This window comes from Motacilla alba, chromosome 1 (genome assembly GCF_015832195.1).
Source record: "Motacilla alba alba isolate MOTALB_02 chromosome 1, Motacilla_alba_V1.0_pri, whole genome shotgun sequence".
Lineage (NCBI taxonomy): Eukaryota > Metazoa > Chordata > Aves > Passeriformes > Motacillidae > Motacilla > Motacilla alba.
In genome coordinates this window covers 101,625,482-101,697,570 of record NC_052016.1, presented here as the reverse complement: position 1 = coordinate 101,697,570, position 72,089 = coordinate 101,625,482, and the positions used below count along the sequence as shown (strand labels likewise).

Below are 72,089 nucleotides of genomic sequence, written 5' to 3'. Positions count from 1 at the left end.
TCAGGATGATAATGAAAAATTAAAATAAAAGTCATTTGGAGGGAAGTCTGGTAAAGCTATTTTCTCTCCTTGAGCCGTCCATTGATTTAAAAATCAGAATGTCATAAGAACAGTCTAAGATTTTAATAGCCACAGCCACATGGTCAAGTTAATTATTAGTGGGTGCAACAACTGACAGCATACAGCAACTCTAATTGGGAAAGTTACTTTCAGGGAAGAATAAAAAAGGAGTAGAGAGAGAGGAAAAGGAGGAAAGCTGGGAAAAAGCGAGGTCAAGGGAAGATGAAGGCTCACCAGTGGCTGGCTTGGAAGAGCACTGGCAAGGTCCCAGATGAGCATCCTCTAAAGGAGGTTCTCTTCAGTGAAAGACGTGATGAGGAGGAACATGACAGCTGTGATGATGATTTCTTTGCCTTGCCTTTAACCCCTAGAACTATATGATTTTGCCATGCTATAATTTGTTCCTGTTTGTGTTGATGTTAGCACAGACATTTACCAATCATATGTAATCATGGAATACTGATTGTCTGTTAAAGCTTCTGTGCACAAGTATTTTTAGATAATGACAGTCATGTATTTAAGATACCATTGTCTATTTTACCGTATGCTTCTTGGTTTTCTCTGTATTGGAGAAAACTGGAAAAAAAACCTTTAAATACCTAAAATCTGCCAAAAATAGGAACGAATAGGCATGTAAAGAGGCCACAGCCACTTCCCATGATAACCCACCACACCAACACAGGTGCAGCTGCAAGCCTATGAGATCAACAGTATGAGAATACCAGTATGGAAACAGAAGCAAAATAAGACTGGAGAGGCTCAGTAAAGCACTTCTACGGCAGCACAGCTGAAAGGTTTCAGAGCTGCAAAGAGCATGCTTTTAACATTAGTACGACCAGTGTACCAGGGCACCTCAGGAACTGCAGTAAACATTATTATATTTTATAATTATGTATATGATTCCATTTGGTAGCAAAAAGATTAGCTATGTCTGTATTTACTTTGTCTTGTTAGTTTTTTCTACTTTTTAGGATAAAAATTCACACTTAATTTTATTACAGCCATATTTTTGCAAGTTCTACATTATATTATGCAAGTACAGAGGAATAACAACCATTCATTTCACTCAGAGACTTACTTATAATTCAACCTCGCATTCATGAAATCTGTGGAAGTGGTATCATCTCTACTTGTCCAGAATTAAATATTACTTAAGGACAGCATTTGTAATACTGACTTTAGTTTTCCTTTTAAATTGGCTGTGGATTAAATCAGTACATTAACATGCTGAAATAAATAATATAAACATGACAACTGTTGCATTATACTGAATATTAATGCCAGAATAACCACAGTAACAAAACACCTTGCTCAAAGCCTTTGAAAAATGCAAGGCAATTAATAAGGGAAAATTTATTGCTAAGTCTGAAGAAGAATACTTTGAAATGCAATGCTTGCGTAGGCAACTGTTAATTTTTATAAATTGATCGTGATTTTTCCTTCAAGGTGTGTAATGAAAAAACATAAACATTTGCAGTTCAGTTGTTTGAGAACTTAAAAAAGCAAACAGACAAGTGGCTACAATTTTAAAACTACTTTCTCTTCTTTGTTTACCAGATCCATTATTAAGAGCTGCTGTTTAGGTTTTCATTGCATCTCTGTTGATGTTCAATATGATGAGAATGAATCTTAATTTCTGTGGTCAATGAAAGGTTTTACTTTAATTACCAAAGCCAGTAAACTTTTTAAACTTATCTGATAACTCTCTGTGTAGAAATTTAGGTGACATTTGTTTTTTACTTAGCAGAATTGTGGTACACCTAATTTTCATTCCATATTATTCTGAATATATGTGTGCCTCACAAGCTTTCAGTTTGAAACCTGAGTAGTTTTGTTTAAAATTGACATCTAATACCTGTTGTTTGTGTGTATGTGTGCTTTGTTGAGATATTCCTTTAATCAGGAACAGTGGAAATACAGACCTTACTAACTTTACAGCTGTTTTTTGCAGCACATGATAGCAAAATATTCTCTGAACTCTACCAGAACAGCTCTCGCTACTTTACTCCCACTGGGCTAAGTCAAATGTCTGTGGAACACATTTAGGTTATGGTTAAGAACTTACAGGGCACTGCTGTCCTATTATTCTGGATGATGATTTAGGTTTACATGCTATTTTGTGTTATTTTATTTTGGTTTTTTTAACTCATATAACATGAGTTACATGTGTTATTTTAAGATACATGGAGGCTGGGTAGGTTTTACCAAAAGGTATTTTTAAAGAAAATTTTTGCTTCCTTTTCTTTTGTCCTCACCTTCCAATATAGTCAGTTAATATGGGGAATAAAAAGCTTTGCAAAAGAAGTTCACTCAAAACTGTTATAAAATCTGCTAATGTGCATAATTTTTGTACCAGCGTAAGGGATTGGCAGAACTGAGTGTTGAGTACCTCATAAGCCTTAGCCATGAGGTCTAAGAATATATTATCTCAGATTTTAATGGAGAGAGAAAAATTATTGTAGCCTTCAAAACCATGAATAAAAAACATGACGACAATAAGGAGCAAAACTGATACAGGCCAAAACAGTGATTTTCAGAGAGCTAAGTGCTCTGTACTTTGTATCATATCAATGTCATAACCTAGAGGGTTACCCAGCCTGTGGGTCTTCCAAAATTGTGACCGTGCATTCACTGTATTCTGTAATACACAAGACTACAGGGGCTTTTATCCCCTAAATTTCTCTGCTTTATTTCAGATTACAAAAAAATGTCATAAAATTCACCAACAGCAAATATATTTTCTCAGAAATTACCACTTGCAAGTTTAACTATGCTTAATGAAAGGAATATATATTTATCAAGCTATTATAAGTTACTATAAGCAATCAATTTTATACCAACAATCAATGTAAAAGCAACATCCAAGTACTGTAATGGGTTACCATGAACTTGTCTGCGGTGAAGCAAGCTTATAGACAATACAGCTGTGGGTATACTTATGAGAGTTATACAATATCAGTGTCAAGAAAATTTGGCACATTTCAGAGAGGACAAAGCCATCTCAAGGAGCAGGATAACTCATTCACAGAGGGTAGGACACAACCATCCCAGAAATGGGAGAACAAACTGATCTAATCCCAGAAGTATGAGTACAGGGGAGCACCAGTAGAGTAACACAGTCTCACTTCAGAAATGACCCACATCAAAAACTTTGGAGTCAACCATGAATTCCCAGCAAGGGTCCAAGATATCATAGAAAGATTGTGAAGAGAGTTCAACTATCTGTGAAAGAACAAGGAAATTTTTCCAAGACAGAGGATCCATTTTGGGAAAAAATAAATATTTTTTGTATCATAGACATATAAGAGTGCATAGGACATCAACACTTCAAGCAGCCAAAAGGTTTTTGGCTGTTAAGTTTACCTGAAGCAGCATATAGATTTATTTCTCTTTTCAGACCAACTTTTGTTTTTCCAGACTGTTTTCCTGTTCCAGCAATTAAAACAGCCCATGACAATTCCAATTCCAATTCCAAACAGCTTCCAATTCTCATTCTTTTAAGATGTTTTCACCTCTTTCCAGACTATTTTTTGACTTTTTTTCTTGTAAGTTTCCATTACAGTTGTATTTGCAGTAACTGATGATGTCTCAGGATGTCTGTGGTCTCCAAGTACCCATCTTTATTTCAAAGATGCCAGCTGCACTTCTCAAGAATGCTTCTGGTTCACAGGCCTAGACAGGCAGCTCCCAGTCTGGCAGGTGTTTTCTCTGTGAGCATTTGAGCAGACAACTTCTGCTCAGTAGTTTTCCCTTTTTAGCCAAGTCACCTTTCTGGCTGTTCACAACAATTGCTAACTCCAAAGACCCTTTATCCACCACCATTGTCTCTCTTCAGGCTGTGACTCTTAATGGCAGCCCTGGTGGTTTAACAAGTGACAGCAGAATAGGTTTGAACCATCTTATATAGCAGTTCTTCAAAATACTGTTTTTCAGTAATGGTCTTCCACAATCAAAGAAGTAACCACAAATAAAAGTGTTCCATTCCTGTGAAGCCCTTTTCAACCCTCCCAATCTCATCGCCTTCCCACAAAGGGAATAAATAAGGCAAGAATGGGAAAAGAGAAAAAAAAGACACCATTGCTTTTCAGTTGGAAAAATTCTGGACTAAAGGGATAATCCTTGTCAGCTTTTCTTTTAAAGGCACATGGCAGTAAACCTTGGAATGGTCTAGGCAAGGTAGTTGAGTTGCCCCAGGGCTGAGAAATACAAGTACACATAACAATGTGAGAACAAATAATTTCAATGTCTGTGTAAAAATATGAAAAAATAACTTTCTTAAAAATATTTTAAAAAACCCTGAAATGGAGAATTAATTCAATCTCACATGGATATAGTACTGTCTGATAAGGGGCTCATGGGAAAATCATGTATTATTCTGTGAAGTGGAATGACTTTTTTTTTTCCTTTTCTCTTTCCTTTGCATAAAAGTAGGTCCACAATGCATGTTCTCATGAGAATCAAATATCTCTCATGGTGCTTCCTAATGTGGATATGAATTTCCCAACCATACACCCCAGCTTTCTTCAGTCTGATGCTGAAAATACAGTAAAAACTAAAACTCATGAAAAATGCATGTACTTTTCTATAGGCTTATAACTACATTTACTCTTCTCACCTTTGAAAAATCATTATACAACCTTCCCATTTTACAAAGAAGATTCTAAGGGCTTGGTATTCTAGCATATTGTCTTTTTGGTAACTGACTGCTGGACTAAAAGCCTTCCTAAAAAATACTTTGAGATTTTAAAAAATGTAATGTGGAACCAGAAGTCACTGTTCTTTGTGTTTTAAAGCTCATCAGCAAGGTTTTGACTGATGCCTAGAATCATTATTGGGTTTTTATGAATTCTGTGGCAAATAAACAATTTAGTTTGGTGGGTTTTTTTTGTTGTTGGTTTTGTTTTGTTTTTTTTTTTGCAGATGCACTCAGTAGTCTGTATAAGTCTTCAATATTTATTATGTTTGTTGCTAGTTGTAGCAAGATAGGTGAAATTTTAACATTTGTGCTGTAAATTCACAGTGTTTATCTTAATATTTTATAGCACAAATGTGGAGTTAAATTCTGCTTTCCTGAGCAAGACTTACTTCCAGAACCATCTTGAATATCATCCTAAAAGCAGTGAATAGACACATGAAACACTAGAAGAATAAAGTCCTCCCATTTTGCCACTACTTTAAAAAAGAAAAAAAAGTGGGGAAAAGCCCCATTTCTTTTTCTTGTACTGTATACTTAAGCAACTCAGTATTGATCTTTATGGCATTGCAGTAATTTCTCTCAATCTTATATCTTCTTATTCAGTTTTTTGTTATTTTAGGAGTAGAAAATAATAACTGGGAAAAAAAAAAGAGCATTTCTTCCTGTCAATTAGTCTCTTGAAAGAGTCCTCCACATATGTTAAGAAACATAGTTGATTTCTTAGTCTCAGAAATTCAATCTATTCACATTCTCTTGGCAATTCCATACAAAATATTGTTTGTTTGGTATTTTGGATTTTGTGAGGGGGGAGTTGCTCTTTTTTTCCTTTTTTTTTTTTATGTTTAATTAAAAAAAATTATCACAAGTATTTAGCTCTTTTTTCATCTTTTGTCAGTGAGATGATACACCTGATAGAGATTCTTGCAGGAGAACTGTAACATTTCTTGTGAGCAGCAAAGGTATAACACATAATGTTCTCTCTTTTTCTTTGGAGATTTTTTTGTCTTCTGGAGAGAAGACAAAAAGGAGCAGGGGCTGGGGGAAAGCCCAAGATTAATGTATTTTTCTTTAAAGACCACAGATTCAAGACATCTCAATCAGGCATTAAATACCAAAAGCAAGTAATGAAGATAAACTAAAAATAATTTAAATAGAGGTAGAAGTAATGACAGGGCAGAAAGTTTGCAGTAGGAAAACACATTTGGAGGTCCAGCCTCCCTTCTCAAGACATCCAGGGCCATCCAGAACCAGTTGCATGGTACAGGGCTATGCTCTTGAACTCCATGAAGTCCCCGTTATCCCCTTTACTCCAGCCTGTCAAGGTCCCTCTAAATGGTGGCACAGCCCTCTGGTGTATCAGTCAGTCTTCCTGGGTTTGGGTCCTTTGCGCAGTTGCTGAGAGTGTAATCTAATCCAACATCCAGATCATTAATGGAGATGTTAAACAGATATGGACTCACTACTGATCCCTTGGATGTACCGCTAGTCACAGGCCTTCAACTAGACTTCACTGCTTCACCTCTGGGCCTGGCCTACAGAAAAAGTAAAAATCACAAAAACCATAAGAGGTCCTAATATGTTTAAGCATACTTTTTTTATTGAAGAGCTTTCCACTCAAAATGTGGGCTAAAGTCAGCTCATGAGCAATGCATACCTAAGGCATTTTTATGGGGCTGTTTTCTGATATACTATTGCCTCATCACCTTCACTTCTCAGTCCTTGAGAAGAGTTTGGGAATACATGTTGTATATTAATTAGGAAGGCTCACCTTGAGTTTCTGGACACTTTCTTTTGGACATCTCTGTTTTGGTTTTGCCCTTTTTTAAACCCAGTGTTGCTTCCCCATGTACACACCAAACCTTCTAATTTCATATTCTGTGGACAGTGTTACTTGGCAAAATACTTTAAATAGGAGAATTGGTAAGCAACAAATACTGAGTTTTTGTCCAAAGCATGCTCTGCAAATATGGTATCACCATCAAACTGAGTTTTTATGGTTGAGGGTGTCAGTCATGGCATGCATCTATTAAGCCTGTGTCTTGGTTTCAACTCAAATTATTTTCTTTTTAGTAGCTGGTGGGGAAGAGAATCAGACAGAAAATGTACACTTTGTGGTTGAGATAAGAAGATTTTAATAATTGAGTAATAAAAATATTAATAAAAATTTAATAAGAGAGAAAGAAAGAGAGGGGAGAATAAGCCTCATGACATACAAGTGATACTCAGTGCAATTTCGCACCACCCACAGAACTATATCTGGCCAGTCCTTGAACAATGATGGTCAGTCCCCATTCAGTTCCCCCAGCTTACATACTGGGCCTGATGTTCCATGGTATGGAATATCCCTTTGGCCAGTTCAGTTCAGATGTCCTGGCCATGCTCCCTTACAGCTGTTTTGCAGCTCCTCACTGGCAGAACATGGAAAGCTAAAAAGTCCCTGACAGGGTAAGACCTTCTCAGCAACAACTAAATCTTCAGTGTGTTATCAACATTATTCTTGTTCTAAATTTATATCATAACACTATATTAACTACTGGGAAGAAAACTAACCCTACCCCAGCTGAAACCAGGACAGCCTGTTGGACATATATATAGTTAGGAAAATAAACATAGGTAACATAAAATTTGCTTCTACCGTGAGCTAAACCAGTCACCTAATTTTTTCTGTGCTCACCATATAGCAGCAGCTGACTGACTGTCCATGTCACCTAGTTATACCATACCTCGGCCTCAGCACAGCTGGGCCTAACTAGCATTAAATCCAAAAATGTGTACTCCGCAAGTTTTGTGCCCTTATCCCTGGATAATTTGATATACTATTTCAGGCAAAGTTTGGCATAAAAATGGCTGCAGAGAAATTTCTCCAGGTGACAGCTATGACTTCATGAGAGTTTCCAGCTTTGTCAACATTCATTAAGTCAGACTCAATTCATAGGCGTGTACAAAGGGACTAGCACTGCCTATGGGAGGGTGAATTCCTTACTTCTTGGACAAAAATGGTTTTGAAGAAAAAATGCATTTTATTTATTGTGGGTGAAAGCACAGTTGAACCTTTCAACTATGAAACCTTTCCTTTCATGGGTATATATCAGCACATTATTATATCAACCATCAATTTTTCAGAAACTGTGAATGATTGCTGAATCAATGCTTTTATTCTACTCAAACTCTACTTTCAATGGTGGACTTTGCCCAGCATTTCGTGCCTTTTATAAGAAAATTTCTATAGAAGGCAATGTTTAAATTCTGTCATTTAAACACATAAAATCCCCAGTCCAGAGAAAGTGCAAAAAAATCCCACAAGCCAAAGTCAGTGGATGAGCCTCTGTGGAGGTAGCCCATGATGTTTGGAAGGACTTCTGAGGAATGAAAAGGATTCTGAAAGTGAGGCAAACAGAAATAAAAGGAATGTGTGGAGCAAAGCCAATGCTGTTGAATGACAAAGGTGCATGTTTTTTGGACTCTTTGGCATCAAACAACATTCACAGCTGCTGGTACTTATAATTCTCATTAGAAGTTATGCCTTGCTTCTTTGGCAATTCACTCCTTCAGAACTAAAAGCAAAAGATCAAGAACAATATTTTAATTTCTTTCACCCTCTTCCTAATGGTTACTACTTTGCTATATTTTCTAATTTGAGTGCTTATGATTGAGAATTTCTTCAGCTATTTTTCATGGAGTTTACTGAAAGAAAAGTATGTCATTGATGTCCTCCCATTGTATAATCTCTGAACGTCAATATTTGAACATTTATAATTTCAATTATGTGTACCCATGAAGCTGTTGTCTTGGAATATACAAATTGTACATGACATCTCATCTTTTAAGCTAGTAAATCAAATCATTTCCTTCACAATTTCATTTGGAAAGAAAATGTAATTGTTAGTCCAATAAAATCTACATTAGCTTGTTCTAAATTCAGTCTGGGAAAAAAAAAAAAGAAAACAGCAAAACGCTGCTGCAAGAAATCACTTTATTATAATCTCAACTACTCCAGTAAACCACAGTGGCTGTACTGAGCAAAACTCTGCTGAAACAATCATCAGACAATTACTAATTCTGAAATTGCTCATTTTTTATGCTATCTAGTATTGGGGTTTATTGTTTGTTTATAAACAAACCTGCTTAATGTAAGATTTTTTTTTTAATTTATTTGTTTGCAAGAGTGAAAGTCTCACACAGACACATGGAACTAAAAGCAATCTTCATTATAGAACCTCACTGTTTACCTTTGGCCATGGGCATTGCTGTCTTTAAATCTGTATAGGTTCTTGAGGATGGAAATATAAATGAGAAAGGAAAACAGGTGTATACAAAAATACTCAAATCCTTTTGTAAAGAGTTAAACTCAGATTTGTATGACCTCAACCTATTTTTGAAGTTTAAAGCTAGTAACACAGCTTTCAGCTACACCACTTCCATTTAATTCAGTCTTGACTTTATTTCTATTTTGCCTATAGTTCAGTGCTATTTAATCTTTCTGCTATGTGACACACATATAGGACCCCCTTCACCACTACATGAATTCATAAAAGCACATTCACAGAATGTGTCTAACTGAATTCTTTCTCAAGACTGACTAGTGCAGCAGTGCCTACCAGAATCTTATCAAGAAGGACTTTTTAACATTTACTTTATTTTGATGGTTTTATTTTTCTTTAACTACATAATTTGTTCCTCAAATTTATTTACAAGAATAATCCATATACTACTTTTTTTTTCTTCTAATGTTTTTTGTATTTCTTCTTCATTTTTTTCTCTACAATTCCCTGTTACTTCTAGGGGAGGGTGGGTAAAGAAAGGAAAAAAAAGGATTTCTATACATTGAGAATATAGTACATTAAAGATCAAAACCATACTGCTTTGATGGGCATTGGTTCAGTGGCTGAAACTGCTAAGTGAAATGGAATCTTTTACAATTTAGTTCCAAATCCTTTTAAATATATCTATTCAATAAAATGTAAAAAACTTTTTATTTCTTCACAGCTGTGAATAGATACAATATACTTAAATGGCAATTTGACTATTTTCTTTTTAATATGATGATGTACAAGACAAATGTGAATACTTGTTTAAGTTCCCAAGATGAAAGCCAACATACAAGATACAGAATGGCTTTGGTGAAATTTCCAGGGTTTATTTTCTTCATTGGGTTTGGTTTTTTCCCTGTATTTCAGAAAACAAAAGTAACAAGAAATTTAATTATAGTTATCCAGTTTATCAAGAACTAATCAAATGCTCTGTGTTGATATTTATTTTTTTAGTTGAACTGGTCTATACAATATTTCAAAACTTTCATGTCAGCAGATCTAAGTGAAGTAAAAATTTGGATGGAGTCATAAATTAACCCTGAGGAGACAGCAAGGTAAATTCTTTAAAGACCTTCAATAAAACAAGAACAAATGCTTTGAACGCAGTTTGTTTAGACTAGGCCATTCCTTTTTGATCACTTTTGTGTCAGTTGGCTTGAGTTTGTTCTTTAGGAAGCTTTGGGGTCTGGAAGACAGATTTTATCTAGCCAACAATCTAACTCTAGTAAAAAAAAAGTCAGTGGTGAATATATGCCCTAACAAAGCAAGAAACTTGAAGACTTTTTAACCTCGACTTCTCAAATGCAAAAGTAAGAATACTATTTAAAATAATGAAATATTAAGTGAGAGAAATTACAATATTTTTCTATATTTTATTTATTTTATCAGAGAAAAAATCTCTACTGTACATACAGTCAGTATTGGAAAAATCATATTAGCAAGATAGGTAAATACACTCTAACTTTGATTCTTTCAGGAATTCTGAAGAGCTGCCTATTGTGGTTAAAGCTACCTCATACAATGTTAATGGGTTTGAAAAATCACAACCTATGAGAACTGGCGTAGACAAACTGCAGTGCTTATGCAGTAGTCTTAGTAGTTCATGTCAGATTACTGTTCAGAAGTTTGACATTAAGCTTTTACTTTGATGTCATAAACTGCTGATCAATTAGAAAGCAAGCTTTAAAAGTACAATATGTCTTGAGAAAAATCAATAACTCTGCTTTGTCCCATTTTAAAGATAAGATGAAAATTTGCAACTGTCAATGCACATTATTGTTACAAGCAGTGGGAAATTCAAAGACATACTAAACGGCTACTTATGGATAGTTTTGTGCAATAAAAGGTTTAACTCAGACCTTCTCACCTACTTTGACAGACAACCATTGCATAACAAAGACCTTAGTACTGATAAAAGGTTTGACTTGGCACCATAAATGCATATATTCATAGTTACACCAGAGCCTATGCACTTCACCCCTTAAAAAATGTAAATGTAATGCACAGTGCTGGATGCTGCTGTAGAGGTCAGAATTTAGAAAACAGAATGACAGTTTTTAAGGTTTTCTACAATACTGGGGAAATCCCAGTTGGACTTCAATGATCCTTGTGGGTCCCTTCCTACTAAGGATATTGTATTATTCTATTAATCCCTCAGTTACATGCTTTAATTCCAGCGGCATGGATTTTCAGTCAATTTCAGTATAAGTCAATTTATAATGGCCCTTTGCTGCTCCTAAGTGCTTTCTGAGAACTGTGCTCTTTGACCAAAGTGCATCATGCAACTAGCTGAGATAAAGTAAGTCAATATATTAATGTTAAACTTAGAGTTAATTGACTTCCATATTTAGAATTTTTTTTCAGTTATTTCATTCTAAAAAACACTGGACTAAGAAATACTATTACCTGTTTCTCTTTTCTAATACTTGGCAGAGATAAGCATTACAAGGTAGAAAAATTTGCATCTGTGAAACTCTTTTCCACTTTTGCTAATAACTTTCACTTTTTGTCTTTTCTCATTTCTTCTGAAAAATTTTAGAGAACTGAAAATATTCCTCAGTCTATGGCTATCCACCATCAAAGTTTTAAATATGTAAAGGGAAAAAAAAAATGATGGACAAGTCAATCCAAATCCATCGTCACCTATTTAGATTTATAGTATAACCTTAAAGATTCCTTCCTTACTTTGGGGAACTACCTGGAAAAAAATCTCGTATAAATCAGTGTAAAAAGTCAATTGTTTAGTTTTGGCTTGGTTCTCTCAGACTCATGGACCAGTGGGGTGGACGTGACAGACCAGACCTCAAAACTGAAGGTCTATCACAATTTAAGGACTATGCTTGTAACACACATAGCTGTCCTATGCATCCATATTTGAGTTAGCATTTAGCAAAGAAGTAATGATGGTGAAGTCATCTCAAAAATTCAGATGTAACAACTTGTTCCAATTCCATGGATCCTGAACCACTTCATATTCTACTTAAGAGGTCTTTCTGGAAACAATGAAGTCAACTACCTGCTGTCACCATCTAGGTGATCATAAATTGTTTCTAGAATTAAAAAAACCACAACTTTCAGTCATAATTTTCCAGCCAGATATTGTCTGACATGCATTTGCTCCTTAAATGATGGTAAAAATTAAACCAACCAGCAATATCACAGTGTTAAAATTATGATATAGAGGGACTAGAATATCTAGAACTCCAACTGTATAACCACCCATTCCTTGAAAGCAGGTCAATTCAAGGAATTTGGTTTTTGCCCTAATCTAACTCTATTTCTTTTATGATGTCCCCCTGGAAATAAACAGGAACATGAGGAGTGAATCTTTTCTAGGAGCAAAGACATTTTATCTCTGTTATCTGTAAAACAGGCTCTATACAACAACCCTATCTGTAGGACAAAATCCTTGACTTTACATCCACAGAGAATACCATACTTTGATTGTTTAAATATAAAGGATGAAAACTAATAAACTGGAGTTACTGCACAAATATAAATTTTGTTTTATGTTAAAGCCTCTGGGTGTGTTTTCTTCTGTTCTTGTGTACTAATATTAATCTGATTTTATATTAAATACTCTTCAAAGTATTACTGAAATGCTGCTGTGACATTCATACTCTATTTTCCTGCATTTGATTCTTTACAAGAGCATGAACATCTGACATTTAAGAGACTTATAAAAGCCTATATATGTCAAGAGAACTAATGTGAGTGCTATTCTACACAAATGCTCAGAGAGAAAATTGTTAAAAAATAAAATTTAGAAAAATGGAAATAGTAAAGAACTCAGACAAGAAAATGGAACATAATATTGGATTTCTTCAAGGCTTTAAACTGTTCAAGTTCTCTGGTACATTCAGGGAATATCTATAGTTAAGTATATATTATCACAATGTCTGACACCTAACATGTAGATCCCTACAATGAAATATTTCTATTAACATTGTAGCTCATATTTAATTTTACTTAGAATAGTGGAGATCATACAGAATGAAAAATCAAATAAAAACATATCTATTCATATGGGTCATAAATATTCTTCAATGAAATCGACATGGTCTCTTGCTAAGGACCAACTCTTTATATAAGAACTTTGAGTCATTATTTTCAAAGGATTCTGACTGAAAAATAAAAAGATCCTGAGAGTCTGGAAATTCATTCATAAGAAATTTGGTGTCTAAATCCAACATCACAAGTGTCTTTTCTTTTAAAATACAGGACTCATAGGAGCTAATTTGGCAAATCATTACGTAGTGCTGAGCAATGGACAAAAAGCACCAAACAGGTAAGTGTGAATAGAATAGAATAGAATAGAATAGATTAGAATATTTCCAGGTGGAAGGGACCTACAACAATCTTCTAGTCCAACTGTCTTACCAATTCAAGGCTGACCTAATGTTAAAGCATGTTACTAAGTGCATTGTCCAAATGCCTCTTAATTCCAAGAGAATCCTTGTATTAATTCAGGTTGCTTTATATTCAAGAATGTAATATTTCTGAATACAGAAGAGAGTCTGACAGTAGCATAATGAGAAAGCCCCCTTAGCTAGAAGGTGAGAGTCATATGATATGTCTACATTAATAAATTAAATGTGCTCAGGGCTGTTCTCTGGCACTTAGCTCACACTGAATGGCATCCTTCCACACTCTTAAACCCTCAGACTCTCTAAAGCAAAGTGTTATGTTCAGCTCCAGAATATGCTGTGCTACTTTGGGCTGGGCATTCTCTGCAGTGGAAAAAATTGTGGATAAATCATTCTTGAATACTGGTAGGAATGTTTACTCCCCAGCCTGATACTTAGGTGATTCAACATCTTCTCAAAGCTGCAGCCAAAAATGGAGCCTAGAAAATGAATACAGCAGAAAAGTGCTTTGCTTCACTTAAGAAAAAAAAAAGTAAATGGAATATTTCTAAAGAATTACAGTAAAGAACGCAAGATCTGAAGCAGTTATTTGCAAAAACTATTTTAAAGCCCATTTTTAAAACTAAGGGCTACTCTGTTTTAAAGTGTTTCACAGGCAAGAAGAATTAAAATTCTGGGTGACAGCAAAATTTAAAAGTAGGCTAGAGTTTTATAAATCTTCTTCATATTTTCATTTGTCAAAATATTAATTTCTTTTATTTCTGTTGCTTGTAGACTCTCCAAACCTGAGAATATGATGAACAACTCATAATAAGGTTGTGCATTGTCTGTGTACGTTTCACAGAAGAAAATTTTTCTTTAATCATTTTTTCTTTCATCCTAAAATAGAAGGTGAGTACAAATGTCAGGGAACAGCAACAATTGAAACCTTGCTAGTCAAAAACAATATACACAATGAGGAAAGAAGCAAAAAGGAAATAGACTAGTTTTCACAACAACTATAAGTATATATTAAAGAAAAAGAGATCTATGTAAAAAGACAACATTTATGAATGCCCTATTTGAAAACACAAGGAATTAGAGTTTCTTATTGGCAGTGCTCTTATTTTTTCCCTGACTTTTAAATATTGTGGGCAAATACTTTGCTCTTCCTACTAACAGGATAGGAATGGATTGGAGAAAGAAAATAAATCCGGTGTAAAATACACAGCAGTTAATCTTTCTATTTAAGCTGTATGTGCCATATTCCATGTAAAGACATGAAAACCTGTCTTAATATTTGCTTCCATTGTGTTGACCACAAGAGATTAACAAATTCAGCTAAAACAAAAAAAAAAACCTACCCTCAGAGATCAAGTGTGTTTGTTTTAGAAGGACAAACTCCACATCCTCCTGGGCTGCCTTTGGCTAGAGGGTAAGTAGAAAATATGAAATATTGCCTGAAACTACAGTTTTTGAATAGTTTTTCCATAAATGTTCTTTTTAACTGGAGTCCAAAATGTTTGAGTTTAAAAGGATCATGTATATTTTGCTTGTTGTAGAAAGCAAAATTTATAAATAACATGAGAAAGACAAAAATATTTTCAGTGCAGTATAGCACAAACCCTTTAAAATAGGTTTGGTTGTCAGAAAAAATAATTTGGAGCACTTGGCCCCTCCTCTGATCACTAAGATGATTCAATACAGTTACATAAAGAAAAAGACCAAAATTTAAATACCAAATGATAAATAATATTCACATTTATTTCAGCCATCCTCTATACAGGGTAAAATAATGGCTTCAAGTTGCATCAAGTGAGGTTTAGATGCAATATTAGGGAAAAAATTCACAATAAGAGCAGTAAATCATTTCAGCAATCCACCCAGGTAAGTGGTGGAGTTACCATCCCTGGATGCATTCAAAAAGTGTGTTGATATGGCACTTGAGGACATGGTTTAGAGTGATGGTGCTAGGTGATGGTTTGACTTAGTGATTTTAACCTCAACAATTCTATGATTCTATGATAATAATGTTGTTTGACCAACCTAGTAGACAATTATGAGACATAATAATATCTTTAAATGCTTTCACTATTCAGTGATAGTGAGTTTCAATCCAAACACAGTAATTTTTCTTTATGTAGCAAACTCAAATGCAGAAAAAAAAATTAATACACAATATATACATACAGTAGGCAGAAATCTTTATAATTCTTTTCAAAATAGCTGATGTGTTTTAAATTCTTCATCTTATATCAAAATCTCTCTTTGATAAAATCCAAAAGATATCAGTTCTTACTAGCCTACTAATGTGTTTTTCTTCCATGTTCCTAATTGAAATTTTTATGGCATTTTTATAGCCAAAAAAAATTTAAAATAAATGTTCTTCTTTAAAACTAGCAGCTGTTGATGAAACTAATAGATTTCTCTTAATTCACCACAATTTCCTAGCTTCCAAAGCAGGAGCAGGCAATCGTCTGGCAAATTTCCCCTGAAAATAGTTGTTGCAAGAGTTTGTTACCCGTGTTCTGCTTCAGAGGTCATAATAAGTTAAAGAAATACAACCAGCTTAAAATTTGGAATAAGATAAATATGCCCAGATTCATGAAAGGTAAAGGTCAAAAGGACATACCAATATAATATAGAAGTAATTTATATGGTACACTTTGATTGTGAACATAAAAATGTTCACTTTATTGAAGATATTTTAAAGTATTAGAAGTATTAGAAGTATTCACATACCTGCAGTCAGTTAACTCAAAAGGAGTGCATATTCTCTAGAAAGAACTTCTCTCCCCGATAAAATTAACAGGTTGTGGTAATTCCACTATTTTATATTCTGGGACTAAATACTAAATCTGAAGATTCTATTATTCAATGATGATAGAAGTTACACTGAAATTAGCATCAAGCCTGCCTGCTTAATTAATGTGCTTTTCCAAATTCTTTCCTAAAAAGAAAAATATTAGAAATCAATATTTATCCATTTTGTGATGCCAGTACTGGAACATTATTATAAATATATTAAGAATTTTATATATGTGTTATATGGTAGATTACATTATATATGAATTACATAAATAATTGCCATTTTGCGGTTCTATGAATAAAGTGCTGCCTGCATTTGATTTTACCAGAACACTTAAATTTCACCAAAATAAAAAACTAATTCCATCATATACATTAGAGTGGTTTAAGTAAGTGCTTTTTGTAACAAGACTGCAAGATATTTCAACTGTTTTCTTTCTTATGACTTGACTTTTCTGGTTCAAAAGAATTACATGCTTCATATTTAACACACCATACTTTAAACCTCACTTTATTTTTTCCACCTAATGCTCTGCTGCACAGTCTTTTTAAACTTTAGATAAAACAATATCCAATCCATTTAAGTGAAACACACTCTTGCAAATAGATCCCTATGAACCAAGAAAAAGCTTTGAAAACAGGAGGGGGCAGAAGGGCACAAAGAGGGGGAATCAAAGATGATTAAATATCTTAGTGTACATTAAGACATATTTTCAGTGGTTCAGCTATGAAAGGATTGAGTTTCACAGATTGTTTCATGCGTAAAATCTGAGATATCAACAGTTATTCTGAACCAGATAAGGAGGCAATCTCTTTTAAAGTCAGAAGTTCTATACTACACATTCACCTTTTTGCTATAGATTTGAAGAATATTTAAGGTAGAAATGCTCTTCCGTTTATCAATCTCTTCTATAAAAGTTGTATATAATGACTTTCTCACACCATCTAGAGCCACCTCAAGATACTTGACAAATGTCTCAGTAACCTAAAATACCTTCCTCTTTGGGTGAACAATTCATAAATTATTCATTCCAAACTTTCCAAGTCTCTCAAATTCAGAAAAAAAGCAAGGGAAAATTTCATCAACTTTCAAAGAGTAAAATTCTAGCAAAATTTTAGATAGTTTTTGGAGCCAGAAAGCCCCTCACATACTAGCATATTCAGGTGCATTCAGTAATGCATTTTTGTAGGATTTTATAGCCATAGAGACTAAATGACTACAGTAGCTATGCTTTATTGAATTTTAGAATTCAGTGATCAATTTTCCATTTGCAACTCTATTAGCTGAAATGACCTCTATTTTTAACTGCATCTGAGTCATCAGCCAGGTGCATAGCGCAGAGGCAACCACTTGCTCATTCTCTGCTGCTGGATCCTTCATTCATTCTTGATATTGGAGCTGCTGAAATCATTGCAAATGCAGAAAGAGAAGCAGAAAATTTTTCCAGACTCAAACCACAATATTACATTACTAATATAAGTGTACTTCATAAAAGTATTTTTTTCACTTGTTTACAGCACCCCACAGGTGACAGACGATACGACAGAAAACTTTGCCTTAGCAAATTTTGTATACTCTCTATAGTCCTTAGAGCACTGAAAGCATATCCTCTTACAATGTATGGATGGAAACTCATCTAGCACATTTTGTAGAATGACAAAAGGCTGCTCTGACTAAACCTAAGCAAGAAGAAATGCTGGTACCATCTGTTATCAATCTAAGTTCAGATGGACCTCAGGAATCTGATTTGAATAAAGCCACACATGAATTAGTGATGATGAATCTACATCTCTGTATCTGATCTTGATACTAAATCTGCTCACAAACTCACTCTATAAATACATACCTTCCATATAAATAGATAGTATCTCATGTATCTTCCCTTAAGCCAACAGAAGGAAAAATTTTTTAGATCTTGCATAGACTGTTGATTAAAAAGAAAGGATTCTTACAGTTAGCTGTGAGGGAAAAAGGTTTTTTTAATAGTAATTTCAAAAACAGCCCAATTGTGTTCCTTAATTTATCTTTTTGGTTTGGTTTTAATCTGAAAAATTAATACAAAGGGAAAAAAATTAAAGCAGGATAAGAATTAAAGCAGTTACCTATTTGGATCACTGAAGCTGCTCTGCAGCAGAACAAAACTTGCTAGGCTGTTCAAAACAGTGCACCAAAAATTATTTATTATTGTTGTTGTTGTTGTTGTTGTTGTTGTTGTTGTTGTTGTTGTTGTTTTTGTTGTGTTTATTGTTGTTCAGTATATCTGAGTAGTCATTGGATCCTGATTTGTGGAGAAAACATGAACTATGTAATCAGAAAGTACAACAAAGTATCATGAAGTATCATGGGTAATTCAGGTAGACTGAAATGCAGGCATATGGTCGCATTGATCAGAGAAATATGCTAATGCTGTTATCAAAAGGACAGTAACAAGCAACCAATAGTATTACAACAACTGCTAAAACTTAAGAAGTAGAGCCTTTCACAATTGTAGAACACAGCAGATTTTTATCCCATTTAGGATTTGATTTTAACCTCCACTTCCATCCTTGAGCACAGACTTTTTGACTACAAGCAGAGTGTTGCACACAGTCAAAATCTAAAGATTCAAAGGTTGTATATTTTTTTATTTCCATCCCAAGATGATTGCTTGCAAACTAAGGATAGCTCAGATTATTAAATCTGAGTGTCCCACCCCACTGTAGAAAGATACCTAGGAAGTTGCAGAGAGCTATTAAGTTGTGAACAAGATTCCTTTGTCTTGGTGAATCAGGACATTTATGAAAACTATCTGCTACACAGACTTTAAACTCTGGTGGCAGACATGCTGGGTGGTGTAGCCTCACCTGTGAAGGTTGGCTGCTATAGTGCATTTCCTTCTGAAATGTGAATGATTGATGAGGTATGAAAATTTTATTTTTACATAATGAAAGATATGCCATCAACATTCATGGATGGAACAGTCAATGATGTCTTTTCTTCAGGTAATAAAAAAGTGTTTAATTTTTCAGTGTATGCTTTTAGAGATGGAAAGATCTCAGTTTTCTTACTGTACAAGATGGTGATATTTAGTGAAAACTGGGTTATGGTCTTTAGAATGAAATTATAAAATGCTATAACAAAACACTACTCTTATATCTGATGTATGAGGATATCATAACATGAAGATATTATCAGCCACACTTGAGGGAGACTGAAACTGGAAAGGATTTTGGGGCGCATGTGTGTGGGGGAAGGAGCAGGTTGGGCCTCTACCACATCCTCCAATCCCCTAGAGCCTATATCCCAGCACCTAGTGCCAATTGCTGGCGACACAGAAGGTAATGCTCCGCACCTGCCTCAAGCCCCTAACCCAGCTCCTGAGTGGCCAAATTAGCAGAAGTCCCAACTGAGGAAACGTCCCAGGAATGCCAAGGAGTATTTAAGGCCCAACATGCAGCAAGCACACATCTTGTCCCTACCTCCTCTTGGGATTTCTGTCAGTTGAACATCACTGGAACCCAGGAGCTGGTATATATCCTTTTCTATATATATTCTTTTTTCTCTTTCTTCCTCTTCTAATTCCCTCTTCTTGCAATTATTGAGTAGCTGAAATAGAAAAGGCTTAGAGTTTGCTAAAGAGAATGAACTATGCTAATGTGTTGAGAAGTTTTTTTATGTTGATTGAATGCTGCACTAAACCTTTTGCCAAAGTTCTTTGATTTGCCAGTAAAGTCTTGTTTGTTGTCTTGACCTCTTGAGAATACCTTGTTAGTATTTCTTCTGTACATCTAACTCAGAGCACATGAACAACTATAAGTCCTTTCAAAAGCCTCATCAAGTAAGTTTTTTTGGGTCTTAAAACACTATTGAAGTCAGTATCATTTTTGGATATTCTTAAGAGTAATAACTACACTGCTGGTCTTGTGACTTAGTCTTTTTATTTTTTTTTAATCAGTTGTCTTACTACTCTCAAAATTTTCTCCTATTTTATCATCTCTTAGGAAGAGCATCTGCTTTTTGTTTAACTAAAATTGTTGCTCAAAAATAATTTCTAGTTTTGTGTTTCTAGTTTCTTTCTATGCTTTCCAGTTTCTTCTTTTATCTTCTTTCTCCAAAGAAATTCTGAGCACTTCTTTCCAACTAATTAATATCAGAATTTAACAGTTCATTTAATTGTGCATCTTTCATTCAATTGGATATGACTCCTTGCCGATAAAGCTTGAATGCATTGATGTTATATTTAGCCCACTGGCCTCAGAAAAATCCCTTAATGCACGGTATTTCTTAAAACTCTGAACTTGCTTCTTGATTTTTAAATACTTATTGCATTATAAATCATCTTAGGAACATGAGAGGCTATTAGACAAAAGGAAGCACATATTCCACCTACTGTTTCTGAGTGCAGCTTCTCTGTTCAGCTCTCCTCCTTCTCTATTTAAAGAAAAAGACAAACAGAAAACATTTCTGAGCCTCTCATTATCCTAACTTAAGGGAACACCTCCATCCAGCTCAATTTATAAGAAGGTTTTGCAATGCATAGTAGAAGCAATATAGTTCTATTATAATAATTCTCTTCTAGTAGAAGCAATATAATTAGTGTTCAGGCAACTTTTGCAAGTACTGATCATCTAAACCAGAGGTCTTTCCAGCAGAACTGAAAATATGTGCAGGTTGTTGATGAAATCTGTCAATATAATGCAACACTTTTAAAAGCAGGTCAAGAAGCTGTTTGGCCTAATAACCATTTTTCTAGGGAGACTTGATTAATTTTTTGTGCTGATGAAGAGCTATTACTCACGGTTCTTCAGTAAATTTGCTCACAGACAGCATACCTTTCTGTTCCTCATGCTCCATCAGATAGTATAGGAATACCAATAGCTAGAAATGACTGGGTTAGCAAACTATTGGGAAGTGCACTGTTCTGTATGCTCTACTGGAATGTTCTTCCTTCTTCTTTTTTCCTTCCCCCCCACTATCTTTATATGCACTCAGATAAACCAAAAGCATCTGTTTTACATAAAATTGACTTTCCTTCCAAGTTACTTTCTATAGGTATCTTGGACTTCCTCTTAGAGCAGTTGCAGAATCTGAACAAGACTCATTAAGCACATGTATCTCTGTTGGGATAGGGTGAGAAGGGGCAGGAAGAAGAGACATGGAAACAGACAGTGCTAATAACACAAAGAGAAGGATCTAGCATTTTTCTGCAACTTTTGTCAAGAAAAACATAATACCTCTTAAAGGAAAAACAGTGAGATAATGCTTAGCAATGACTGATGAATTAAGAGTCTTCCTATTATCTTCAATCTCACAGTTTGTTATTGTTATACCTCAGGAAACCACACCCTACTCCTAAAAACTTATTTGTTTGACAGCATACTGTGACTATTATAGAATACATCCTCTTTTGGGATGCAGCGGAAAAAATGCTGTCAAAACCAAAAAAAAACCATAAAACCACTACAAATTTATTCTTTATTTCTAACCACCCCAGGAGTGATTAAAAATCACATAACTTAGGTAAAATCACAAAAAAATATGCAAGTGGAAAAGGTCAATGAGATTCAAACTTGGAACCACAAACTAACAGCAAAAAAGAAACCTGTCTTTTAACAGGAGTCCCTTGCATTTCCATCAAAGCATATTAAATATCTAATGATGCATAATAATATCCCATGCACTGGATAAATGCTGGGCCATTGGCTTTCCTTCCTGTTTCAAATTTTGAAGTGGAGATATTGACCTAAGTAATAATTCTGTTTCCTACAAATAATAACTCTGTTTCCTATGACCAGGGAAACCACAAACTGCCGATATGTTTGGACATTCGCTGTTAATACAAGAGACCAGAGCAATTCAGTGTACACTGTCAGTGTCTAATTAAACTACAGCTTTTTTTCTTCTTTCTTTTCCAAGAACAAATCTTGTCTTTCTGCCACAGAAGATCTTGATGTAAAGTGAGTTAGTAGAGCAATGGACAAAGTTTTGTTGGTCTTCTGCAGGTCAGAATTGCACTGGAAGACATAAGTTTTATGGGTTTTTGGTTTTGGTTTTTTTTTTTTTCATGATTACAACTCTTTTTCCTAGAAAATAACAGATTGAAATATAAGCTTCCCCCCAAGCATTGTGCATGGTCTGCAAAAACATCTCACCATTCATTTTGATAAAGGAGAATTGACCCCAGTGTTACTATCTCTATGCTTTCTACGCTATTCAGGGAGTAGGAATCAAAGAAGATATCCACGGACCTAAAGTGAGAACACCTCAATGGAAACACAGAAATGTGTGAAATGAGAGACCTCCGTACTTTTAAATTGCAACAAAGAGAAAAGTTTGTTTTTTGATGAGAAGATTAGTGCTATATACCATGTAAATTCCAGTAAAATGCACAAGTCAAATGACGATTTTCTGCAGCTAACAATAGAAAGGACTTGTCAGACAGACCTCAAATGGAATGTATTTCTGTGAAGTTGAAAGGAACCAGTTTAAAAAAGGGAGACAAGTGTAGTGCAAAGCCAGTGTTCAGTGGTGAATAAGCATGTGGGTTTGTTTTTACACCAAGTAATACTCTAAGTATTTTAAATTTACATGTTTCACCCTCAGGAATTATGGCTATTAAGGGAATTACAAGACAAAAAGACTTAAAAATGTCTTTTCTATTACCACTTCCCAATAAAACTAGATGAGATTCATGTCCAAATATTCCTTAGGATATGGTAACTACAATGATGTTTTTTTCATTTAGCTTTTGCTGTTATTATAAAATTTACTTCAATTAATTTATTTCAATTCACATGCAATTAAAGAAGTACTTTTAATTTTTTTTAATTAAGTCAACAGAACTTACTTATATATTCTCAATTAAAGGATGAGGAAAAAAGAAACAATGTATAATAAATGAAAACAAATAAACAAAAAGAACTGCGCAGGAAGTAGAACAATGAAATCATTAATTGTTCATCATGGAATAATCATATGCAGATGTCCCAACAGTAAAATTATAGATATTTTGCTATAAAGTGTATGAGAGCTATACTAACATGTCCGAATGGCTTTGAAGTCAGATGTATTTCCTAGTGTTCTTAAATATGTGTGTCCATCAATAGAAGAGTATTTCATTTAAAAACATGCATGCACATATATTTCCAGATACAGCTATTTAATCTTTCACCTTGTTTAATTTGAGATGATGCACCTTAAAAGATTATTCTTTTCTTTAACATGTACTTTTGCATAATATCACAAGGAAGTTTTAGCAACTTTGTTATATTTCAAAAATTTGCCATGATATTTTTTTAGAATATCTGCAAGTACTTTAAAAGGTAAGTACAACACCTTATTTTTTAGTTAGAAAAACAAAACCCAGGCTTCTGAGTCATAAAATGACATTTATTCACTGATCCCAAATGTGTTCCTTCCATGATATACACACTACCACCGGAACCTTTCAACTCAGATACCTTCACAACATAGTCCATGAGAAATGTCAAAGAATCGATATAAGAAAAAGAATGCCAGGCAAAATCAGAAACCATAGAGAACAACATCCAGCTGAAAAGTGAATAGTGTTTTGCAGAGGTAGAGTGATTAATCAACTTCCCAAATGTAAACCTGAGAACGGTAGATGTATAAAATCAGATTTTTTTGAGGGGGGAAAAAAATGTGAGGAAAAATTATTTTATTTTGTGTTATTGGAAAATCACTAGTATTCTAAATGGTGATTGTGGTCTTTAATTTAGCATAATACCTTGCACCTTACTGTAATTTGGCCAAACTTTAGCAATATAGACTGTAATTTTCTGTTTCATGACATTTGATGGCATCCAATCAGTGGATAGGGAAGCATAGACTGTAGTTTAACCCATTCACACTGGTAACAAGGGGTGACAATCTAATTTAATATGTTTTGTATAAGCACTCAGATTAAGTCTTTAATTACTTGGTATTTTTACACAGATTGTGCCTCTGTAACTGCACAAAGTATTTGTCAGGATAACAAAACCGAACTGTGAAATAAACTAGTATCTTTGTTTCAACTGCTGCAGAAGTTGGATTTTGTGCAGTGAATGAGCTAAGAATGGCAGGAGGAAATATGATCTTTGCCCAGGTAATGCAGATAAACACCAGTAACGCAGATAAACACCAGTCTGTTGCTTTTAGTTCTGTCTCTGTGATGACAGGCAAGTCATGTAAATGAACATTTTCTCAGATGCACACTAACTGTATATTTTCCATGTTTTGAATACCACTGAGAACTGAGAATCAAATTAGCAGGCATGCTGAATGCTTAGTAGCAACAACTGCCATTTAGTAGGGAATACTTTGGGAAGGGAAAGTGCCAAAAGAATAAATTAAAAATCAGAACATAGACATTTAAGCTTACTGAACAGCTTTTGTGCTGGTGTGGTGCTAGTGTTTTTGAGTCTTTTTATTTATTAATTCTATCTCCATATGCATAGTGAAAACTTAAGTAAATGGCTATGCAGCTGTGAAATTCTACAGTGACATCATGGTAGAAAATACCATGGGTTATAAAGCTAATAATTATAACTAATATCTGAACAGTATGAAATAAAATAGGATAAGGGCCATACCCAGAGTGAGAAAAATGCAAAAGGGCTGGGAGCCTTTGAGATATATTCCTAGAGGAATAACGTGGAAGCTTAAGAAAAGTAAAATCTGAAATTAGACTTCCTTGAATAGACTTTGGATAACATTTCATGTTTCAAACTATAAGAATCTTCATTGACACCTGGTGTGAGTCTAATTTCACATTCAGAGAAAAAGTTTTTATCCATTTTTGTGGAGTTATGCTTCATTCCATCATCCTATTAATAATGGCCAAGTTGTACTGCCAAGCATTTTCCATGTTCAGGGTGAAAAGCTGAGGAGCAGAGAAGAAGAATGCCAAAAGGTCTTGTGTTCTGCTTCGCTATGGAAAAGAGACTGCAAGTATTCCACTCACCACTGAGAAATATTATGGACTAAATTTTCTAGAGAGTCTGCAACCTTAGGCAGCATTTCTGTGTTTCTCATTGTCATTCCAACCTTACTAGGTCACAATTAGCCTTACAACCTTACAAGATCACAATTAGCCTTTAAAGCAAAACTACAATACGTTGCATAAGCTTTGAGTAAATTTCCTGCATAAAACACAGCCCAAACTGTTGATCAGTTTTATGCCAGACACCAATGAGTCAACATTTCAAATGCTACATTATTCTTGTTAGTGGCATATGTAAAAACAAGAAGCACTTCCATGTCTTAGGTGTTTGTGTCTGGGTATCTTTCATGAACACTTAAAAAATTAAAAGGATATTCTGTCTAAGGTACCAGATAAAACTTAGCTGTTGAGAGTGTTGTGGTAATAGGGTGTTTAATGATGATTTTGAGTGTACGAGCACCAAGAATTCCCACTATAAAGATTTTTCTAATTTCATGATGTAATGCAACCTCTGGGTCTAAGCTCTGATGCTGATGAAGTTTCCTGATTAATCTTGGATAATTTTAACAGTTTAGGAAACTTAGCATAAATCTAAATAAACTGACATCACCATCAAAGTTTTCAGCTGCAGTTTTGGTAGACTCCAAAATCTAGACTAAGAATTCTAACTGTGCTTCTAGGTGAAAGCACAAAAGAATGTATATGTGAAATAGCTGCCTCACCTAAATTCTTATCAATGGAGGTACATGTTTCAACTCCAGTTGCCTCATCTGTAGTTCATGCATTTTCTAATGCTCTGAACTACCTTACCAGCCTCCAGTCGCTGCCCTGGAGGGCATGGATTTCTTGTAAATAATATGCTGTATCTCAACACTTCATGCCTCCTACACCTGCACACATATATATATAAAAATATTTATAAAGCAATATGACTTCCAGCAGGAGACAAATATTTACCCTACTTGTCTAAAAAGTACATATATAAAGAGATTTATATACTGTTGTCAGATAGATGGGATACACCATAAAGATGGTCTTCTTTCTCATCTCTGCTGAGCAATCTTACCTTGATTTTTTTTTGTTGTTTCTCCTTTGAAACTGAATCCTTTATTGCTAGCTATTTGTCATGAATCAGTTCTGCACAGGTCTGACCCCTGCAAAAGGTAAATCTTCAGTACCTTTTGCTTTACTGGCTACCTTTTTTTTAAGGAATCCTTCAACACTAAATATTTTCTAAGCTGTGTGCATAAAGTCAGTAAATTCATCATGAATAGTGAAGCTGTGAGTTATATAGTTTATACCAAACCCCCGGCAATAAAATCTTTATACTGAAGAACTGCATATTCTGTTGAAAAATTCCACGTTTTACAAAGTAAAGCTATTATAGAAATGCTTCAGAGAGTTTTGCTTGGAATACAGTCATCTGTAAAACTAGTCTGCTTCACACAAAATTTATCCACATCTACAGGCCTCCAAGGGAAAAAAAAAAAACAACACATAAATTAGTTTTTCTGTACACCATGATGTTCAAATCTCTTGCGCTTATATTTATGAATTTTGTGGGCATAGACCAAACTTCTCTGGATCCTGTTCAAGGACAGCCTTGCATCCTTTTCAAGGACAGCCTTGATGGGCCTGAGGTAGTGTTCATTTTCTTCTCCCTGCTTTGTGGCCTCCCCAAAAGTCTTGTGTCAGGCCAATTGTCTGACAGGGCAGAAAAGGGTAGGCGTACAAAAAGAACTGAACTGAGAAGGCAGGCATACTTATTAAACACTACACAACAATACTTTTTTTTCTTTTTCCCCAGAAACTTGAAAGGAAGTTATGGTGCTGCACCACAGGCCCAAATCATACAGTTGACCATGGCAGGTAGATGAGGTTTGTAAAGAGGTCTGACAGCTCCTTTATCTCTTTCTCCTTGGAAATGAGGTAAAAACATCAGTTATAGTGTGTGTATGTAAGGGGAATTTTGAAATGCACAATCTTCTCTTCAAGTGTTAATGGTGCTGTTGATTTTATTTCTGCATTTTATGCAAGCAAGGCACAGCTATTTTGTCATAAGCTTCTTTTATTTTTTTCCCCAGGAAGTTGTATCAAGTTCTGGGCAAGTATAAAGCAAGTAAATTACAGATTAAAAACCACTTATATAAAATTTAATTAAAACATTTGGTAATGCTGTTATGTTCTTGTTTTTCTTTTAAAACTCAGTGGGAAAATGAAATTCACTCACATCACCCCCTTTTGATAGTAGAGGAAACCTACTAGGAGAACTTATAAATTGGAGTCACAATTAACTGAAGAAATCTTGATGAATACAACGCTATTAATAAAAGATTGAGCAACAGAGAGGATGGTTTACCCATAAAAAGGGTGTTCACTTGTGAAGGCTGATGTAAAACAGGGACTAGATCAAGCTAAAGAATAAAGTAGGTATTTATTAAGTGGCCTCAGTAGATCCACCTTGGGCAGCACAAGAGCCTAGCCAGGGCTACACCCCAGGTGAACTCAAAATAGACACAAAATGGGCAGCAGGTCACGGGGTCTCACACTTTTATAAGTTCTGGTCCATTAGCATATTGGAGTTAATTCTCCAATTACAGCTTTAGCCCATGAAGTACCATCCTTCTTGTTTTCTCTGTTTGGTCCACTGTTGTTTATGCTCTTGGGCCTGAGATCTGGGTCGGCTGTCCTTGGGTCCCCAGCTAGAGAAGGAATTGTTTTGTCCACCTACTTTGGGAAGAGAGCTTACTATCCCCTTCTATGAAGCCCAGACCCACACACTAAAGCAGCATAGAATATGAAAAATATAAAAACTAACACCTGAGGCATCAGCAGCAGGGACCCTCGCTATGCCATGCAGCTCCAGAGAACAACTGAAGGAAAAGAATTAATTAGGAGACAATGTTGCAAATGATTTTCCATGGTTAAACACCTTCACCCAGTCAGGAAACCAGGGGAAACAGGGGCAAAGAGAACCTGGAAAGCTATTTTCCCTGGACGGGGTTTTGCTGCTGAGCTGCTTGTTGCATGTCACCTGGCAGGGGCTGTCCCCGTCAGCAGTAATCTCAGGTGGTGGCTGTGGGTGGGGACTTGCAGGGTGACTCCTGCTCCCAAGTGATCCCAGCAAAAGAAAAAGGACCCCTCCATGGCTTTTAAAAGCGGCAACACGACTCCTTCCCATGACTGGGCAAGAAAAATGTTCCACTCCTGACGCCTCAGAATTCCCTGCTGAAAACTGCTCCCAGCTCTCCAGTGATGTGTGGTATAGAATAAACAGCGCCAAGACTGCATCCCTGCACCCCAGACAGTTACACAGCAAAATGAGATGCTCAGGGTCTCCAGAAGTTCTGATGTTTGTCTTCAGGAGCAAACTCAAGGGAAGTAGCCAGACATAACTCAGTGATGGGAAATAGAGATTAAAATATTTGTTTTTCTTTGTTTCTATGCACACAATCCTTGCTTTTGCTTTATTTCACTGCCTTTATCCTGAACCATGATGTTTTTCCATCTTATTTTCTCCCCCACTGTGTCCTGCTGAGAAAGGAAAGTAATAAAATGGTTTGGTGAGCACCTGGTGAGCCAGCGCTGTGTCAACCTACAACAGAAGAATCCCTGCACCTCAGAAGCATCTCTGTATCATTCCAGATACATGGTGTCCGAAATATAGACCTTGAGCATTTTCTGTATTTATATGATTGTTGTTCAAGTTAAATTGCAGTTGCAAGACAAAAATAAATCCACATTAAGTTTTATAAATCAGATTGTACCTGAAAGTCAGAGAGGAGAAGTGTGGTTTTCCCTCTGAACTCTCATGTTTATATATAAACCTAAATCAAACATGACAAAAGTCACAAGTAAAGGTTTCTTTACTGATGACCTTTTACACCAAGTAATTGGTTTAGACAGGTATATAAAAAAAAGACAGAGCTGGAATTTGTTACACTGGATCATGCACCTACAACATTTTTCAAAGACTGTGGTGTTTAGGACTGACTTCTTATAACAGGTGACCTTATATGAACTTTCATTGCAATCCATTGTTAGTTTAGAAAGCAGGGCTGAAGTGAACTTGATTATAAACTACAGTTTAAAAAGAATCATGCAAGCCATATTTCTGATATAATTTTTTGACTGTCAAAACAGGTCCCTCAGGGAACTTTGATGCAGGTGTTAATATTAATATAGCACTATACCTACCATACAGCACCTACCCTTCTGGGTATTGTGCTAGCTGAAATATCAAGGTCTTACTACAACATAAAAATGTGGTATGAGAAATACGTGTAATTATGCAAAACCCTGTGACATTTAAAGACTCAAAAGAAAGATGAGGCACAACTCAAAATAAGGTCTGACAGAAATAATAGTGGTTAGAATTGATCTATAACATTTCTTCACCATTTATTAAAGAGGTCTGTCCTTCAGCTGTCAGACTGGCCCTGAGAGTCCTCAATATCATTTCGCAGACTTGTTTGGGAGCCAGAGGCTAAAAACAAACCAACAAGTAAGCAAACAAAAAACCCAACAAAAATAATAAACAGTATTATTTCCATCTGTCATCAAACAGTGATTCTATTTGAGTTTTAAAATCAATCTGCAAATGGGAAATAGTGAACTACAGAAGACTTTATCAGAAGGTTTCCTCGCTTGTCCAGTCCTTCACATCTCCAGAGCAAATCATTTAGTCCACATTAGTTAGACCAGAAAAAATGATTCTGACTCTCAAACCTTCTAGTGAAATTCTGTAGTCTGTAGGGTGCAAATGCCCATTTTAGGCAATCAAATGCCCTCTTTATCTTCCAATTTTTTTTTTAATTTATCTATAATAAATAGTATCTATGGTCAAGATATATGTGATTACTAAAATGAACTACACTAAGAGATGTAACCTCTGGCTACCTTAGATCAGAGGAGGTCAGCCACTCACAAATCAGTGTTTTCTGAGGAGACATCTTCATTCTGTTAAAATTCACACCACTCACAAGGATAAGAATGGAGAAACTTGAGAAGTCTTAATCCTGTAAGTCATTGGGACAGCAATCTTTACAAGATACACAGTGTGGTTCTGAATAGCAGTCTTCTAATAAGGTAAACCAACAATTAAATATATAATTTTCCCATATTCATGCAGAAGTCTGGCTCAGTTTATGAGTTCTTCCATTTTTACCCAATTTCCTTTTCCTTTTAATTAACAAATTTTACTTTCAATTTAGAGTAAGATGTTTTCTGTCTTTTTATTTTCTTTTTTCCTTTAAGGAGTGAGTTTAAAGAATTTGTTTAAATTGTAATTTAGCTCTCTCCTTGTCATGTAAACTGCTGCAATCTATCACTATGACTGTTTGTTTATCCTGCAATAACAATTACGCATTTATTCAATGCTCCATCTCTTTCAAGTATTCTCTAAGAGAGATTACAAAAATCTATCCAGACTGATCCTTAGGCTTACGGCAGAAAGAGCCAAAACTCATGGGTTTCCTTACATCTTTGAGTAAGAGGGAGTTTCCCCCTGCTATTGGAACTGTTTTCTGTTTTTATGCTGAATATTAAGTTCTATTTCTCCCTTAACAACAGAGAAAATATTAACTTACCTGGAGGAAGTAAGTGAAGGAGTCATGATCAAGTTTCCTGCTATTTCATTCCAGAAGAATTTCTTCCTTCAGTATTTTGAGAATGGATTGGAGAAGAAGCATTAGCTTATAATACATAAATGTTGGACAAAGTTATCCTGAGCTACTGTTAGTCTTTGAAGTTTTCTGTAGTAAAGTAGAGGTAAGGTCTACCTTAGTCATCAAAGGTTAAAAGAACTTTGAGTGAGACACTTTCTGCCTTGGGACAGAGTCTTGTGAGCAATCCTGTAGTGCAACATGTTAGCAATATCTTAAAAAGAGAGAGAGATATTCACCATCAATATTTTCCTAGGATAATTGACTTTCTTACTCCTTAAAAGGTACTTGGAAAAAAACAGTCATATTGCAACAACAATATGGTAGGAATAATTACTGAACACAAGTTATTTCCAGTATTCATTACCCCTCTTTTATTTTTTTACTTCTTAGCAGAAGGATTCACAGTCGAAATTCAATAGGAAGTCAAGCAGAATTCAGCAAATAAAATGAGGCACAATCTAGTATACCAAAAACTGATTAGAGATTTCCTCCTTCAGTAAAAAATTCACTTTGACTGTAATTTATTCATGAAAAGACTCAGTAGTCAACTTTGGTCATCTCTGTTTATATTTTTCTTGTGAGATATTTCTTCCATTTGATTATCTGCTCATTCAACCAACATACCTAAACATGCCTGGGAGATATTCTCTGTTCAAAACCTTGCATCTAGTCAAAGTAGGATATTTCATCCTTTTCCTCTGAAAATATAATATAAAAATCATCTATAAATATTAACATTAAGCTCAATCTATTTACATTGCAGAAGTTCTGTACAGCTCTATATTTTTTTCCACAGGCCTGCTTTTTTTTCTTTTATGTATTCATCTCTTTTAACCAGTCCCTCTTCTTGTAACACAAGATGATATATCGAAGAAAAGATGGGCTTCTGTGCTACTATCAGATGAATAACTAACAGATAAAGGATTTTAACTGAAGGATTCACCTTTTTCTCTGCTAGCCTGTCATCCATTCATGAAAGCAAACTTAAAGGGAAAAATCAGGAAGAGTGGAATGAAAGGAGTTCAGGATACATCATTTTTTCAGAGTTTGGTAGAATGATAACACAGGAAAGTCCTGTAAGGGGGACAGGCAGGCTAAATATGTGAGTACATCTTCAGGACAAGGTCCCATAAGCTGAAGTTCAGGGAGTATTCTTTAGGAACAGCTTCTTCTATACCTGTTCTACACCACACAAGAGAAATGCACAACTTCCAGTTCAGAAACTGTTTTGCTATGCAAAGGAACAGGGCAGAGGAGCAGATCTAGAGGTTCATTTACAGGCATTACAGAAGTAAATCTTTTCTGCTCAGGTTAGTGTTACATTTTTTTCTACATCTCTATGCACAGTTCAAAAACAATAATGTTTTTCCATTTCTTCTTCTAAGTTTCATTAGTTTATTTATGAAGTTTATTTACTAAGTTTACTTCTATGAGTTACCTAATGAATATGATCTCTGGCTTGGAAGCTGGTGCCATACAGCTTCTTCTCCGACTGCTCTGGTAACCAGTGCCCAGTCCAATGCAAAATAAAACAGGAAAACTTCCCCCTCCTTGGAATATAATGTTCCCTGGAATATCACTGTTGTTGTGTTTTCTATTTGAACCTTCCTGATGGTTCTGGTTTAAGTTGCCTTATAAAACCGAAATCTTATTCATCCTTCTTTCCCCGTTGATTTTGAAAGGACTCTATCTGTTACTATTTCAGAGGTAAAAAATTCATTTTGATGGCTTTAGCGAGAAGAAAATATGGATCTGAAGATTACTAGAATATAAAGGGCGCAACTTTTTTCTGTGCTTCATGTTCTGTTGTCCAGATAATTTTTAATTTTTCATGGATTTGAAAAAAAAAAAATATGGATAAAAAGTGCCAAAACTTATTGTGTAGAAATAACACAGACCAAAATACATGTGTATGTGAAAAAATAAAATTTTTAGACAGCTGAGAATAACATCATGTACCTCATTGTTTGGCCAGGCAGAAATAAATAAGAAAAATCTTCTATCCTTCTAGCTTAAAGATATCAGAAAAATAACAATTTTTTCAGATAGGAATTTGATATCTTACTATGTTGATTTATGGAATACAAGACTCCAAAATACCATGGATGATTATTAGGACACCTTTTTGTATGAGAATTATTTTGATGGCACTGAAACTGTTTCTCTGAAACTCAGTGCATGTATATATATATATATATATATATATACACACACATACATAATTCTTGATCCAATGTTTGTGTGTCTATAAGTTAGAACATAATAAAAGAAACAGAGTTGTGTCAGATGTTTAATAATGACTTATGCAAGTACCAGAAAAAACACAATATAAAATTAGCCAAGTATGAGTAATATTTTGAACTACTAAAACTAAAATACAGCGGATTTTAAAATACAATAAAAATAGTAATAATATTACAATACTACTATTTTCACAACTGAAGCTGGTTTTCTGCCTAATGAAACTGTCAGCTGACTTAATTAATATCTCCCTGTTGCTGCTTCAGAATTTGCATATACCATAGATTAACATGGGAAGTATTAATGATTCACAAATCAACTGTAAATAACTTAAAATCTTGAAGTAAATCAGACAAAAAGGTTAATTTATTCTTGTTTTCCTGTCAGACCTTCTCCAATATCTGTAAGTGCTTGATATAGCAAGAGTGTACATATTACTATTCTAGAAGTATTCTAGAGAAGTATTACTATGTTTCAGACATGCATTCTGCCTGAGACAGAGGACAGTAATTTCTTGATATGGATCTTATTTCTCTTTGATTTTTTTAACTATATGTATTCTACATACAGCAGCACCACTTGGTGTTCAAAACATTAAATAACGTTAGAAAAGGTGGGTATTTTTTCATCTGTTTTTCACCCAGTTAATTTATATTCAAGTGCTATGAGAAATCCTATCCAAAGGAAAACTGAAACAAACCTATTCAATATTTTTTGAAAATACATTTTTATAGTATCTTACTTGTAATATAAAGTGATTAAAAAGGAAAAACGGGCTTTAGTTTTCAGTTGAGTATATATTTTCAAACAGGTTTTAGTAAATGTATGTGTAATTTTTTTTAAAAAACAAGTGGTTAAAAAGTCATATTGAAGGGTAATAATATGGGGCAAAATGTCTAACCTTGAAGCTCTTAGCCTTAAATAGCCGTTTATCTCCACAAAAAGAACTCCACTGATAACACTTTTTTTTTTACAAGAAAAGTACCCTTTCATCCAGAAAGTCATACATTTTCTAATTTACTATTTTTTCCAGAATTGAGTCAAAGACTTTATAAAAGTTTAAAGTGCTGCTGTAAAGCATATCTTCAGAAAAGTTGTTTATTTCTACTGGTAGAAAATTTAACATATCCCACTCTGCATTTTAGTCCAGCAAATAAATGCATTCTTTTTCTTTTTCTTTTTTTGCTTTGGTATGAAAATAAAAACCTGGAAACTTAGGGGAATAAACCATTTTTTTGGAGAACGTTTTGAAGTGTGTTGTAGTTTTATGGGAGGAAAACAGGGTTTGATAAAACAGAAAGAAGTCCTTAAGAAATTTTTAACTCCAGCTCTATTTGCTTTATGGCAGAACAGAGGATTAGATTTGTAGGTAAACACCTTCTTGAGGGTCATCTGCTGTACAAGTGTTTGAAGGACTTGTACACTGAGCAAGCTCTAGGCTGGATGTGTGCTCAGTAACACCTGGCACACTTACTGCACTCCCATCACAAATCTAAATCCCTACATCCATCCACATGCCGCCTGAGATGGCCCTGTGGTGTAATCCAAAGCACAGAGATAGAGCAGAATCAAGAGATTTACTTTAAAACTTCCCCCTATACAGGAAACTAAACATTAATGTGGACTCAAAAGCTCTGAAATTTTCCTGGCCTAGTTGTTCAGTACGATTATTTTTGCATTTTCCAAGAAAGGGCAACAAAGCTGGTAAAGGGTCTAGAGTATGAATCTTATGAAGAGCAGCTGAGGGAGGTGGGGCCCAAAAGACTCATCAACTATTGGCACAGGCTTCCAAGGGAAGTGGTTGAGTCATCATTCCTAGAAGTCTTCAAAGGATGTGGTACTTTGTGACTCAGTTTATTGGAGGACTTGGCCATGCTCAGTTAACAGGAGTGAAGATCCTAGAGGTATTTTTTAATCAAAATGATACTATGATTCTATGACTTCTAAAGACACCCAAACTGAGCAGTTTCACAGTCATTAATGTTAGGTTGTTTTTTTTGTCAAATGTATCACCTTTCTCCCTTTTAAATTATTTTTAGCATTATCTTGTGAAACAGTAATACAAATCACACAAATCTGATATCTCACAGCTGTATTTATTTTTCTACTTCTGCTATTTACACAATTACTAGTAGAAACTACATTTTTGTTACTCCTTTGCTCTAAGACATTAAATTCAGGCAGCTGCAATTTTTCCATCATTCCGCTGGTAAGGTTTGTGTGTTTTCCTTCCAGTGCATTTTGTTCAGTAGTGATTTATATTTATTACCAAGTAATTGATGAAAATGTTGAACAGAAATGTGCCCAGTACAAAACTTTGTGGAACGTGATGGAGAACAGAGTAATAGCTCCCCTGTCTGTCAGGCAACTGATGATCTACTTGTGTGATTCCTTTCATGATCATTTCAACTCTGTTTACCAGATCTACAATCATATGAAGGCTGACAGTAAAATCAGATTTGCTTTGCAAGATTTACATTCCAATAAATCATGCTGACTACTAATAATTAAATTCTCATTATTTAATTCATTATGGTTTAGATTTTGTATCTATTTGTCTCCAGTATTGTCCAGAACTTATTCCAAGACATTTCCACAAAATTCCCAGTGTATGAATTCCTCTTGTATGAATCTGGTCCTAATTTGCTGGTTGTGAATTTGTAAATAGGTTGTGCTTTTACACTTAAAGTTCTCTGAATAAAGAGATTTGGTGAAAGAACAGCAAAAGGTCAATTTTTGCAAAAGAAAGTTAGCAGAGGAATGTGCTGCTGACTGCTCATTCCAGAGTTTTCTTCTCCTGTTAGCTGCTAGCTTCTCTGTAGCTCAGAGTGGAAGAAGATTTCAGGAGTACTGTACTGCAAAGCCCAGTTAGATATTTTTATCACTTAGGGCATTTCAAGAAACAGACATTATCAACTGTCTACAAATGGCTGCTGTTGTAAATGCCATTTTCCTCAGGGATCTAGCTGGGGAAGATATGGATCACAATCAATATTTCTTAGAAAATTTTCCATTTATTAAACTGCTATTATTAATAAAATCCAGGTATTATTCTAAATCATAATCATTAATATAAGAATCTAATTGAATCAGCTGAAAAAAAAAATTGCCCTTGATATACAATTTAAATACACTGCCAGAACCAGCTGTAACACTGCCAAGTCTTTGCCTTAGATCTATACAGACTTTCACAGGCACAAGCCACTCTAACACAGTGCTGTTCTAAGCAATACCACCACAAGCAATAAAACCAAGCAAAACATAGGGCTTTTTCATCAAGATCAAAAGGTCTGTTTTTTTGAATAGAGCACACAAGGAACATCTCATCAGCAGGAAGCCATGCACCCTAAACAGCCAAAAGATGAAAGCAAGGTTATAGTATATAACACTAATCTATCAGGAAAACAAACTATAGCCAGATATATGTGCAGATTCCAAATTTACTTTGAAAAATAAAAAGCAAAACACAAACCCTCAGAACAACAGCCTTGCATAAGGTTTGTGGAAGCTGGAGTAAGTAACATACTGAAGGAAAGGACTGCTCAATAACACCTGTCTACTTTTGCAGAGTATTTAAAATTCTGTCAAAAAAAAAATTATTGTTGTCAGTCAGGAAGCATCCAAGACAACCCTCTTTAATGCACATTAGTGTTCCTGGACAGGCAATGTGGAATTGCATACCTTGATGATCTTGACTCTGTAGGTGTGAAAATATGTATGTGAATGAACAAAATCCATGTGAGAATGAGTATGATAGCTGAAATTAACTCCCCTAAAGAATTTGTAAATAAATTTCAGCTTTCTCTGCCCTAAAATATCAGACTGAATTTTGGTACTTTAATTTCTTATATTCATATTAATTTGAAGTCAATATGAAAAGTTGATTATTTGAATTTATTATTTGTATTAGTGTATTTGTATTATTCACTATTTTATTAACTTGAAGTTGATATGAAAAGCTTTGATTCAAAACCTGGACATGATAACCTGATATTAACATGATTTTACTGTCTAGCTTGCTGTGAATTGGCCATGTGGATACTAAGGAGAGTAGACAAGTAAATTAGATGTTGTTAGACAGAGAGACACTTTAAAAGAATGAGAGAATGAAGAGCAAGTGCCAAATTTCTCCCCTGCTGCTGAAGAGGAGACCACCTGAATGGCTACTTCCAAGTAAGCAAGTATACTAATCATCTGGTTGTGTGTCAGTCTATTTTGTTATGTCTTGCTGTGTTTCTATAAAATATATGCTCATTAATAAATTTTATTTTTGTCCCAGACTACATTTTATGTTATTATTTTGATCCTGGAAACAACACCCGTTTTAAAAGTCTACACACAGTCTCTTCTCATACAGATTACAAATTTTGCCTTGTTTTCAGAATACCTTTCTCAAGTGCTTAATTATCTTCCCCAGCTACTAGTCAAACACCGAAGTGTCTTTATTAAGACACTAAGTCAATGTACAAATCATACCTCTCAGGCACTATGTAGAACATTTTGTTGTTCGAATATTTTCATGATACATTGTGCTTCACAAGGGTGATGTGAGAACACACAGATCTTGGTGTGATGCAGTTAGGCTGAACTTCATTTCAGTTATCTCGACCCTCCATAACTTGGTTGCAAACAGTTAATTTTATGCAACTACTCAGCCCTTTTCCACAATGGATCTGACATTAACTTTCTCACATAATACAATCCAACCCGAGGAATTCAGACTTTCTTGCCTTAATACTTGTGTTAAAAACTAATGCACAACTTTGAGACTGAACTTTTACCCTCACTTTACCATTTATGGAAGGAAAGGAAGGAAAAAGTACTGTACTTCCAATTATAGCACTTAGTTTTTCATTGTTGCAATCAGAGATTAAATGTGATGTAGGTAGTATTTAACATCTGGCTGTCATTTCTTATCTTTATGCATTGTGAAATAAATTAGTGAATGCTTTAGGATATTTCTGCAAATAGCTACATTATTCAAACTGTATTGATGAGAAAATTTTGTCAGTAAGGCCAAAAGAATGGACCGTGGTCACAGAACAAACCCACAATAGCATGACAAAAGAGCTGTTTCTGACAGAAGATCTTTTGACCTCTAGTAGGAAGATAAAACTCCTGCATGTCAAATGATCCAGTTGATCAAAATTTCTCACAGAAGCTCATTTAATTTGTATATTTCTTTATTACATGTAGGGTTTGCCTTTAACTTTCCCTCTTCATCCTGTAAACCTTTACCTGTATAAAATTACTTTTTTTTTTTTTAAATATGGGAACAAGGACATTAGTAATTGATACTTACAAACTTAGGCTTCGCATATGTTGTAGAAGACAAAATTAATTACTGCTCAGTGAACAATTTTGAGCTGCATCAAAATACATGCAAATTGCCAAGTTACTGCCAGATGGACCAAATCCCAAGCCTGTGATGTTATGGCTCAATGTGTGTGTGTGTGTGTGTGCACTTAGAGGCCTCCACAGGCTTGTCAGTTACAACACAGGTATCACAAGTGCTTATATGGTCTAACACAACCAGGCTCAGGGCTTGTATTCTTCCATATGGGCATAGATGAAAGCTGATGCTAGATGTGAAAAATGAGCCTAAAAATGAGCTAGCAAAATATTTTCATTTCTGCTTTAGACTGGAGGCACTTCTGAATACATACATAAATTTTCTGTCTCCTAGGTTTATTTTGCACTTTTGCTTAGGTAGATGAACAGTCTATAAGTAGCATTTTTAAACTTCTGTGCTAGTTATTTACTAACATGCTGCTTTTCAAATTTTAATTTAAATACTAAAGGTTGAGATAGCTGAAAAATATTAAGTCTTTGGAGAAAAAGTTAAAAGTTATTGTCAAGGTTATGTACCAACCTCACTAGAGCAGCCTTTTATCTGTATTAAAAAAGAAAACACATGCAAGGTTAATGCTGAAAACTTAATTAGGTGTCCACATGAAGGAAGTTCACATTAAAGACTGGTTAGCTTGGTATTGTAAACCAATTTTCCTAGATACTGCTGAACTTTGTGCCTACTCAACTTTAGCCTTTCTAATTAACAAACTGCCTTCTATTCATGTGCCTCACACAAAAAGCTATAAAAGTTTGAGTTTTTCAACATTGTGAGGATGACAACACCATCTCAGAAAAATCTTCCAGACAGTGTAATGTCCAGTACTCCATCTATTCATGCCAAAATAAGATCACAGTTATGTAAATACTGATTTTGTCCATTCCTTGCACAACATACTGAAAGCACTGGGGTGTGTCTATTTACTTTCAAGAATCTTTTACTTCTGGGCTGAAAGATGATATCCATCAATGCTGAAGAATTTAGGTGGTGGTATTTTTGAATAATATTTGGGAACCATAGTATTTTAAAATGTTATCATTCTATCCTATATCCTGTTATAACAAATTTTGATCATTAAATGAGAAGAATGAGCCTTGTTATTATTTAATGGAGTAGTATTATCTTGCAGGCATCTGATCACCCTGAAAAATTGTTTATTTTAGTGCAAGTTGCCCTGTCATTAGGATTAGGTCTTCACTGACTTGCCTAGCAGGAGTGCAAAGATAAAGTCAGAGGAAATAGGTAATTTAAATTTTAATCACAGAAATGTTTTATATGGTTATTAAACAATTTATTTATATATTTATAGACTGTGGCCTTTTGCATGTGTATTTAAACCCTTTCTTTGTGATGAATGAGGTTTTAATCTATCACACAGAACCACATAAGAGAATACCTCCTATCCAGTCAGGGGTGCAGTGGCTCTTTGATTGAATATACTCCCTTTGTTGATGTAAGAGCTATAGATGAAGAGAAGTGGCAGCAGCCAGGGCCCCTGAACCCAGCTGAATCTTAAGGTGCACAGGCCAATCAGCTGTGGCAACTGATCATGTTAGCTCAAATGTATTTATCTTCTGCTTGACGACATACAAATCTATTTATGCTGAATGTTTATTTAGAATTTTCATATAGCTTTATGCATAGAAATTCATTTGTATGCAAAATAAATTAACCATGTCTATACAGTCTTGAATATAATAGATGAATAGAAATGTAATCAGTTCATCTTGAAATGACCTCTCATGTGTAATCACAAAATCATTAAAAAGTTGCCAGGTGAAAATCTGAAATTCAGAAACTATTTCTTTTCCTGAAATTGGCAGATATTAACATTGACTGATTTCTTTCCAAGGGCCCATGCACAAATGAAAATTTAGCTTTTGCATTAATGAATTATTCTGAATAATGTTTTTGCTTTAAAATAATGCTGCCATGTTTTAGTGGTTTGAGATTTTTATTTCTAGTTGCAATATTCTGTTTAATGAAAAATCAAACAGTTTGCCATGAGGGAGCAAAATATCCTGCAGTAATCTCTAAGAAAGAGGCACTTAAACCCCTTTCAAAGGGCACAGAAATCAATAGACTTTTAAAAAGCCAATGAACTTTGGATAAGAGCATACAAATAAAATTTTGATCAGCCTAGTCACTACAACCCTTCCAATTGATTATCCTTGATATTCTACCATCTCAAGTGTGACCACATTTAAATTTTCCATTGTGTCTGTAGCATAGAAAATAGGTATAACTGAAAAGGTGTTCGGCCACAGTGTTTGATGAGAGCCTGAAGGATTCTTCTGTATTCTGAATGGTGTTAGCTATCTGCATCCTGAATCAGGCTAACTGTATTGTGCAAAGTCTAGGGTGTAGAAAAACTTTCAGGTTTTTAGATAATTGTTAGAGGTTTTTTGATAAAATTTATTTTACATAAATCTGGAGTCCTTTTAGTTCTGCAGTTATGCTACAAAGAAATCATATTTTGCAGAAAACTACTGTTCTCATATTCCTTGTCTTTAGAAAAGAAGCTTGACTTTTGGCATGGAAGTTAATTTATTATGCTGAAAATCTATGGAAATCTACACAAATCTAGCAAATTTACAAAGCTTTGAAAATCAAAATTTCCCTGGTTTAACGAATGCTTATCTAAAGTCATTCATACATTTGATAAAGTTTATTTACACTTGTGGGTTTCACTGTTTGTCTAAGCATAACAGTTTTTGATCTGGAATCCAACAGCAGACAAATGAAAAAAGAGTGAATGTTCCTACCATGTTTTGGGAGCAGCCATCATTCTTTCACCAGCATATGAAGAAGAAAAAGAGGCTATTGACTTGAATAACAAGATGACAAGATGCAGGTCAGAAAGCAAATAAACAAATACAAAAGTGGGCAGAGTACTCAACATGAAAATATAAAATATGTTTCTTAGATGCTGAGAACAGCTGGACAAAGAACATAAAGCTGAATGAAGACAAGCTGATAATAAGTTTCTTGAGGAAAGAAGATAGATACTGGGAAGCAATTCAGAAAGACTAAAAACACTGAAAATGAGGGAAGAAAAAAGCAGAAGTGAATTGAAAGAGGATAGTGTTAGAGATGATGATGATCCATAAAAAGAAAAGATGGCAGCATGAAAGCATAATTGGCAATAACCAAGGAGAGGTTTTTTTAAAAAAAAATACTTTTGAAAAATCTAAGGAAAAATAAAGAAATTAAAGAGGAATATAAATATTAGACTAAGAATATAAGGTAGTGAAAAAATAAAAAAGACATTTGGAAGTAAGGTCAGGTAGATAACAAGCGGGAAATAATTGATTTGAATGGGAAGAGAACTTAGAAAATGGGAATGACATCAGAGATTAGTCAGTTACAGAACACAAGTACAGGAGAGGCAAAGAGCCAACAACTGAAGTAAAAAAAAAGTGTAAGAAAAGGAATGCAAAGCTGATTGTGTAAGGATTATGAGGTAAAATACTTTTAAAAGAGGAGATACCAATTTTGCATCCCTGTAAACTGGAAGGAATAGAAGAAATAATGTATGGGGTTAAAAGGCTTTAGGAATTTTCCATCAACGATATCACATGATGACATAACATTTCTGGTTGAGTCCAGCAAGGAATTTAAGTGATTGATAGAGATTGTCTAGTGTAGTATATAGGTTTGGTATAAAATGATAGGTTTTTTTCTGAAAGGAAGATATTTGTGCCAGTGTCAAGATGTGGTACCCTGAATATTTTTATATGAGTGCCCACTGCACAGCCAAGCTCGTTTCTGATATCTCATATTTTTTAGTTTACTTTTTTTTTTATTTTGTTAAAGGTAATGGGATTTCATTTCATACTGGATTATTTTATGTTACATATACATAGGGCTCCCTTTGACCACTACAAGAAAAGCAGCAGGATTTTTTCTCAGGCCAAGATGGAATGGGGAGCAGTACTGTGTAAAATTCTCCATAGCTAGCTGGTTGCTTCTGTGACAAAGAAATACCCTGTGCTCCTATGCTACCCAAGAACAAAGATGCCACTCCAATATATTGAGCTTGGGTTAGTCCTTTCTTACCACATCAAAAAATGAAACCCATTTATTTAGTTTTATTGTGAATTGATAAAACATGTTTCCAGGACTTTTCTCTTACAGAGAAAAAACAACAAAGTAAACAAAATAACAACAAAACCCACCAAGAATGTAGAGGTTTCAAGAAGGGGCATATTGCCAGAATGAAGAGAGGAATGAGGAACAATGAGCACCTACTTGATCTAGGCAGACATTAAAAGTCTGTCAGGAAGAAGGAGATGTGCATGGACTGCCAAAATACACAGACTCAAGAGAGGGAGCTGCTGTAGTTATATTTCATCAAATGTGCTGACATAACAATGCTTGATTAACTAAATAAACAAATTAGACTTCAGTCAAAGGCTTCCCTTTTCTCTGAAAAAAAAGTGCGTTTATCCAAAATTATATGTTTTAAAACTTATGCATTTTTTGTGTCCTTCAAAAAGCTTTAATCAGGAGCTAACTGGCAACCACTTTTGCAATTATGGGAAAGTTAAGGGAAGCATGTGAGGAATGTGCCTATAGTTCTCGAGTAGTAAAAGTACTAAGCACACACAAGCTTACAGCATTATTTTTCAGGCTAAGGAGTTCACAAAGACCAAAAAGATAAGCAAATATGAAACAAGGTTTAATTAAATGAAGAATTTCTCATCCTGTTTATCCAAGGCTTGTTGACTTTGAATTCATATCCACATGTGAAAGATCTTAGCAGTTTCCTACTGCTTGTTGGCATCATGATTCAATGCACAGGAGCACAGTGTTTTTCTGCAGAAAGAAGGTTTCACATGAGTGTAGCAGGTCAAATTCCTCTCAAGGAATGACACAGCTCACTTGGTAATTTGGTTACAAACAAATACTATTTGATCTAATACAGGGGGAAAAAAAATCCTATATCTTCAGTCACAGACTCAAGTATGCTTAGAACTTGGAGGAAATCATCACGTAAGCAGTGCCTCTGAACAGGAGTTTATGGTCTGGGATGGATAATGCCACTCACATAAACAGAAAAGAGACTTCTGAGGAAAAATTAAGATTACTTGCTGTTGGCTTTGTGCTAGTGTCCCATGAATAGAACATCTCAGCCTTTATCTCATTTCAAGACATTAAGGAGAATTGTGATCACTCAGGGATCAGGTTGTAGGCAAAAAAATAGCAGAAAAAATGATAGCGAAAACTGGCCAGAGAACAAGATCAGAGTGTCTTAGGTTGATGCCAAGATGATGTATTTTCTTTTATATACCTTTTAAATAAAATTTATGTATCCTCAGTATTCTTAGCATGCTTACTTGCAATTCCTTAAGTCTGATAACTTAGCATAGTCCTAGTATTTTGTTAGGCCAGGAGACCAAACATCCTAAAGGCCTCAGGAGGAGGCCAGAAAGCCCTACATATTCTTGAGAAACCAAGGTCCTCTCTAGAACATATCCTGTAAACTAGAGATTTGGCCCATGCAGGGGCCAATTCCTCAGATGGGGGAATATCATGCCATTGATCCAGGGCTCCCATTGGGGCATCCTTTTTAGATGTGCTAATTAGTAAGGTCTGTAAATTGTATATGCAATCTATCGTGTGTGTGTGCATTGCGGTGCATCCCACCTTGGCAAAGTGTTGCCCCGATATGGATCCTTATTAAAATATTGAGGTAAAAACCCCTAATCCCTTAACAGTGACTGGCTCTCAATTTTTCAAGACCAGGAAAAGGCATCAAGGTAACCACAAAAAAATTTAACTTAGTATAAGGGTTAAACATGTGATAACTTAAGTACATCCACTTCTAGTACAGCTATTAATGAAAGGTTTTGCTAACAATTACAGAGTAAGAGATGAGCTCTTTCCCTGGAAAAATGTTCTGCCACAGAGCTGAATCTTGAGGTCCTAAGGGGTCAGCCACTTATAAATATTTCTTAGCATCTGAAAAATTTAGACAGTATAATTGTTCAGACTCTTCTGATTCCATTATGTTTACTATAATACTAGGCTATAATACCTCTGGAATTTTTTTCAATTACATCACTCTGAACAATTTCTAGAATTCTATTGCTACTACTTTCAGTAGAGCAATTTTCAGTAGAGTAATTTTAAAATCAATTCTCTGCTAATTCTTTGATTTTATTGAATCAAGGATTTGGCCTTGTTTTGTTCTCAGCTCATATCTTGGGATCAACATCAGGTTCTTACTTTAAATCACTTTTCTAATGGGAATTAATCTTTTCAAGCTATAAGTTTAATTAAAGACTGCACTCTTAAAATAGTATCATCATGAATTAAAAACTTCTGATTTTTCATTCTTATGGTGATCATTTCAGTAATTCTAAATATTAACCTCCATTTTACAAGAATTGCTATGGACACAAAAATTAGCTCTCTTAAAACCACTGAAAAGAAAGAAGCAAAAATTAACCTTTCTTCCAAATCCCATCTTTGCATGAATACACCAGAGAGGGGTCTCCACAGTCATGAAAAATTGCCTTGCTTGCACAATTTCAGCTGACCTGAATGGTAAAACTTATCTATTGCTTTCTTCTCTCCAGTAACTTTAATTTGCAAAAGAGTTGACCTTGCCTGTAGTTTGGTTACAGCCCATTGCATTTGTGACACAGCCTGTGTTCAGGATTTGCATAGGCTAATTGCATCCCCAGATTTCCACCCTCCCAGGTATCCTCTCTCTAAAATTTGTAAAATCAAGCTTTTGCTCTAGTCCTGGATGTCTGTAATTTAGTAGCTACTTAAAAATGTGCCTGATTCCAAAATTAACATAATGTTTACATAATGATTTAACCCATATAGCTGACAGCACTTGTACCACATCAGATGTTCTGTCTTGAGTATACTTCAGCCTCAAGCTCCTCAAAGGAAGTTTCTGTTAGTAGCAAGGAAGGTTTGAGGAGCTGTTGGAACTAAGGGAATTATCAAATCTCAATTTTCTTTTTCATCTGGTTATTTTCTCAGGGTTGTTTTAGTGTTGGTTTAATCATCTGTTTCATTTGTTCTCATATGCCAGGTGGCTGAGTTCATAAGAAATGCTTTTTTTTTCTTACTGTTGAACTCTTCACATCTTTGAATATTCACAGAACAGCTGTCAGATTCAATCTTCACTGGGACTATCTAGAGAGAAAAAAGACTTTTCCACCATGTCTACAGTTCTAACTTGCTCAACAGTCCACTGCAAAAGAAATGTTTTCACCTTACTTCAGAGTACTGAGGAAGGGAACCTACTGTTGCATGTAGAAATTATTCCTTTCGGGATTTTTATCAGTGGACCCACAAAATAATTTTGAAAACATTCTGTCATTCTTTCTATCTTTGAGAACCTGAGGGGACTTTTTCTTTAAATGTGATAGATTGCTTGGAGAAAATTCAGGCATACCTTTACTTTTCAAGCCAGAAGCCCAAGACAGAAAGCTTTTGGAAAGTCTTGTCCTAGATTCCTTCCACTGAAGGTCTCATCAGCATAATAGCACATTTCCTTTCTAAATTCAGTTTATATATATATATATATATATATATATATATATGTCATATGAACCTTACTTCCTTCAAATAGCAGTAACCCAAAAATTACTTTACTTAAGGAACATTTTTACCAGGACTTTTTACTCTCAACTATTACCTTCAAAGATACAAGGAGATGTTTAAATTATTTTATCTTTTTTCCAGTCTTTAAATTAATTGCTTCATTTTGATGTGGTTCTTTCATGAGAGTTGATAACAATATATCTGCCTCAATGGATTTTTAATTTCTGTTTAAAGTTAACGCAATTTCTTGTTTTAGCAGCTGATCTAGTATCTATTTTGTGTACAGTCCCAGAACCTTTTAACTTTTTCACCATGAAAGTTTTCTTCCATTTAGTAATCTCATAAACACACTGCAACAAAAGAACAAATGTATAGAATTGACTCACCAGAAGTGTGCTCATGAGCATCCTGTGTTGATAAGAATTGTAAAAGTGAACTGCATTTCTGAATACAATCTGAAAATGAAGTAAGCGTTCAATTGTAATGAAAATATTCAAGTGCAGATGGTAGAAAGCAATTCTCTGGTAAGCTGAGCATGGGGCAGCTGAATATCACATGTTTCAAGTGCTTTCAGGTGTTTGGGTGATTGTCAAATCCTGTATGCCTTTTCATGAATGCAATAACTGGAGCCTCTATAAAACATTAGTTTTCAGGCCCATCTGTGTGTGAAAGTAATGATTGAAAGTACTGTCTTCTCCATCTTTTATTTCATAGCACAAAATGCATGGCTCTGTGGGTGTTATGGTACATAGTGTGATTTTTACTGGTCAGAAATGCGAAATGTTTGATAATCATTAGAAATTGTTCCTCTCTGTGGTGGTGGATTCCCTCCTTTCCTCCTTGGGATACTCTGTGGTCTCAGAAATGCTCATTAGGCCTCAGCCTTGGTCAACAACACCAAGAATAAGCTTCTCTTGAGTTTATCAGAAACACTGTCTACTCCTAAGAAATTAGGCTATCTAACAAGCTCCTGTTTTTTAATGAACAGCTTTGGAAATTTACTTTTCTTCCCTGAATAACAACCCAAGTTGAATAACTTGCTATTGAACTTTAAAAGAAAATTACAAACCCAAATTGTATCCAGAATGAAAAATTATTATGAGTAAAGCCAACTTTAATGATCTATTTAACAAGTATATAAATGTGATCCTAAGTGAGATCCTTTGAGTTCTCCTGGACGGCCACAGGATGCAACCAGTGATCTCCCTCTGAGTGGGACATCTCTGAGAGCCAGCAAACTCTCAAGTTTGCTATATTTGGAGAATCATTGCTGAACAGTGACAGAGAGCCTGGGCTGATACCCCCACTCCTAGAGGTTCAACACTTCACCCATTGAGAAGATGAAAATGCATCCAAAAGGATGCCTTCACTGAATTTAGGGGAAATTTTTCACGGGTATAATTTTTCCATATTTATTTAGGTCTGTGTGCATGTGAGTGTGGATAAGCTATAACAAACATACTGTGAATGCTTCTCTCTCAGATTCTTATGTATATTAGAGTATTAAATTAAACTTATCAGTGAGTTACTGTTGTGATATAGTAAATGCTTTCAGAATTTTTGTTAATTTTTTTTTAAGTAGGTTGTTGATTAAGTATTGTTAAAAGCTTTAGGCCTGATTTGTTGGTCAAAGCCACAGTGAACCTTTATGCCTCAACAGGACAGTATCCCTTATTTCTTTTTATCCTTACCCTTTTCCTATCCTTGCCCTTTTCCTGGTCACCATTCACACCAGCCTCCATGTTATAATTTTTGTGTTGATTTTAGTTTTAGATTGATTTATTTGTGATTTTAGGGTTTTTTTTTCTCTGTGTGCTTTAACCGTCTAGTAAGTAGTAGAATGAACATTGCCAAAGAATATTGTTATTCTTTCATTTTTGTACTAAACCTGCTTTTGCTGCTACCTTTGTTGGGGATTCTTTAACTGACCTAAACCAGTAATTTAGACTATTTTTGCGGCTCTCCTTTCCATGCCATTTAAACTGCTGTTTCTGTAATCAGTACAGAGCTCCTCTGAGACAATGACATTGGGAATTAATTCTTGACAGCACCAGTTAGCATCCAAAAATAAAGCACTGGTGATTGAATAAGGATTTTTTCACCATGCTTTCATAGTAACACAACTCTCATTCTACCACAATTATATTATTTTTTATATTCAACTACCTGTACACTTCTGTTTTACAGGATTGACGTTCTGGCCCCATTAAGAGCTGTAGAATCATAAAATCATTGAGGTTGGGAAAGACCTTTAAAATCGTCGAGTCGTACCTTTGACCAAACACCATCATAAAAATTACCCATAGCACTAAGGGGCATGTTCAGTCTTTTCTTGAATACCTTCCAGGATGGTGACTTTGCCACTTCCTTGGGCAGCTCATTCCAATGCCTGACCACCCTTTCGGTGAAGAAATTCTTTCTTATGTCCAACCTGAACCTACTCTGGCACAGGTTGAGGCTATGTTCTTTTGTCCTGCTTGGCTGGGAGAAGAGGCTGACCCTCACCCCCACTGCAGCTAACTTCTCTAGCTGCAGTCCCACTCCATCTGCTGGAACATCCCACTTTTACCTGCCCACACAAAAGCACACCCCCATACATGCACCTACACCCTGCACACTCTGGATCTGTCTGGTGCTGCCCCCTGCCCCATAGCCATAGCCCCACAACCAGGCAGGTGCTCAGCCCTCCCACTCCTCAGGGAGACTTTGTGTAGGAAAAACATTCAAAAAGGAGCTTAATGATAACACAGGAGATGCTGTGTTATCCACTGCAGACACTGCTGGCACATGGACTGGCAGGCCCCTGCTCACACCCCAACAGTCCCTTTTATCCTCTTTTTATCTGCTGCTCTGTTTCACTTCTTACTCTCCAAATCATCTTGATGTCTCCCTTTCTTTCCTTCCATTCTGTACCCTAAACATCCACAATGACACAGGGTGCCCCCTTTCTTACAAACACCATAAGTCTTTTGTATACAGCAGCACCATGACACCACTTGCTTCTTTCTGGCAGCTCAGTGTTTGCCCCCACGCATTTCACACCCATGTCTCTGCCTTTCAAACTCCTCTCCTTGATGCCTCTCTGTCAGCATCCTGCATGAACACTGAACACACGCTAAGTAACTGAAGCCAGCAACATTTCTTCTGTCAAAATTTTATACAGTCGGGTTTTGGAGCTGCTGTAGAATCTCAGTAGCAGTGACAAAATTGTAAAGTGACTCTGAGAGAGAAAATTCAACACTGCCCTTGCAGAGTTTTAGGTGGGATGGATTGGTATAGTTCTCTAGGAGACCACTAGTGCTTAGGGAATGTAGGTTTCTGTGGAAAATTGTGAAGCTTATTTCATTGATGGCATCACTGTGCGTAATTATTCACTAGAGCTCCCTTATTCTCTGCAGTAATACTTGTGTCTAGTTCAGATTATTTGAGCAACTGTTAGGATTAAAGACCTAAGAGTAAACTTCCTTTCTCGTGTTGATAGTACTTCTGCAGCAAGGGCTCTTAATTTCTGATTTTTAAGGGGAAGAGAACCATAAATTTTATTACGCCAGTGACTCTTCAGTGTGGAAAAGGAAGTTAAGTACTTAATCAGGAGTAGTTCTTCCTTTTCCTTTTTGTGAGTAGAGTTGTTAATAAATAAGCTAATATGCTCAGAATTTCCAGGTGGCCCAGACAAATCCTTACTTTAAATTCCACGTATATGATCAATGTCTGATATTTGGGTGTTACTTTTTTTTTTTCAATATCTTTACAATGAGATTTTAAAGGCCTTAATGTAAAACAGCAGGGTAAGAACTCAGAAAATGCTGATGAACTGTCAAATGAAGCAAATTAATCAGAGCATCAGTATCAACAATAACATGAAAACTGGGACAAGGTTTTTAACAAGTACCACTTGTACAGCTATCCGATCATTTTTCTTTATAGGCTCTGCACTTCAGTTTGAACATCTTAAATCTGGATACCAGTTATAAATGCAACTGGAGGCTTAACAATTCTGTTAAAGAGAATGAAGCTGATGAATAGGACTCATCCTCTAAGTACTGCAATCAGACAAATTATTCTATGATGAGAAAACGTCTTTTAAGATTAAAGGAATGAGGAAAAGGAAGGATGTAAAGACTACAGATGTGATGGGTCTTTGTCTATCAGCTAGGAAATGCTGGTGTCATCTGACAAGAGTGCCTAGATTGTAAATAGCACCTTAACAAGCTATATGAGTGCTACAAGCATCATGTAAAGATCACATTATAGCAGTGATTGGTTGTGAATGCTAAAGGAGGTTGAAATGTGCTGAGTATCTCTAAGATAGCAGCATTTGCAGCCGAATGCAGTGCCTCTCACTGTTGAGTTTGCTGTATTGCAAATACTGTGTGAATAACTGTGGGGAAGAGGTATCCCACATAATAATTTACCTCAGTTTTAACATGCTGTACTGGAGATGGTAAATCAGATGACACCCCTGTGGGTGAACTTTTGGCATTGGTAAATTTTTTGGAGTGCGAAGGGTTTGTTTCTGTGAGGTAACCTCAGGCACCCTGCTGTGCTCTGTAGAGTGGTGTCATATTTTGCAACTTTAACATATGTTAGACAAATCATGTTAAAAAAAAATCAACTTCTTCATTTGTTGAAAAGGCAATAGCTTTGGGGGTAAGCTTAAAATATGTAGTTCTTATCCCATAGTTCAGCACTTTCTAGTTACTATGAGTTTGCAAGAATTGGTGATGCAGTATATGATTCAAAGAAATGCAGTCAATTAACATGCATTCCTTTGCAAGGTCTGCACTTTCCAAAGGCTTTGTGCTCTACTGCTGTTCTTCCAGTACATGGCAAATATATTTCCCTGTATTTCAATGGCTTAAAGCCTGGGTTGTTGCAGTTGTTGGCAGTGATATGTCAATCAACAAAGGGAAAAATGCTATTATTGCAAAGTCTTCAAAAATAAAAGAAAAACCACTAACAATTGAATTGTATATTCTGGGAAGACACAACAGAAGAAGTTAGAGGAGAGCACAGGGAAATTTATGTTCAATGATACAAAAATAACCCTGCCAAAACCACAACTGTGCTGTACTGCAGATGTAGAAGACTATCTCAGGAATTATGTGAGAGTGAAACTTATTTCATTACTTAGCATAAGAAAAGAAACTCAAATCTCAGAAAGCAGCAATACAAGAAAAGCAGATCATTAACAGCTGAAGCACGGTACAAGAGGAAACTGCCTAAAACTTGTAATTCAATACCAAATGAATTTGGTCATGAAATGCAACTGCTAAATATCTTATAAACCTTCTCAGTAAATATAACAAATGTGTATTAAAACATCCCTACTCACAGCTCTCAATCCTCAAAGTCATTTAAAGGAACCAGTAAATCAGGAGGAAGAAATTTTCTGGGAAAGACAATGTTGTAAGGATTTTACTTTAGATCAAAACACACGTATGTCTAATTCATTATTTTCGATGTTTATTGGAATTCACTTAGCCTTTAATTTTGATTTTTTTAATTAAAAAAAAAGAAAGTCTATTATACAGACTTCTTTTGAATAGAACTGATCAAATGATTAATTATAGCTCTCTATTGAAAGCACTGCAGATTAGTTCTCACAAGGATAGGTTCCAAGTTCAAAACAACTACACCAGAAAGCAGACAAAAGCTAGCAAGATGCAATGTCACCTTGGGAAGCAATCAAAAAAAGTTATTCTTTTGCACCCTTTTATCTCACAATAAACAATTTAAAGACTCACAAATTACAACTATACATGGGACATGTACATGATGGACAAGCTGGGACACAGATTTGCTGAAAAGTGCATGGGGTCCCTAGCATATGTGAGACTGAACATGAGCCATCATGAGCTTTGCCAGGGAAGGTGACCGACAATATCTCAGGATGCATTAAATGAAATGCAGCGTTCCTTATTCAGCAAGTCTAGATACTGCCTGCAGCATTGGCAACCCCAACACAGCAAGGACACACAGGCAAATGAGCTCAGGGGGAGCCTTATGGTGAACAGGAATAGAATTACTGCTGAGAACATTTGCACAGCTGCAAGGACTTTCCTGCATTTCTCCTCACTCTGCCGAGTAAGAGGGCTGGGATTTCACACAAGGAGCTGGGAGGGAACACGGCTGGGACAGCAGACCCCAACTAACCAGAGGGATATCCCACACCATACAGCAACATGATCAGCAGATAGAGCTGGGGGAAGAAGGAGGAAGTGGGAGATGTTCAGAGTGGTGTTGTTTGTCCTCCCAACCTTCTGTTACATGTTATGGAGCCCAGATTTACTGGAGATGGCTGAACACCTGCCTGACAATTAGAAGTGGTGAATTAATTCCCTCATTTTGCTTTGCTTATGTGCATGGCTTTTTCTTCACTTATCAAACTGTCTTTATCTCAATCCACGAGTTTTCTAGTTTTTCACCTTTTTTATTCTCTTCCCCACCAGGAGAGGAAGTGAACTAACAGCTGTGTGGGGCTGAATTGCCCAATGAATGCAGGGTATGATCTGCCGTATAAAGAATTCAGAATTCTATTGCTTACCTTAATTTCCCTAATTAGTCTTCATGAGCTCTTTCCCATTAACTAGCTTTTCTTCAATAATTCAGGTTGAAATTATCTATTTTTATTTCATATAAATTAGTACTTTATAAAAGAGTGCATGTGAGAGATAACAAGTTATTTTGCCTACTCAGAAGGGTGTCTGGTCTCGTCACATTCAAATCCTGAAACTTGCAAAGATTTCTTATCCAATCCTAGAGGTAAAAGAATTTTTCACTATAAGGTTGAGTCTTCTTTTCTTGGGGCTTTACAGTTTCTCTACAATTTAAACTCTTACTTTCCCATTAATATCAGGCAGAAACACCAAAACATGCAGGTAACATTAGCCAGGAGAAAGACAAAGGGTAACCTGATCCGTTCCAGAAGTACTTGTGCAGAAAAAAATGGACAATGGAGGATATGTATTTTAATATTTAAACATATAATGCACTAGGATTTACTGTCAGAAAAAGTTTGACTACATTTAAAATTTATAGGCAATTTTTTATGATCATAGTAAGTAACTACCAGAATTAAATACAAAACATTATGGCAGTTTTACTATGTTTTTTTTCCTTCAAATGAAGGATGTTTTTTTATTTTATTTCTGAAAAATATTAAAGAAAATTCCTAGTTTAAGTAGGATTTAATTGTGAAAGTCTAACATTTTGCATTATGATGAAAGTCTTACAACAAGGGAAGCAATCTGTTTGTAACTAAATTTTATTCTTCAACTGTAGTTATAGCAAATGTATGTCATTAATAATGTTCCAGAGATCTGTGAACCATTGTCTTTTAAACACAAAATAAACTGCACTTTTACAAATACTTTTCATAGTTGGTGAAAAAGGGCCTTAGCATGTACCCTTCTTCAAACTCCTTCAGGCAGGTTTGGCAAGACAGCTGCATTCTTTGCAGTCAAGGGAAAAATCCCTGTCAAGTTAATAAAGGTAATGTAGTTGCTTTTCCTCTGTGTTATCTATAAATTTCAGATTCCAGTAATGTTCTTATAAGGGGTATCAAGCAGTCATTGTCTTCTTATGCTGAATGAAGAGCTTCACTAAAGCAGCAGTTTCTCTCTCTTTCAATTTCCATAAAAGATAAGTTGCATAAAGAAAGGCTACCTGAGCAGAGTGTTTTGAATAGTTGTCAATTCAGTCAAACTGATCAGAGAAAACAATTTCCTGAACCACGAATTGCTACATGCCCTAAATAATTCTTGTCTCCACAGCCTTTTCAGTTCTTCTATGGGAGGAGCTGCCTGTCCACAGCCTTCTCGTTTTCTGAGGACAACGCTGCAAATGTCTTCTGATCTTGTCAAAAACATAAGACCTCTGGTTTAAAAACTTTAAACACATTTTTTTGACCCAGTAGCTTTTGTTATTTTTGTACCCAGGTCTGATAGAATCAGTCTGTTTTGGTTTTCTGTTTGGTTGGTTGGTTTTCTGTTTTTTCTTTTTAAATAGAAAGTACTGGAGAAACAGACCAAGTAGGTAGATAAGTGGGTGATTTGTTTTAAATAACATGTGTTCATTGTTTTTGCATCTTAGTCAGTTACTCCTCTCACTCCCTCTTGTAATTATCCTGCTTCTTTTTTTCTTCTGCCACTCCTTTCAAAGAAGCAGCCAATAACTCTAAAATAGAAAAGAGCTTTCAGTTGAATTGGAGTTTTCTCTTTATTTTAATTATATTCAACAATTCTGTTCAGAGAGGAAAAATATATATAGCAATTAAAAGAAAAATAAACAAATTTAATTGGTATTATAAAGTTGATCTTACAACCTGCTCCAAAATAGTGAGTCTTCAGACAAATACCAGGCAACAGTCAGTGTATTTTAACTACAATGACAGTAGGTTGCCATTGCCATAGAGATAACTTCAGAGCTTCCAAAGCATGCAATCCAAATGATAAAAACAAGTAAAACACAAAACACCATAATATTGATCAATAAAAAATGCTAAAGGAAAAAAAAATTAGATATGAAAATGACTGGATAGAAAATTAAAGATGCTAAATGAAAAAAAAAAAAACAACTGAAGAAAAAGATAAACAAGCAAGCACTGAATTTAAAATAGATGTAATACTACTGTTACTGTTGAAAATCTAATTTTAGGTAAAGATGTACATTTGGTGCAGAAATAGGAATGTGAGGATGTTTGAATTCCATTCCTACTCTGAGTGCCACTTGCAAATCCCATAACATATCATGATCAGTTCTGATAAAAAGTAAAGAAGAAACAGGAAAAGGGAGATATGTCCCAAAACATAAATTAAGAGATTTGCAGGTGCATGGTGCACCTTGCTCATTTTGATGACTGAGCCCATAAGCCAACTTTAGACCCATTTATGATCAGTTTAAAAATTTGCTAGTGGTGGTTCAATTAAATCTCTATGTTAAACAAAAAAGCATTTTCCTGCGCAGAATGGGCACTTTGTTTTTAATGAAAAATCTTGTATTTTTCTTCAGCAAGTACTGCTATTATCTCCAATTGTTTGCACCATTATCACAGTGTAATTAAATATAGAGATATGGAAAATGAACATTCTGCTTATGCATGGAAATTTCAACAAGGTGTTCTTAATGCTTTGAAACACTTTTATGAGAACCTGCAAGGTTTTCTGTCTTTTTGTTTGTTGGTTTGTTTGGTTTGTTTCCCATGGTTAGTCTGTCTTGACTGAGTCTGGGTTTTAAAATAACCATACAAAATGGGGCTTTTTTTTGGGTAAAGACCTCTGGATGGGATCCTTTCCCTCCAGCAGGTTGATGCCACCAGACAGCTTGATGTTGCTGGTGAATTTACTAAACTTGCATTCAATCCCTCTGACCATGTTGCTGAATAAGATGTCCATGGAGGGTTTCACAGACATGTTGGAGAGATTAGGATGCTGATATGTCTCAGTAGCCTAGGAGCACCCTTTGATCTTCATGGTTGGGTTTAAGATATCAAGAAACAGGAGTCCTTATCTTTCGGATAGGAGACATCCTTCTCCTCCTTGCAATGAGCTGGGGTACTTTAAGCATATTTAATTAATTCTGCCTATGTTGTTTACAAAGTAAATTATATGTATGTTAAGAACGTTAATAAAATTTTGTATTGTTAAGAAAGTTTATGCAATTTCATGCTTTAAAGATTAATTAAATGCAATCGTTAGGGAATGAGATTTTCCAAGCATATGTTAAAACCAAAGAGAAGTCAAAAATTAAACACAGTAAATAGTAATGATAATGATGATAGTAATAATAGTAGCCTTTTGCCCTAGGAAGCTCACACATCTCACATTATATCAATGATATGCCCTGTGAAGACAGAACCATCAGATTATTCTTACAGCACCCATGATGCTGAGAAATGGCCACTTTATTCCTATTCTCTGTTTATTCATCTTTCCTTATCAAAAAGTCATAGCATATAGCTTTTAAAAACTCACTAAAGTAAAAACAAGAAATATTGTTCAGAGAACAGAAGTGGATACAACAGTGTAGCTGGCAGAAAAGAGTGAATTCACAAGCTTATTCACAGTCCAAGACAGCAAAATAATAAATTATATGATCAAGAAAAAAGTATGAGCACAGATACTTAGCTAGTAGAAATTGTAAGCAGCTCTCCACTACTTTTTCATTTGTTTGGTTTTGTTTTATTTTGTTTTGGTTTTTGTTTGTTTGGTTTTGTAATACAGGCAAGTGGATAAATAGCTCAAAATACACTGGGTTTGTGAGCCTTTTACAATCCTGACTGTGTTAGAATTGTCAAACTATCCTGCCTCCATATATTTTCCATTATTTTCCATTATTATATTTCTAAAACTTTACAAATATGTGAATATGTGTTGTCTAAGCTGTTCTTTATTTTTTTCTGGAGCATACATACAATTTTAGTCTCCACTGGTAAGGTGTCTTTCTTTACACGGCCAATTCCTCCTATCAGATCACCACTCCTCTGCCTTTTTGTTTTGTTTTTTTTTATTATTTATTTCTGTAAAGACTAGTCAGAAGCAAGAATTTGAACCATTTTAGCACTTTTAATTTAAGGTTTTTTCTCAAATGGGGTAATGGCCTCATTTTCTGTTTCCATTTTCCTTCTTGTGCTTCCATGTAAAAAGATGAATCAATACTGAACAAATGGGAAATAAGCAAATAAAAACTATTGCTTATCAACTTAAAATACACAGTAAACTCATGTGTCCAGAATATTAAGAAACACAGTCAGAGTCTGCTAAAAGTTGGGGTGGGGGAGAAGCTCAATGATGTTGTAAAGAACATATGCATTATTATTGAGGGTCAGAATGCAAAAGCCTGGATAGTGCAGGAAGCATTCAATTTTAGGCATTCTCAGTAAGAAATATATTGGGGACAAAAGTACCATTTTGAGAGTAATGTCAGTCTCTGAAAGAGTCTTAAATGTTGGAGCAGTAACATCTGCATGAAACTGCTGTGAAATAGACTAGGGGCAGGCTCCAGCACTGAATTCCTTTCCTTTGTGGCACTCATTTATTTGTCACTCCTCTAAATATGTAAGACTTACTGACTATATATATGAGAATGTATGGGACTATATATATGTATAGATATATATGTATGCGTATATATATACACACACATATATATATATATATATATATCCAATAGACATGTTAACTTCTGGTTTGCACAGAACTGTGGAATTGTTGCTCCTTTGGGGCTTCCAAGCTGTACTGACAGTGTAATAAGAAGAAGGAAAAGAGCATTAGCTTTAAAATCTTTCAGGGGAAACCAAATTAACATCAAATATCTGCTTACACAAGGGGAAAACTATGTACATCAGGACAGGCACATTTATCTTTTTGTCTTCTATTATTTGAGTGAGAAAGGAATTCAGTTACATTTCCTGTGACTGAAGCTTTAGTGACTATGCTACTTTTCATAAGCTAAAGTAAAAAATTCATTGTAATGTGACACAATCCAAGGGATGGAAATGGGATGGGTTAGCCACATAAGGAGCAGGGTGAGACATAATTGCTGGTGCCCTGAGGTAAGTTAAGGAAATGAGAATCTGAGAATCTGGCAACAAGCCAGAGCAACAGACCAGCTTACTAAATAGGATGCCTCCCTGCCTAATAAAAACAAATTGGCAATAGTGAATGGAGGTGGAAGGGGGGAAACAGCTAGTCATCCTTAACGTTTCATTCCATTGGAAGACATTGTATGTCATTATAGATGAGGTTATACTCTGATAGTCAGATATCACCTAGTCTTACACCTACATAGAGTGCTCTTTTGATGCTTTATTGAAAATATTCTTTGGTAAGTAACCTTTCAAATATAAATTGAGAGGCAAAAAAGTTTATTTAGCTTACCTCACTAAATTTTATTTTAATTTTTTTCAGTTCATGGGCAGGGTCTCCTGCCTTAAGTTAAAATATATTCTATGTTTCTGCTGCTTCTTTGCTGACAGAAAGCTACACTTGCACCAATTACAAGCTCGTCTTTTATGACTTTCTTGAATTGTCCAACATTCCATTATACCTTATTCATATGCAGAAGCACAGAATCTGGGGATGGCCTAGGCAGGCTGGAAGGCACCTCTGCAATTTGTCTTGACCCACTCCCTGCTGAGAGCAGGGTCTGCTTGAGAATTTTGCTCAAGGCTATGTCCACTCAACTGTCCATTAATTCCAAGGGTAAAGACTCCATAGCGTCCTGGGTGACCTGTTCTAGTGTTTGACCACCCTCATAGTTAAAAAAACCCAAACCAAACCAATCAAAACCAACCAAACAAACAACACCCACCCACACAAGCCCAAAATATAGCAAACTTTCACAGTGGTTTTTGTTGGGTTTTTTTGTAATTGAAAACCTGTGACATTGAATTCCTAAAAAACCAAGAGAGAAGTAGAAGGAATTCTGTGGCAAAATTGGAAGAGTTGCCATTGAAAAGGCTGGTACAATCAGGAAGGAATAAATGGCTATTTCAGAACCTAAATAACATTTGTCATAATTTTTCAGTCAATAGCGAATACTGGCTTGAAGACTCCCCTGACTAAAGACTCAACTCACTGGAAGCTACAGACAGAAAATCAAGAAATAGAAACCGTCAAAAAGACCTTGGTATAGAAATGAAAGCCAAAATAGAAAGATACATGTCAAATGTAAAATGTGAGATTCTGAAATAATTTGTGGTTTTTATTCCAATGTCTCTTTCAGAAACATGGCAATATATACCTAGAACAACATGCCTTCCTCTGTTAGACTTTTCTTTAAAAAAAAGTTTCCTGAAGTTTATTTTCTGTCTGACTCATTCTGCTCTTACTACAAACATCTTGGTAAGCAAATTAAAAATGGTTTGTAAATTTTGCACACATGTGCGTACAAAGTAATGAAAATGTCAAGGTACTTCATTGGTTTTCACATAAGCTTTTCTCCATTTAAGAACCTTTATCAGTATGGCAATATGGTTTCTTCTCCATGGAGTGAGAATAAAAGGGGAAAACATTATTTCATTGATGCAGTTTAAATCAATTTTCTGAATGTCAATTAAAATTCAAAATATGTTAAAATGTCTTCTGTTTATTTTTTTCTCTTTTTTTTTTTTTCTGTGTGGTGAAATTTGTAGAAGAGAATTCTATTCACTGTATAGGTTTTTTTCAGGCTCAGTCTCTGTTTTCATCATTATTCAGAATAGGAGTAATGTAAGAGTAGAGTTATCACTAGCTATATAGTTTGATATAAGTGGAGAAAGCTGTACAATTTTGTGAAACTTCTCTGTATTCAGTTACATATCCCCACCTGCAGTCTTAAGTAAATGCTAACCCAATTATATCTTTGACTAAATCAAAAGTGGTACTATTGTCTATGTGACTCTTACCTGATTTTTAAAATGTACCAGAAAAAGTTAGATGTTCCTTTCCATTTTTCACCTTAACACAATGCATAAATGAATTCCACAAAAGGAATGCTAATTTCCTGCAGTTCGTCTTAAGCAGAATGTTAGTTAGGGCTTGTTTGATTTTAGTACATAGGAATGTACTAAAATGTGCATGCTGAGGAAAAAACTACATCATCTTAAATAAATTAGGCTGGCTCTTTGCCTGCACCTTCAGATTAGTCTTGATTTTATATCTAACTGCACAGGGTAGGATTTCCCAAAGCTTGCAAAGAAGAATACCTTTTTGGGTAAGATGGATTAGAGATGAAGTGTCAAAAAAGCAATAGATGCTGATGAATTTGTAACATTTAACAAGTATCTTTGGGCCATTATTTGAGGTAATAATGGAACAGTGATTGCACCTGTATTCATATGGTATTCATTTGAAACACTGCAGTTCATTTCAGTGGCACTTATTTTGTTGAAAAAATGGGATCTGAGGATCTGGTCCCTCATATTTAAGGTTAATATAGGTGAAATTATTTATGTTTGATATTTAATTGGTGTACTCCTCACATTTCACTTGGCACTTGGTACTTGTGATGAGGTTCTAAAAATAACCCATGGTTCAAGAGTGGAAATAAAAAGAACAATATGTTGGAGGGAAAGTCAGAGAAGAATAAATGCATAGTATCACAAGTGTTACCACAAATTGTCGGAAAAGTTCTTGAACAGTCATACACACATTAAAAAACAAGCAAACAAACAAAATCAGTAAAACAAACAAAAAACCAAACAAAAATATAAACTGAGTGAACAAATAAAAACAAAAGCACACACAAAAAAAAACCCTTTTTTTTTTTTTTTTTTTACAAACACAGGTGATTTGCAAAGTATAAGTTAAATATGCTCACGTTAGTTGGGGTCTAGTTCACTCTGCTCTGGAACTTACAAGATTATCCTAATTTTTTAAAAGTTATTCCCAAAGATGTTTTACAGTTTCAGCGTATGTATAAACAGTAGTTGGGAACAATACAGCATTGTCTAAATTCAGGCTGTTCCATCCTTCTCTCAGTAGGGACTACAAGCAAGCATAAAGCAACATGATTAAGAATTCATTTGTTTTACGGTTCAAGGGGAGCTGAAATGATTAAGCTCCTTTATCATGTTTCTGTTCCTATGTATATTTTAAGAATACTTATGCTAAGGAAAAACAACAATAACAAAACAAAAGGCAAGCAAGCTTCTCTTCAAAGTGTGGCAAATATTTACTTACCTACTGTATACATATGTTTCCATTTGATAAATACTGCTTAAACCAAGAGAAATCGCAGGCTGCAGAAATGTCTCTGTGCGGCGCAGGAGAGAGAGACTGCAAAGGCAGTTTTCAAGTCCTTATCTGCAAAGGGAAAGAGATTATTGCCTTAACCTTTGTTATCAGTGTGCGACCTACTTTAACGCTAGTAAGGCTCAGAAGGACTTCTGTAGTGGTGAAAGGCTGAGCTGGATGGGCTGTGTCTTACTGCCAGCGTCTGGCTCTCCAGCAGGGGAGCTTGTGCTGGGGCAGCGGGTACCCGAGCGCAGTGGCACGCTGCTGCCCTCAGTGCAGACTCAAAAGATGCTTTCTTGCCTGTGGCAATTCATATTCAGAAGGCACAGTTAGCACTGACATGTGAAACTCAGATAAAATTACCAGCCATGGGTCTCTTCTTTTTCATCCAAAATCTGTCATACTAAAAAGAGAAACCTCCTCCCTGACTGCCTGACTCCTGAAGCCTGGCTGTGATGACTTATCCACCTAAAGGGTTCACCAACAATCAGTCTGGTTTTGCAGAATGAAGTGGACTATTTAGGCTTGGCTTGAAGCATATTATTTTATTCTAAATAAACCACCACATAATAGCATAGTAAAATTTAAAATAAACAGAGTGCACCACAACCTCTCTTTGTACAGATTACACAATTTCTTTTCTGTCCTTATACTGATGCTTATGAGATTTCACTCAGAATTTCTTTGCATGTTCTGAAAAGGTTTACAGACCTAGGAAACTAACTTGCCATTTTGCAGATTTTTGCTTTTGTGCCTTCTTTAGTATACCTATATTTTTGGGAAATACAGACTTTCTGCAATATAGTTAGGCTCCAGCCTTGCACTATTGAACATGTAAGGTTAACACATACTAACCAACAAGGTTGGAGGCCTATTTAATGCCCAAATAGTGTGGGATTACCTCTCTATTTTTAATCAACGATTCAAAGGTTATTTATAAGTATCAAATTCCAAAGTCTAGGAAGAAGGCAGAAACAAGGAGAAAATTGGGTGTTTTATAAAAGGGATAATTCGTAAAATGTAGTTTCTCATTTATTTTTTCTACTGCTTTCTCTGTCACATACTTCCATTCATTTAAACGTATGGACTGAATGCTACTGCTATGAGATCAGTAAATATAGGCTTTGTATTTTAAGAACACAGTACATATTACTTTGGGAAAACTATACACTTGTTTATGTGAATGCCTGATCTGAAGAAAGAATCGCAGTACTACATGTTCAGAAATACTAGCTAAAATTTTTCCCTTTTTCAAGGCTTTCCGTATGCTGAAAATATAAATTAGCTCTTAGAAGTGTTCATGACATGCAGAGAAAAAAGCCAGCCCATAAAAAAAGAGAGTTAGAAAATTAGGATCAGAAATTAGAAATTGCAAATAGAAAAGGAGAAAATGATCTCACACCTGTGAACTTTTTGTGTCTTCCAATATATCTTTTGGTCTAGCTTATTCACATAAAATATGTATAACAGTTTCATAGACCTTATCTTTATATCTTATTACAGGTAGAAAATTTAAAGGAGTGAATAAGCATTTTTTATTTTCTGTATCTTTGAATATAAGGCTTTTCTTTACATTTTCTTTCTCTGGTGTGAGGAAGTGGGCAGATGTGATACACATGCTTCTTGAAACGTAATATCTTCATGCACTTTGTTGAATTCACCACTCATAAAATACAGAATGGAGCAGTCTTATCCCTGTGCAAACCTTCGAAAAACTCAGAAAGCTGTTTTTAGTACCATTTGTCTAACTCTGTTAAGACAGCTAGTGTATATAAGTGCTATATTTCTGCAGTCAATTGGAAAACATCTGGGGTGAGGATACAAAACCTCACACCACAGCCTTACATCCGCTGCCATCTATGTCACTATGCTCCAATCCATCTGTTCACACAAAAGCTCCTCACACGCATTTCATCCTTCCTAGTTTTCTACTTAGTCTTTCAGGTTTCTTGTTTATATTCTGCGTTATTTCAAGAGGCATAAAATAAAAAAATTAAAATATCTTGTGAGTGGGCAATGAAAGAAGAAAATGAATTGAAGATGTTTCTTTTTTATATGCAGATGTGCCTTTTGACAACATTGGAAAGAGGCTGGGAACATACAAAACCCTGTGAACTCAGTGACTCATACCCATGACCCAAGGCGCGCTGTGGGAGATAGTGGGAGATATTCACAAACCATTTTGGATGGAGCATTGGGAATTAAGAAATTCTTAAGGAGAAGCACTTTCTACTTTTTGGTCAAAAGGTAAAAGAAGTTACATTTGGCATGTGGCCTAGACTGGGTAATGTACTTAGCACCTCTGTTTATGTCCTACTCTGGGCAAAATCTCAGTCGTATCTAGATTTCTTTTTTCTTTAAGGGAAAATAAGTTTATAGGGTTTTTTTACTGAAAGCATCCTAAATCTGCAAACTACCAGCATTCAGATTTGTAACTACTTGATACATTTTTCCCCATATTTACTTCTCTCAGTAGCCCAGAATAGACCCTCATTATGCTTCCCTGCAGATATATGCATCATCAATTCTCTTGGCTCCCGTTTCAACAAACTTGGGATATTTAAAACAGATACAGAAAATATTAAAAAGAAATGAAGAAAGACATAGGAACATGAATCATTTATAATAGTCAATAAAAATCTATTTTTATTTACTATTAACTGTATTTGTCTCAAAAAGATTTTTTTTTCTGAACACTGACTTATAGTCATCATTATCTCTTCTTTACATATGGGAACATTTGTACTTGAATATGCTTTAGTCAAATTACATTCATAAATTTTCTAAGGAACTAAACTTTATAATATTGAGACAGATTGAGGCTGTTTCGATGCATTCTATATTCCTTTTAAACTCCCACCAATATACATCAATAACTAATCAAAAATCTCTTGACCTATGCAAAAAGTTCTTATTAAGTTCTGTGTATTGACTGGGCAAAGTATTGAAACCTTAATGTGCCTGAAAACCTTAATGAGTAGTTCATGAACCAGCTTGCACAAATTTGCATTTCTCTGGGTTTTTTCGGGGGTTTTTTTGGTTGTTTTTTTTTTGGTGTTTGGGGTTCTTTTGGGGTTATTTTTGTATTTATGAAAAAATTAGTTACTTGACTTAGTGAAAGGAAGAGTGTTAATATCTTCCTCAGATTTTGCAGCCAGTGAAGCCATGTAGAAGTCTTATACTATTGGCAGTATCTTTCAAAACTCTTGGACTGTATAACTCCTAAGATCATTCGTAAGAAAATAAATGTATTTAAAGCATGCATAAAACAATTGACAATACTGGTGTGGTTTTAGTTATTGCTTATTATTGAAAAAACTATCCCTCTAGATATTTATTTTATGTACAGCTATAGATATAGACATAGATATGGATACATATTCATGTACAAAGAGAAAGGAGCTCTTGAATAAACATGGAGTAAAATTATGATTATAAAATTCTAATTATATGACTCATTCAAATCAGAAAATAAAAATTCTGCTCAGGACATCACTTATAGATAGGGTTTTATAGAAAAGGAATTTCAATCTACTGACTACATCTGTCACACCATATAAATTTCATTCCACCTTTTTTCAAAGATACCATATTCAATATGCACATCAGAAAAAAACAAATAATGGATGAATAATTTGCTCTTGCACTAAAAAGAGCACCTCTGGATAAAAATTACCTAGGTATGTACTGCTTTTCTTTTCTCATTTTTCACTGTTTTTGGTCTGTTCACTAGTTGTTCTCCTTTTTTATTTCCTCTACATTAATGTGTCCTTTTAGCTTTCATTTGGAACAAAACCAGCTAGTTGATTATGACCATGAAAAAAATCATGTCCTCATGTTTTCATCTAGAACTACACCAAGGGGATTTTCAGTTTTTAGCTAAATTGTTAAGTATATCAAAATTTAGGCATCACCAAGTGATTCCCCCTTTTTGCAGAGTTCAATAAAAAGAAAATGGTGATTTGGTAAAGCAAAAGAGGGAAAATTAGTGGGGTTATTTTGCATGGAAGAATAACTTTTTCAAAATATTGATGTTTGCACGTAGTAAATCACATCTACATCCCTTATTTACCACATGGAGAGAGTCTACATCTAGAGATAGATAAGGGTTTGTGTTCCATGTTAGTGCATCCACACTGCACATCATTGCACTGTGTGACGACCCCTGTGACTTTACAATAAAATTACTGCTTTTGCATGCACTTTTCTGAAATTTCTGAAGTAATGTGAAGCTTAGCCAATAGACTACTACTAGCATATTGCATATGACACAAAATTAGAGTCCTCTTTGAATGCTCTGGAATGCTCTGTAGGATGCTTGTGGCTATTTGAAGGCTATGTCTCTCTGCTGAGAGACAGATAGGTGGTTAGATGAGAAAGCAGTACTTGCTGCAGTCTCCTAGTGGTCATTTGTCCCTGGCTATAGGCTGCCTTTGGGCATCACCCAGCCAGGTGCTACCTGACTGCATCAGTGCATCTCAGACCACACAGACTAGCCTGGAATAAACTGGATAACAAAAGTAATAATTTCTTCTTTACAGCATTTTCTTGACAGAAGATGATGAAAGCCACGGTACTGCTGGCTGACTTGAGGCTTCGTGATTAATGAATACGTGTGACTTGTTCTGAAAAATTAATAAAGAAAACGGTGAAGAGTTGAAATAATAACCCCTCCAGTAAGGATACTGTAGGAGCCAGGAGAAATGATTAATGGCTCAAAACAACTAATATATGGGGGAGGGCAGGGCAAGTTCTGCCCAGGTTGGGCAGAGCACTACTTCACATCCTACCCACTGGAACCTCCGGTCCAGCCTCAAAGTTGCTACCAAGCCAGTGGCACAACTGAAATCCCAGCTGCGAGCAGACCACAGCAAAGGCCATGACATTGGTCTCATCTACCCCATTGCCTCAGACCTCACAGCAGCTGAGACCACACTGGATCCAGGGCTGTAACTATTGATCTTTCTCTCGCCTTTCACTCTCCTTCTTCTCCTAACTTCCTCTTCTCAAAAGCTGGATAACTTAAAGTTGGATCAGTTAGAGTTTGCTAAGTCAGTGCTTTGTGGAGTGCCTTACTGGGACTGGATGATGCTTTAAAATTTGCCAAGTACCTTATTCTCTAAAGTTTGCTAGTAAAATTTGCTGTTCAACCCCATGAGAAATTTTTGTTTTCTCCCATTCACTGCTGAGGGAACTGCAGTACCTAAGCCTCTTTAAAACACATGTCAAGTGCCTTGGGGTATAACAGATACCAAATCTAATTTCGAGTGCTTTATAAAAGCTACAGCCCAAGCACCAGACATTTATATACAGCATATAAGCTGTCAGGTGCAGATATGACATGTCTGTAAATTGCAGGAGTGCCCTGTTCGCATGGGTCTACCTTCCTACAGTTTGAACTGGTGAGTCTGGGCTTTGATTTGGGCATACAATTGTGGGTTTTAGAAAAGGACTCACTACCCACCCAATATACCTGTCATGTCAAGCAAATTTCAGGTCATATGTGCACAAAGTGGTTGCAGCAAAATAATCCTGTGTGGCAGCATGGGAATGTGCCATCCCCAGAGCTGCACTGAGTTGGGCTTCCAGGAGAACCTGGGAACAGAGGGATGATGGACCAGTGTTGACAACAGCAAGGATACAAGGGTTGCAGCCAATATAACACTGTAGGCCTACTCTTATGACAATATTTGCAGTACTCTCCAGTTCTATTACACCAAGCCAGTTAGGATCATTTAGACTAGAAAAGAGCTTAAAAGTCATTGAGTCCAACCATTAACCTGGCACTGCCAAGTCCAGTACTAACCATGTCTCAAGTATCACATCTACATGTCTTTTAAATAGCTGCCCTGGGCAACCTGTTCCAATGCTTGACAGCCCTCTCAGTGAAGAAATTTTTCCTAATACTCAATCTGACCTCCCCTGCTCCTCCTGGGCCCTTTGAGTGAAAGACGGTGGTAGATTTATGACTCTTGGGACTGAGTCTGACACTAGCAAACCATCTAACCCTATTGGCATTTAACAATTTTATGGTTTTTTTTTTTTTTCCTTTCATTGCATTCTGTCAATGCATTAATATCTAGTGCTAAACTGTATTGTCAAGAAAGGTTGATTTCAGAAATTAATCTACGGCTTACTTTTCACTGAGGTTTTTTTCTAAAGCATTCCTGCTCCCAGAAACACTACCATATCTAAGGATAGGATCCATCTTTTACTCAATAACTCATCTCCGTCTTGTTCTTTAGTGCCAAAGTGCAAGATTATGTTTCAAATAATTAAGTTTTGTATGGCTTTGTACTCAAGCCTTCATGAGGCAGAAACCTGTTTATGTGAGAACTTCAGCTGATACACTCTGAATTTAGAGGTTTTGCTAATGCTGACTTGATTAGCATGCAAATAGCTTTTGATGTCTCTGCTCAAATTAACATTCCTATCACCTTATCCCTCAAGATAACTGTTTCTCCTGGCTAAACATCAAAACTGTATGTCAGTATTTCCCAAGATCCTAAATTTAAAAAGACAGAGCCCATATTTACCAATGATTTCTTGATTTCTAAAGTGAATCCCCAGCAGATGAAGCTCCATCTGGCATAGTTATTAACTACATTTTGCCTGCTCTATAATCACAGTGCAATTCCATCGCTTCTCAGAAAGGATTGCATTTCTTCATTGATACATGTCCACCATAAAGGAATGTGTGATGCCAGTAATACTCGTTTTTTTCTCCTTTTTTTCTTCTGTAATTTTTTTTCCTCCAGTAATACTCAAATGTGAAGGAAGCAAGTATTGCCAAGTCTAAATTTTCTGGAAAAGAGATATTTTTAATTTGATTTCACTTTACCTCTTTTTTTTCTCTCTCTCTCCTGAAAAAATGAACATGAAAACAAAATGCCTGCTGTACCCTTTACAGCTCAGGCTTTTTGCAGCCACTACAGATTATTTCTCCCTCTCACCTGTCTCAGCTGTAGCAGCCTGTGTTCTTTCTAGACAGCCTGTAAGGGTATTTTATTTCCATGGGTACCATCTCCCCTCTGATGCTGCAGCTCCTCCTGCTGACCACAGCCTCTTTTTTCTCCCAGCACTGCGGTATTGCTCTGTCAGGTACAAAGGCAGCTGGCCCTTAGCATTCAAACCTGATGAATGGTACCTTTAACAATTGACCATTACAGCCAATATTGTTGCTTTTATCACAAGAAATAGAATGCATCAATCTGTATTTGTTATCACTAGAGGAGAGAAATAAGAATAGCTACAGTCATTTTATATAGGTTATTTCAGTATATTGGTAAGATGGGTGGCATATTTTTATATTCTATGATTCTTGATAGCACCTTTTTAATAACCTAGGCCACATTACTAATTTCTCTGATTTTTTTTTCTGTTTCTGTATGCACATTCTCCAGAAAGAAATATGCAAAGGCCCTTTAAATGTAACACGTTTGATCCATATCTTTTTAATGGGGTAATATTTCATTTGGAAACATTTAGCGCCTTCTTCCCAAGGCTTTCAGCTCATGTTGTCAGATCAATAGGAGTGGTCATGATCATAAACGATGTGTAAAGCACATTCCTACACCACCATGTCTGAAGCATTGTGTCGATGTACTGAAGATGTTAAACTACCTAGTCCAGTTTCAGTGATTTTAGAGTGACTACACATTTGTTATTTGAGTGTTTAGTGAGCTTTTAGTGCAAAGTTATTACCCTGATTTTGGCTGAAATATAGTTAATTTTCTTCTTAGTAGCTGATAAATGGCTGTGGTTTAGATTTAGAATGAGAATAATGTTGATAACATGCCAATGTTTTAGTTTTTGCTGAGCAATGCCTACCCTAAGTCAAGGGCTTATCAGTGTCTCATTCTCTGCCAGTGCAGATCTGCACAAGAAGCTGAGAGGGAGCATTGCCATGACAGCTGACTTGAACTGGCCAAAGGGATACTTCATGCTGTGTATAAACTGGGGAGTTTGGGCCAGAAAGGGCCAATAGCTGCTTGCAGGGTGGGATAGACATTGGTCAGTGGGTGGTGAGCAATTGTATTGTGCATCACTTGCCTGTCTTGGTTTCTATTTCGCTCTCTCCCCCCGCCCCGTTCATTGTAATTACTGTTATTATTTCCAGTTTATTTTTATTTAGTTAAATTATCCAGCCATTCTTACCCCAGCCCATGGGTGTCTTTTTCTGATTCTCTTCTCCCTCCCACCAAGGAGGAAGGGGAGTGAGTGAGCAGATGTATGGCACTTAGTTCCTGGCTAGGTTCAGCCACAAGAGCCATCACAGGTATGTCTTAACTGCCCTTCCATCATAAGAATCATTGTATCAATGGTTTAAGCGTTACTGTAAAGATATGAGGCTAAATATGCATTGCTAGGTGATTACCCATAAATGAATGTTTTACCATAGCAAGGTAACATAGCATTCCTTACAAAGAGAATGTAAGGGTTTGGGTTTGAAAATTGCACTCCACCAGCATTTGGTTCCATTTAAAAGGTAAGTACAGCATGCAAAGAGGAAGTCTTCTAACATGTATATATATTTTTAGTCACTGTGTTCACTGGGATGTCATCCAAATAGTGATAGGCTCTGACAACACATTATAAAATGGAGATTTATTGATGCAGTAGGGACGATGAGCAACAACTCACCCACATGACTCCTTCACAATGAATAATATGGGAGTGTTTTACTTCCTTTCCATGTTTTTGGTACTAGGGTACTTTCCCTGAAATGTACTTTAGTTTGTACTTTCCCTGAAATGTAATATAGGTTATACAAATCATGGTGGCACTTAAATCTGTTAAAGCTATTCTATGTGTGTTTTAAGTCCAAGAAGATTGAATACCCCTGCTACTTAATAAAGAGGTAGATTTCTTTGTACATGGTGGATTTCTTTCTTTGTGTACAGAACAGTATCGTGAATTTTGGCCTATTAGATGAGTTGAATTCAAGGTTTGACAAAGACATCCATCAAAAAAAAAATTCTTGAATATGCATTGATTTACAACAGAATCCCAGGGCAAAATAGAAATATATTTATTTTACAGCTTGTGCTGGGTTTTGCTGGGTTAAAGGTACTTTTCTTCACAGTGGCTGTTATGAAGTTGTGGTTTGGGTTTTTGCTGAACACAAGGTTGATAATAGAGGTACTTTTGTTACTGCTGAGCAGTGTTTACACAGAGCTGGGGCCTTTTTGGCTTTTTGTATTGCAACATTGGTGAGGAGTTGGGGCATGCATGCAAAGTTGGGAGGAGGCACAGATAAGGCAGCTGAGCAAAAATGACCAAAGGACTATTCCATACTCTATAAAATAATGCCCAGTCTATAAACATGGGAGAAGCAGGAAGATGGAGGGTGAACGTTTGGAGTGATGGTGTTGCATTATGTGTGATGGGGCCTGGCTCTCCTGGAGATGGCTGAGTACCTGACTGCCCATGGGAATCAGTGAATTCATTCCTTGTTTTGCTTAGTTTGCATGAGTGGCTTTTGCTTTCCCTATTAATCTGTCTTTATCTCAACCCACAATTCTTCTGTCTTTTACCCTTCTGATTCTGTCCCCAGTCCCACTAGTGGGGGAGCGGGCAAGCAGCTGTGTGGGGCTTGGTTGATGACTGGGGTAAAACCACAACATAGACAAATGCATGCACATTGCTGTAACTTGTATAATTCACACAGGACTGACTCCTGCTGGATTTAATTTGTAACAACTTTGGATATAAGTGTGTATTCATTTTAGTATTGTGCTTATAAGAGGAATGTAGGCTCATCCCATGGAAGAAATTAACATAAATATCAAGTTTAAAATTAAAATCTATTTTAAACAGTTCAAAGTTGCATTCCATCTAAATTGCTATCCTTGCCACACTCATTCCTATGTTTAAAGGACTCTATTTTTTTTTTTTTAAACTTTGTGAACACCAAAATATTCTCTTTGTGGGCAAGTGAACACTTTTAGTTCAGTATTTGAAGGATGATCAAACCATTCTGAGTGTCTCTGAGAAAATCCTTTCTCTCTAGTGACCTCTTTTACTCAACCTCTTTTACTGAAGTTTTAAATCCCCTACCCCAAATGAAAATGTGAAATGGAAATTTAAATGAAAAAAATCAAAACACTAAATGTCTTAAAAGAAGCATTCTTTTGCTTTTCTTTTCCCTCACTTTTGTTGTTTTGGTTTGGGTTTTTTCGGGAGGTAGGAGGTTGGGTTTTTTTGATTTTTTTTCTCTCTTGAAAAGGTTGTGTGTGTTGCTTGAGAGAACCTGATATATCATAGAAGCTTTTCCATCTGGAAAGGTTTTACTGTTCCAAATCTCCAGACTCCCACTGGTCTTAAACTTTCCAGTATATTAAAGACATAAAGCCATTTCAACAGGCACAGTAGGATTAGTTCAGTAAAGGGGGGATTGTCTGATAATGGAGAGATGCCATAGCAATGTATTTGCTTCCCCATTTTTTTTTGGCATTGAAGAGGTACACATGGAATAGGCTCTAATCCTAGCTTCCCTGTTTTTCACCAGTTTTTGGCTGCTAAAATTAATTTTTGGTCTCACTGGCTGAGGGCAAAAACTGTAAATGCACAACAGCTATTCTAGCTTACTAAAAAATCGTAGAATATGCTGAGTTGGAAGACACCCATCAGGATCATCAAGTCCAGCTCCTGGCCCTGCCCAGGATATCCCAAGAATCACACTATGTGCCTGACAGGCTTGGTTCTGTGACTACTTCCCTGAGGACATCCAGTGCTCAACCACCCTCTGGGAGAAAAATCTGTTCTTAATATCCAGCCTAAACCTCCCCTGACTCAGCATCATGCTATAAATGTTAGTATTTCTGCAATCATAAAACTAATTTTAAACTGTTTTAATTCTTTTTCTTTTAACACTTTCTCTTTCTTTCCTCTTTAATGTATTGCAATCCTTCTTTGGATGTACCCCGCAATTAAGTAAAATTCAGAAAACAATAATGGAAAGGGGTAAGAGATATTTCCTTGCAGTCCTGAATTTTTTCAAAGCATGGACAAAAAAAAGAAAGGTGAAAGTTTTGGAGTTCCTGAGCTCTGGCTGGTATTGTTGACCTAAAGCAATGATTCTCTGATCCATAATTCCACTACTAAATGTATTACTATTAAATTTTTGATGAAACTGAAACGAAATCATTACAAGAATAGCTATGATTTTTTTCTTGTCATTTGTAAATCCATATCCATATTTCTTTCTCCTGTGAGGAGATAGGTGTGTAATCTTCCTAATGAAAGTTAAAAAATCTGTAAAATAATTGTTTAGATAGAGAATATTATCTATCATATATTTAAAACGATCAACTTTTTAATGACAGCTTTAAATGGAAATCTGTTAGAGAACAACTTGCTGAGCATTGAAAGTCAAAATGAGCTTTCACTGCGCTGTCATT

The 72,089-nt window shown here is 35.6% G+C and overlaps 1 long non-coding RNA gene across 1 annotated transcript; it reads right to left on the bottom strand.

The window, feature by feature from the left end:
• Window positions 1–26,729: 26,729 nt before the first annotated feature.
• Window positions 26,730–60,912, bottom strand: LOC119706662. Its single transcript, XR_005258585.1, has 3 exons — window positions 60,634–60,912; window positions 46,357–46,425; window positions 26,730–30,798 (listed from the first exon to the last, which is right to left on the bottom strand). It is a non-coding gene; the product is annotated as an uncharacterized LOC119706662 (long non-coding RNA).
• Between the last annotated feature and the right edge of the window lie 11,177 nt (window positions 60,913–72,089).